Raw genomic sequence first — 72,089 nt, forward strand, 5'->3', positions numbered from 1 at the left:
TCTGTCAACATCTGTCTCTCCTAACGAGTCTTTCTTGCGTGCTGTCATTTCAGGGTCGAGCTGTGGGTCCAACACTGGCAGCCTCAGCACTTGGCTTGAGCAAAGCTTTGGCAAGTTCTCCATCTACGTGGATTTCGAAGACCTTCGCGTGCTCAACGAGGGATTTGTAAGCGTGAGTGGCCCGCCGCGCTATGCAGCCTGTTCCCATGACCGTTTTTGTGAAAGCGTGTTGTTTCTACAAACGTTGTTGTTGATTTTGTCCCCTGCAGTTTGATGAGCTGGACATTCTGAGCGCTTCTCAGGTCGCTCAACTGACACTGACATCCGGCGCGCTGAACAACGCAGGCCTGATCAGCTTGGTCTTTGACCGCCTGGACGGCAACAACGCTTTCCAGGGCATTGACGAGTTCTTGACGGTTCTTAGTAGCACATCGCAGGTATGTTCTCATCACTGAGGCGGCAAGCGTGAAGAAGTGCTGTTCTCTGTGTGGCAAAAAGTGTTTTAAAAATAAATCAAAAGAGCCCCCCAAAGGCTCTCGGGACGCAACGTCTGACGGAAATGTCCCTTTCTTTTTGTTTGTCATTTCCTCAGGCCTTGGACATCGATCCTCTGGTGAGGGACATCATGATGACTCGAGCCTTTGACATCATCAGCCTTCATTTTGAAGGCTTTGGAACCCACGACTGGGTTTCCTGGTTCACTGTGAAACTGACTCCTCTCCTGCCCAGTTTGACTGCAGAGATGCTACAGACAACAACTTCACACGCAGACTGCAACGCATACCACGTCATGTACGTAGCGCTCCCCAAATGCTGCACAGCTCTGTAAAGCTGGCCTAGTGGTATTGTCACTGACAGCGCGAGGGCATTTCTCGTGCTGGTTTATAGCGAGTGGTGGCAAAACCACATTAAAGAGGCATCACCCTTACCTTCCTTTTGATTTGATCTTTCCAATATAGTGTTGGGGCTCTGAGCAGCGTCTTTGACCAGATTGATTTGCCGAGACAACTCACCCCTGTCCTGGTGGACTACCTGAAGCAGAGCCACGCAAAGGGTAGGTCCAGTGGAGGCGGCCCTTTGCTCGGTCTCGTGTGCTAGAAGACAGCGCTGCTCTGTTTCTGTCAACATCTGTCTCTCCTAACGAGACTTTCTTGCGTGCTGTCATTTCAGGGTCGAGCTGTGGGTCCAACACCGGCAGCCTCAGCACTTGGCTTGAGCAAAGCTTTGGCAAGTTCTCCATCTACGTGGATTTCGAAGACCTGCGCGTGCTCAACGAGGGATTTGTAAGCGTGAGTGACCCGCCGCGCTATGCAGCCTGTTCCCGTGACCGTTTTTGTGAAAGCGTGTTGTTTCTACAAACGTTGTTGTTGATTTTGTCCCCTGCAGTTTGATGAGCTGGACATTCTGAGCGCTTCTCAGGTCGCTCAACTGACACTGACATCCGGCGTGCTGAACAACGCAGGCCTGATCAGCTTGGTCTTTGACCGCCTGGACGGCGACAACGCTTTCCAGGACATTGACGAGTTCTTGACGGTTCTCAGCAGCACATCGCAGGTATGTTCTCATCACCGAGGCGGCAAGCGTGAAGAAGTGCTGTTCTCTGTATGGCAAAAAGTGTTTTAAAAATAAATCAAAAGAGCCCCCCAAAGGCTCTCGGGACGCAACGTCTGACGGAAATGTCCCTTTCTGTTTGTTTGTCATTTCCTCAGGCCTCTGACATCGATCCTCTGGTGAGGGACATCATAATGACTCGAGCCTTTGACATCATCAGCCTTCATTTTGAAGGCTTTGGAACCCACAACTGGGTTTCCTGGTTCACTGTGAAACTGACTCCTCTCCTGCCCAGTTTGACTGCAGAGATGCTACAGACAACAACATCACACGCAGACTGCAACGCATACCACGTCATGTACGTAGCGCTCCCCAAATGCTGCACAGCTCTGTGAAGCCGGCCTAGTGGCATTGTCACTGAAAGCGCGAGGGCATTTCTCGTGCTGGTTTATAGGGAGTGGTGGCAAAACCACATTAAAGAGGCATCACCCTTACCTTCCTTTTGATTTGATCTTTCCAATATAGCGTTGGGGCTCTGAGCAGCGTCTTTGACCAGATTGATTTGCCACGACAACTCATCCCGGGCCTGGTGGACTACCTGAAGCAGAGCCACGCAAAGGGTAGGTCCAGTGGAGGCGGCCCTTTGCTCGGTCTCGTGTGCTAGAAGACAGCGCTGCTCTGTTTCTGTCAACATCTGTCTCTCCTAACGAGTCTTTCCTGCGTGCTGTCATTTCAGGGTCGAGCTGTGGGTCCAACACAGGCAGCCTCAGCACTTGGCTTGAGCAAAGCTTTGGCAAGTTCTCCATCTACGTGGATTTCGAAGACCTTCGCGTGCTCAACGAGGGATTTGTAAGCGTGAGTGGCCCGCCGCGCTATGCAGCCTGTTCCCATGACCGTTTTTGTGAAAGCGTGTTGTTTCTACAAACGTTGTTGTTGATTTTGTCCCCTGCAGTTTGATGAGCTGGACATTCTGAGCGCTTCTCAGGTCGCTCAACTGACACTGACATCCGGCGTGCTGAACAACGCAGGCCTGATCAGCTTGGTCTTTGACCGCCTGGACGGCGACAACGCTTTCCAGGACATTGACGAGTTCTTGACGGTTCTTAGTAGCACATCGCAGGTATGTTCTCATCACTGAGGCGGCAAGCGTGAAGAAGTGCTGTTCTCTGTGTGGCAAAAAGTGTTTTAAAAATAAATCAAAAGAGCCCCCCAAAGGCTCTCGGGACGCAACGTCTGACGGAAATGTCCCTTTCTGTTTGTTTGTCATTTCCTCAGGCCTTGGACATCGATCCTCTGGTGAGGGACATCATGATGACTCGAGCCTTTGACATCATCAGCCTTCATTTTGAAGGCTTTGGAACCCACGACTGGGTTTCCTGGTTCACTGTGAAACTGACTCCTCTCCTGCCCAGTTTGACTGCAGAGATGCTACAGACAACAACTTCACACGCAGACTGCAACGCATACCACGTCATGTACGTAGCGCTCCCCAAATGCTGCACAGCTCTGTAAAGCTGGCCTAGTGGCATTGTCACTGACAGCGCGAGGGCATTTCTCGTGCTGGTTTATAGCGAGTGGTGGCAAAACCACATTAAAGAGGCATCACCCTTACCTTCCTTTTGATTTGATCTTTCCAATATAGCGTTGGGGCTCTGAGCAGCGTCTTTGACCAGATTGATTTGCCACGACAACTCACCCCGGGCCTGGTGGACTACCTGAAGCAGAGCCACGCAAACGGTAGGTCCAGTGGAGGCGGCCCTTTGCTCGGTCTCGTGTGCTAGAAGACAGCGCTGCTCTGTTTCTGTCAACATCTGTCTCTCCTAACGAGTCTTTCCTGCGTGCTGTCATTTCAGGGTCGAGCTGTGGGTCCAACACCGGCAGCCTCAGCACTTGGCTTGAGCAAAGCTTTGGCAAGTTCTCCATCTACGTGGATTTCGAAGACCTTCGCGTGCTCAACGAGGGATTTGTAAGCGTGAGTGGCCCGCCGCGCTATGCAGCCTGTTCCCATGACCGTTTTTGTGAAAGCGTGTTGTTTCTACAAACGTTGTTGTTGATTTTGTCCCCTGCAGTTTGATGAGCTGGACATTCTGAGCGCTTCTCAGGTCGCTCAACTGACACTGACATCCGGCGCGCTGAACAACGCAGGCCTGATCAGCTTGGTCTTTGACCGCCTGGACGGCAACAACGCTTTCCAGGGCATTGACGAGTTCTTGACGGTTCTTAGTAGCACATCGCAGGTATGTTCTCATCACTGAGGCGGCAAGCGTGAAGAAGTGCTGTTCTCTGTGTGGCAAAAAGTGTTTTAAAAATAAATCAAAAGAGCCCCCCAAAGGCTCTCGGGACGCAACGTCTGACGGAAATGTCCCTTTCTTTTTGTTTGTCATTTCCTCAGGCCTTGGACATCGATCCTCTGGTGAGGGACATCATGATGACTCGAGCCTTTGACATCATCAGCCTTCATTTTGAAGGCTTTGGAACCCACGACTGGGTTTCCTGGTTCACTGTGAAACTGACTCCTCTCCTGCCCAGTTTGACTGCAGAGATGCTACAGACAACAACTTCACACGCAGACTGCAACGCATACCACGTCATGTACGTAGCGCTCCCCAAATGCTGCACAGCTCTGTGAAGCTGGCCTAGTGGTATTGTCACTGACAGCGCGAGGGCATTTCTCGTGCTGGTTTATAGCGAGTGGTGGCAAAACCACATTAAAGAGGCATCACCCTTACCTTCCTTTTGATTTGATCTTTCCAATATAGTGTTGGGGCTCTGAGCAGCGTCTTTGACCAGATTGATTTGCCGAGACAACTCACCCCTGTCCTGGTGGACTACCTGAAGCAGAGCCACGCAAAGGGTAGGTCCAGTGGAGGCGGCCCTTTGCTCGGTCTCGTGTGCTAGAAGACAGCGCTGCTCTGTTTCTGTCAACATCTGTCTCTCCTAACGAGACTTTCTTGCGTGCTGTCATTTCAGGGTCGAGCTGTGGGTCCAACACCGGCAGCCTCAGCACTTGGCTTGAGCAAAGCTTTGGCAAGTTCTCCATCTACGTGGATTTCGAAGACCTGCGCGTGCTCAACGAGGGATTTGTAAGCGTGAGTGACCCGCCGCGCTATGCAGCCTGTTCCCGTGACCGTTTTTGTGAAAGCGTGTTGTTTCTACAAACGTTGTTGTTGATTTTGTCCCCTGCAGTTTGATGAGCTGGACATTCTGAGCGCTTCTCAGGTCGCTCAACTGACACTGACATCCGGCGTGCTGAACAACGCAGGCCTGATCAGCTTGGTCTTTGACCGCCTGGACGGCGACAACGCTTTCCAGGACATTGACGAGTTCTTGACGGTTCTCAGCAGCACATCGCAGGTATGTTCTCATCACCGAGGCGGCAAGCGTGAAGAAGTGCTGTTCTCTGTATGGCAAAAAGTGTTTTAAAAATAAATCAAAAGAGCCCCCCAAAGGCTCTCGGGACGCAACGTCTGACGGAAATGTCCCTTTATGTTTGTTTGTCATTTCCTCAGGCCTCTGACATCGATCCTCTGGTGAGGGACATCATGATGACTCGAGCCTTTGACATCATCAGCCTTCATTTTGAAGGCTTTGGAACCCACAACTGGGTTTCCTGGTTCACTGTGAAACTGACTCCTCTCCTGCCCAGTTTGACTGCAGAGATGCTACAGACAACAACATCACACGCAGACTGCAACGCATACCACGTCATGTACGTAGCGCTCCCCAAATGCTGCACAGCTCTGTGAAGCTGACCTAGTGGCATTGTCACTGAAAGCGCGAGGGCAATTCTCGTGCTGGTTTATAGCGAGTGTTGGCAAAACCACATTAAAGAGGCATCACCCTTACCTTCCTTTTGATTTGATCTTTCCAATATAGCGTTGGGGCTCTGAGCAGCGTCTTTGACCAGATTGATTTGCCACGACAACTCACCCCGGGCCTGGTGGACTACCTGAAGCAGAGCCACGCAAAGGGTAGGTCCAGTGGAGGCGGCCCTTTGCTCGGTCTCGTGTGCTAGAAGACAACGCTGCTCTGTTTCTGTCAACATCTGTCTCTCCTAACGAGTCTTTCTTGCGTGCTGTCATTTCAGGGTCGAGCTGTGGGTCCAACACTGGCAGCCTCAGCACTTGGCTTGAGCAAAGCTTTGGCAAGTTCTCCATCTACGTGGATTTCGAAGACCTTCGCGTGCTCAACGAGGGATTTGTAAGCGTGAGTGGCCTGCCGCGCTATGCAGCCTGTTCCCATGACCGTTTTTGTGAAAGCGTGTTGTTTCTACAAACGTTGTTGTTGATTTTGTCCCCTGCAGTTTGATGAGCTGGACATTCTGAGCGCTTCTCAGGTCGCTCAACTGACACTGACATCCGGCGCGCTGAACAACGCAGGCCTGATCAGCTTGGTCTTTGACCGCCTGGACGGCAACAACGCTTTCCAGGGCATTGACGAGTTCTTGACGGTTCTTAGTAGCACATCGCAGGTATGTTCTCATCACTGAGGCGGCAAGCGTGAAGAAGTGCTGTTCTCTGTGTGGCAAAAAGTGTTTTAAAAATAAATCAAAAGAGCCCCCCAAAGGCTCTCGGGACGCAACGTCTGACGGAAATGTCCCTTTCTTTTTGTTTGTCATTTCCTCAGGCCTTGGACATCGATCCTCTGGTGAGGGACATCATGATGACTCGAGCCTTTGACATCATCAGCCTTCATTTTGAAGGCTTTGGAACCCACGACTGGGTTTCCTGGTTCACTGTGAAACTGACTCCTCTCCTGCCCAGTTTGACTGCAGAGATGCTACAGACAACAACTTCACACGCAGACTGCAACGCATACCACGTCATGTACGTAGCGCTCCCCAAATGCTGCACAGCTCTGTAAAGCTGGCCTAGTGGTATTGTCACTGACAGCGCGAGGGCATTTCTCGTGCTGGTTTATAGCGAGTGGTGGCAAAACCACATTAAAGAGGCATCACCCTTACCTTCCTTTTGATTTGATCTTTCCAATATAGTGTTGGGGCTCTGAGCAGCGTCTTTGACCAGATTGATTTGCCGAGACAACTCACCCCTGTCCTGGTGGACTACCTGAAGCAGAGCCACGCAAAGGGTAGGTCCAGTGGAGGCGGCCCTTTGCTCGGTCTCGTGTGCTAGAAGACAGCGCTGCTCTGTTTCTGTCAACATCTGTCTCTCCTAACGAGACTTTCTTGCGTGCTGTCATTTCAGGGTCGAGCTGTGGGTCCAACACCGGCAGCCTCAGCACTTGGCTTGAGCAAAGCTTTGGCAAGTTCTCCATCTACGTGGATTTCGAAGACCTGCGCGTGCTCAACGAGGGATTTGTAAGCGTGAGTGACCCGCCGCGCTATGCAGCCTGTTCCCGTGACCGTTTTTGTGAAAGCGTGTTGTTTCTACAAACGTTGTTGTTGATTTTGTCCCCTGCAGTTTGATGAGCTGGACATTCTGAGCGCTTCTCAGGTCGCTCAACTGACACTGACATCCGGCGTGCTGAACAACGCAGGCCTGATCAGCTTGGTCTTTGACCGCCTGGACGGCGACAACGCTTTCCAGGACATTGACGAGTTCTTGACGGTTCTCAGCAGCACATCGCAGGTATGTTCTCATCACCGAGGCGGCAAGCGTGAAGAAGTGCTGTTCTCTGTATGGCAAAAAGTGTTTTAAAAATAAATCAAAAGAGCCCCCCAAAGGCTCTCGGGACGCAACGTCTGACGGAAATGTCCCTTTCTGTTTGTTTGTCATTTCCTCAGGCCTCTGACATCGATCCTCTGGTGAGGGACATCATGATGACTCGAGCCTTTGACATCATCAGCCTTCATTTTGAAGGCTTTGGAACCCACAACTGGGTTTCCTGGTTCACTGTGAAACTGACTCCTCTCCTGCCCAGTTTGACTGCAGAGATGCTACAGACAACAACATCACACGCAGACTGCAACGCATACCACGTCATGTACGTAGCGCTCCCCAAATGCTGCACAGCTCTGTGAAGCCGGCCTAGTGGCATTGTCACTGAAAGCGCGAGGGCATTTCTCGTGCTGGTTTATAGGGAGTGGTGGCAAAACCACATTAAAGAGGCATCACCCTTACCTTCCTTTTGATTTGATCTTTCCAATATAGCGTTGGGGCTCTGAGCAGCGTCTTTGACCAGATTGATTTGCCACGACAACTCATCCCGGGCCTGGTGGACTACCTGAAGCAGAGCCACGCAAAGGGTAGGTCCAGTGGAGGCGGCCCTTTGCTCGGTCTCGTGTGCTAGAAGACAGCGCTGCTCTGTTTCTGTCAACATCTGTCTCTCCTAACGAGTCTTTCCTGCGTGCTGTCATTTCAGGGTCGAGCTGTGGGTCCAACACAGGCAGCCTCAGCACTTGGCTTGAGCAAAGCTTTGGCAAGTTCTCCATCTACGTGGATTTCGAAGACCTTCGCGTGCTCAACGAGGGATTTGTAAGCGTGAGTGGCCCGCCGCGCTATGCAGCCTGTTCCCATGACCGTTTTTGTGAAAGCGTGTTGTTTCTACAAACGTTGTTGTTGATTTTGTCCCCTGCAGTTTGATGAGCTGGACATTCTGAGCGCTTCTCAGGTCGCTCAACTGACACTGACATCCGGCGTGCTGAACAACGCAGGCCTGATCAGCTTGGTCTTTGACCGCCTGGACGGCGACAACGCTTTCCAGGACATTGACGAGTTCTTGACGGTTCTCAGCAGCACATCGCAGGTATGTTTTCATCACCGAGGCGGCAAGCGTGAAGAAGTGCTGTTCTCTGTATGGCAAAAAGTGTTTTAAAAATAAATCAAAAGAGCCCCCCAAAGGCTCTCGGGACGCAACGTCTGACGGAAATGTCCCTTTATGTTTGTTTGTCATTTCCTCAGGCCTCTGACATCGATCCTCTGGTGAGGGACATCATGATGACTCGAGCCTTTGACATCATCAGCCTTCATTTTGAAGGCTTTGGAACCCACAACTGGGTTTCCTGGTTCACTGTGAAACTGACTCCTCTCCTGCCCAGTTTGACTGCAGAGATGCTACAGACAACAACATCACACGCAGACTGCAACGCATACCACGTCATGTACGTAGCGCTCCCCAAATGCTGCACAGCTCTGTGAAGCCGGCCTAGTGGCATTGTCACTGAAAGCGCGAGGGCATTTCTCGTGCTGGTTTATAGGGAGTGGTGGCAAAACCACATTAAAGAGGCATCACCCTTACCTTCCTTTTGATTTGATCTTTCCAATATAGCGTTGGAGCTCTGAGCAGCGTCTTTGACCAGATTGATTTGCCACGACAACTCACCCCGGGCCTGGTGGACTACCTGAAGCAGAGCCACGCAAACGGTAGGTCCAGTGGAGGCGGCCCTTTGCTCGGTCTCGTGTGCTAGAAGACAGCGCTGCTCTGTGTCTGTCAACATCTGTCTCTCCTAACGAGTCTTTCTTGCGTGCTGTCATTTCAGGGTCGAGATGTGGGTCCAACACCGGCAGCCTCAGCACTTGGCTTGAGCAAAGCTTTGGCAAGTTCTCCATCTACGTGGATTTCGAAGACCTGCGCGTGCTCAACGAGGGATTTGTAAGCGTGAGTGGCCCGCCGCGCTATGCAGCCTGTTCCCATGACTGTTTTTGTGAAAGCGTGTTGTTTCTACAAACGTTGTTGTTGATTTTGTCCCCTGCAGTTTGATGAGCTGGACATTCTGAGCGCTTCTCAGGTCGCTCAACTGACACTGACATCCGGCGCGCTGAACAACGCAGGCCTGATCAGCTTGGTCTTTGACCGCCTGGACAGCAACAACGCTTTCCAGGGCATTGACGAGTTCTTGACGGTTCTTAGTAGCACATCGCAGGTATGTTCTCATCACTGAGGCGGCAAGCGTGAAGAAGTGCTGTTCTCTGTGTGGCAAAAAGTGTTTTAAAAATAAATCAAAAGAGCCCCCCAAAGGCTCTCGGGACGCAACGTCTGACGGAAATGTCCCTTTCTGTTTGTTTGTCATTTCCTCAGGCCTTGGACATCGATCCTCTGGTGAGGGACATCATGATGACTCGAGCCTTTGACATCATCAGCCTTCATTTTGAAGGCTTTGGAACCCACGACTGGGTTTCCTGGTTCACTGTGAAACTGACTCCTCTCCTGCCCAGTTTGACTGCAGAGATGCTACAGACAACAACTTCACACGCAGACTGCAACGCATACCACGTCATGTACGTAGCGCTCCCCAAATGCTGCACAGCTCTGTAAAGCTGGCCTAGTGGCATTGTCACTGACAGCGCGAGGGCATTTCTCGTGCTGGTTTATAGCGAGTGGTGGCAAAACCACATTAAAGAGGCATCACCCTTACCTTCCTTTTGATTTGATCTTTCCAATATAGCGTTGGGGCTCTGAGCAGCGTCTTTGACCAGATTGATTTGCCACGACAACTCACCCCGGGCCTGGTGGACTACCTGAAGCAGAGCCACGCAAACGGTAGGTCCAGTGGAGGCGGCCCTTTGCTCGGTCTCGTGTGCTAGAAGACAGCGCTGCTCTGTTTCTGTCAACATCTGTCTCTCCTAACGAGTCTTTCCTGCGTGCTGTCATTTCAGGGTCGAGCTGTGGGTCCAACACCGGCAGCCTCAGCACTTGGCTTGAGCAAAGCTTTGGCAAGTTCTCCATCTACGTGGATTTCGAAGACCTTCGCGTGCTCAACGAGGGATTTGTAAGCGTGAGTGGCCCGCCGCGCTATGCAGCCTGTTCCCATGACCGTTTTTGTGAAAGCGTGTTGTTTCTACAAACGTTGTTGTTGATTTTGTCCCCTGCAGTTTGATGAGCTGGACATTCTGAGCGCTTCTCAGGTCGCTCAACTGACACTGACATCCGGCGCGCTGAACAACGCAGGCCTGATCAGCTTGGTCTTTGACCGCCTGGACGGCAACAACGCTTTCCAGGGCATTGACGAGTTCTTGACGGTTCTTAGTAGCACATCGCAGGTATGTTCTCATCACTGAGGCGGCAAGCGTGAAGAAGTGCTGTTCTCTGTGTGGCAAAAAGTGTTTTAAAAATAAATCAAAAGAGCCCCCCAAAGGCTCTCGGGACGCAACGTCTGACGGAAATGTCCCTTTCTTTTTGTTTGTCATTTCCTCAGGCCTTGGACATCGATCCTCTGGTGAGGGACATCATGATGACTCGAGCCTTTGACATCATCAGCCTTCATTTTGAAGGCTTTGGAACCCACGACTGGGTTTCCTGGTTCACTGTGAAACTGACTCCTCTCCTGCCCAGTTTGACTGCAGAGATGCTACAGACAACAACTTCACACGCAGACTGCAACGCATACCACGTCATGTACGTAGCGCTCCCCAAATGCTGCACAGCTCTGTGAAGCTGGCCTAGTGGTATTGTCACTGACAGCGCGAGGGCATTTCTCGTGCTGGTTTATAGCGAGTGGTGGCAAAACCACATTAAAGAGGCATCACCCTTACCTTCCTTTTGATTTGATCTTTCCAATATAGTGTTGGGGCTCTGAGCAGCGTCTTTGACCAGATTGATTTGCCGAGACAACTCACCCCTGTCCTGGTGGACTACCTGAAGCAGAGCCACGCAAAGGGTAGGTCCAGTGGAGGCGGCCCTTTGCTCGGTCTCGTGTGCTAGAAGACAGCGCTGCTCTGTTTCTGTCAACATCTGTCTCTCCTAACGAGACTTTCTTGCGTGCTGTCATTTCAGGGTCGAGCTGTGGGTCCAACACCGGCAGCCTCAGCACTTGGCTTGAGCAAAGCTTTGGCAAGTTCTCCATCTACGTGGATTTCGAAGACCTGCGCGTGCTCAACGAGGGATTTGTAAGCGTGAGTGACCCGCCGCGCTATGCAGCCTGTTCCCGTGACCGTTTTTGTGAAAGCGTGTTGTTTCTACAAACGTTGTTGTTGATTTTGTCCCCTGCAGTTTGATGAGCTGGACATTCTGAGCGCTTCTCAGGTCGCTCAACTGACACTGACATCCGGCGTGCTGAACAACGCAGGCCTGATCAGCTTGGTCTTTGACCGCCTGGACGGCGACAACGCTTTCCAGGACATTGACGAGTTCTTGACGGTTCTCAGCAGCACATCGCAGGTATGTTCTCATCACCGAGGCGGCAAGCGTGAAGAAGTGCTGTTCTCTGTATGGCAAAAAGTGTTTTAAAAATAAATCAAAAGAGCCCCCCAAAGGCTCTCGGGACGCAACGTCTGACGGAAATGTCCCTTTATGTTTGTTTGTCATTTCCTCAGGCCTCTGACATCGATCCTCTGGTGAGGGACATCATGATGACTCGAGCCTTTGACATCATCAGCCTTCATTTTGAAGGCTTTGGAACCCACAACTGGGTTTCCTGGTTCACTGTGAAACTGACTCCTCTCCTGCCCAGTTTGACTGCAGAGATGCTACAGACAACAACATCACACGCAGACTGCAACGCATACCACGTCATGTACGTAGCGCTCCCCAAATGCTGCACAGCTCTGTGAAGCTGACCTAGTGGCATTGTCACTGAAAGCGCGAGGGCAATTCTCGTGCTGGTTTATAGCGAGTGTTGGCAAAACCACATTAAAGAGGCATCACCCTTACCTTCCTTTTGATTTGATCTTTCCAATATAGCGTTGGGGCTCTGAGCAGCGTCTTTGACCAGATTGATTTGCCACGACAACTCACCCCGGGCCTGGTGGACTACCTGAAGCAGAGCCACGCAAAGGGTAGGTCCAGTGGAGGCGGCCCTTTGCTCGGTCTCGTGTGCTAGAAGACAACGCTGCTCTGTTTCTGTCAACATCTGTCTCTCCTAACGAGTCTTTCTTGCGTGCTGTCATTTCAGGGTCGAGCTGTGGGTCCAACACTGGCAGCCTCAGCACTTGGCTTGAGCAAAGCTTTGGCAAGTTCTCCATCTACGTGGATTTCGAAGACCTTCGCGTGCTCAACGAGGGATTTGTAAGCGTGAGTGGCCTGCCGCGCTATGCAGCCTGTTCCCATGACCGTTTTTGTGAAAGCGTGTTGTTTCTACAAACGTTGTTGTTGATTTTGTCCCCTGCAGTTTGATGAGCTGGACATTCTGAGCGCTTCTCAGGTCGCTCAACTGACACTGACATCCGGCGCGCTGAACAACGCAGGCCTGATCAGCTTGGTCTTTGACCGCCTGGACGGCAACAACGCTTTCCAGGGCATTGACGAGTTCTTGACGGTTCTTAGTAGCACATCGCAGGTATGTTCTCATCACTGAGGCGGCAAGCGTGAAGAAGTGCTGTTCTCTGTGTGGCAAAAAGTGTTTTAAAAATAAATCAAAAGAGCCCCCCAAAGGCTCTCGGGACGCAACGTCTGACGGAAATGTCCCTTTCTTTTTGTTTGTCATTTCCTCAGGCCTTGGACATCGATCCTCTGGTGAGGGACATCATGATGACTCGAGCCTTTGACATCATCAGCCTTCATTTTGAAGGCTTTGGAACCCACGACTGGGTTTCCTGGTTCACTGTGAAACTGACTCCTCTCCTGCCCAGTTTGACTGCAGAGATGCTACAGACAACAACTTCACACGCAGACTGCAACGCATACCACGTCATGTACGTAGCGCTCCCCAAATGCTGCACAGCTCTGTAAAGCTGGCCTAGTGGTATTGTCACTGACAGCGCGAGGGCATTTCTCGTGCTGGTTTATAGCGAGTGGTGGCAAAACCACATTAAAGAGGCATCACCCTTACCTTCCTTTTGATTTGATCTTTCCAATATAGTGTTGGGGCTCTGAGCAGCGTCTTTGACCAGATTGATTTGCCGAGACAACTCACCCCTGTCCTGGTGGACTACCTGAAGCAGAGCCACGCAAAGGGTAGGTCCAGTGGAGGCGGCCCTTTGCTCGGTCTCGTGTGCAAGAAGACAGCGCTGCTCTGTTTCTGTCAACATCTGTCTCTCCTAACGAGACTTTCTTGCGTGCTGTCATTTCAGGGTCGAGCTGTGGGTCCAACACCGGCAGCCTCAGCACTTGGCTTGAGCAAAGCTTTGGCAAGTTCTCCATCTACGTGGATTTCGAAGACCTGCGCGTGCTCAACGAGGGATTTGTAAGCGTGAGTGGCCCGCCGCGCTATGCAGCCTGTTCCCGTGACCGTTTTTGTGAAAGCGTGTTGTTTCTACAAACGTTGTTGTTGATTTTGTCCCCTGCAGTTTGATGAGCTGGACATTCTGAGCGCTTCTCAGGTCGCTCAACTGACACTGACATCCGGCGTGCTGAACAACGCAGGCCTGATCAGCTTGGTCTTTGACCGCCTGGACGGCGACAACGCTTTCCAGGACATTGACGAGTTCTTGACGGTTCTCAGCAGCACATCGCAGGTATGTTCTCATCACCGAGGCGGCAAGCGTGAAGAAGTGCTGTTCTCTGTATGGCAAAAAGTGTTTTAAAAATAAATCAAAAGAGCCCCCCAAAGGCTCTCGGGACGCAACGTCTGACGGAAATGTCCCTTTCTGTTTGTTTGTCATTTCCTCAGGCCTCTGACATCGATCCTCTGGTGAGGGACATCATGATGACTCGAGCCTTTGACATCATCAGCCTTCATTTTGAAGGCTTTGGAACCCACAACTGGGTTTCCTGGTTCACTGTGAAACTGACTCCTCTCCTGCCCAGTTTGACTGCAGAGATGCTACAGACAACAACATCACACGCAGACTGCAACGCATACCACGTCATGTACGTAGCGCTCCCCAAATGCTGCACAGCTCTGTGAAGCTGACCTAGTGGCATTGTCACTGAAAGCGCGAGGGCAATTCTCGTGCTGGTTTATAGCGAGTGTTGGCAAAACCACATTAAAGAGGCATCACCCTTACCTTCCTTTTGATTTGATCTTTCCAATATAGCGTTGGGGCTCTGAGCAGCGTCTTTGACCAGATTGATTTGCCACGACAACTCACCCCGGGCCTGGTGGACTACCTGAAGCAGAGCCACGCAAAGGGTAGGTCCAGTGGAGGCGGCCCTTTGCTCGGTCTCGTGTGCTAGAAGACAACGCTGCTCTGTTTCTGTCAACATCTGTCTCTCCTAACGAGTCTTTCTTGCGTGCTGTCATTTCAGGGTCGAGCTGTGGGTCCAACACTGGCAGCCTCAGCACTTGGCTTGAGCAAAGCTTTGGCAAGTTCTCCATCTACGTGGATTTCGAAGACCTTCGCGTGCTCAACGAGGGATTTGTAAGCGTGAGTGGCCCGCCGCGCTATGCAGCCTGTTCCCATGACCGTTTTTGTGAAAGCGTGTTGTTTCTACAAACGTTGTTGTTGATTTTGTCCCCTGCAGTTTGATGAGCTGGACATTCTGAGCGCTTCTCAGGTCGCTCAACTGACACTGACATCCGGCGCGCTGAACAACGCAGGCCTGATCAGCTTGGTCTTTGACCGCCTGGACGGCAACAACGCTTTCCAGGGCATTGACGAGTTCTTGACGGTTCTTAGTAGCACATCGCAGGTATGTTCTCATCACTGAGGCGGCAAGCGTGAAGAAGTGCTGTTCTCTGTGTGGCAAAAAGTGTTTTAAAAATAAATCAAAAGAGCCCCCCAAAGGCTCTCGGGACGCAACGTCTGACGGAAATGTCCCTTTCTTTTTGTTTGTCATTTCCTCAGGCCTTGGACATCGATCCTCTGGTGAGGGACATCATGATGACTCGAGCCTTTGACATCATCAGCCTTCATTTTGAAGGCTTTGGAACCCACGACTGGGTTTCCTGGTTCACTGTGAAACTGACTCCTCTCCTGCCCAGTTTGACTGCAGAGATGCTACAGACAACAACTTCACACGCAGACTGCAACGCATACCACGTCATGTACGTAGCGCTCCCCAAATGCTGCACAGCTCTGTAAAGCTGGCCTAGTGGTATTGTCACTGACAGCGCGAGGGCATTTCTCGTGCTGGTTTATAGCGAGTGGTGGCAAAACCACATTAAAGAGGCATCACCCTTACCTTCCTTTTGATTTGATCTTTCCAATATAGTGTTGGGGCTCTGAGCAGCGTCTTTGACCAGATTGATTTGCCGAGACAACTCACCCCTGTCCTGGTGGACTACCTGAAGCAGAGCCACGCAAAGGGTAGGTCCAGTGGAGGCGGCCCTTTGCTCGGTCTCGTGTGCTAGAAGACAGCGCTGCTCTGTTTCTGTCAACATCTGTCTCTCCTAACGAGACTTTCTTGCGTGCTGTCATTTCAGGGTCGAGCTGTGGGTCCAACACCGGCAGCCTCAGCACTTGGCTTGAGCAAAGCTTTGGCAAGTTCTCCATCTACGTGGATTTCGAAGACCTGCGCGTGCTCAACGAGGGATTTGTAAGCGTGAGTGGCCCGCCGCGCTATGCAGCCTGTTCCCATGACTGTTTTTGTGAAAGCGTGTTGTTTCTACAAATGTTGTTGTTGATTTTGTCCCCTGCAGTTTGATGAGCTGGACATTCTGAGCGCTTCTCAGGTCGCTCAACTGACACTGACATCCGGCGCGCTGAACAACGCAGGCCTGATCAGCTTGGTCTTTGACCGCCTGGACAGCAACAACGCTTTCCAGGGCATTGACGAGTTCTTGACGGTTCTTAGTAGCACATTGCAGGTATGTTCTCATCACTGAGGCGGCAAGCGTGAAGAAGTGCTGTTCTCTGTGTGGCAAAAAGTGTTTTAAAAATAAATCAAAAGAGCCCCCCAAAGGCTCTCGGGACGCAACGTCTGACGGAAATGTCCCTTTCTGTTTGTTTGTCATTTCCTCAGGCCTTGGACATCGATCCTCTGGTGAGGGACATCATGATGACTCGAGCCTTTGACATCATCAGCCTTCATTTTGAAGGCTTTGGAACCCACGACTGGGTTTCCTGGTTCACTGTGAAACTGACTCCTCTCCTGCCCAGTTTGACTGCAGAGATGCTACAGACAACAACTTCACACGCAGACTGCAACGCATACCACGTCATGTACGTAGCGCTCCCCAAATGCTGCACAGCTCTGTGAAGCTGACCTAGTGGCATTGTCACTGAAAGCGCGAGGGCAATTCTCGTGCTGGTTTATAGCGAGTGTTGGCAAAACCACATTAAAGAGGCATCACCCTTACCTTCCTTTTGATTTGATCTTTCCAATATAGCGTTGGGGCTCTTAGCAGCGTCTTTGACCAGATTGATTTGCCACGACAACTCACCCCGGGCCTGGTGGACTACCTGAAGCAGAGCCACGCAAAGGGTAGGTCCAGTGGAGGCGGCCCTTTGCTCGGTCTCGTGTGCTAGAAGACAGCGCTGCTCTGTTTCTGTCAACATCTGTCTCTCCTAACGAGTCTTTCTTGCGTGCTGTCATTTCAGGGTCGAGCTGTGGGTCCAACACCGGCAGCCTCAGCACTTGGCTTGAGCAAAGCTTTGGCAAGTTCTCCATCTACGTGGATTTCGAAGACCTTCGCGTGCTCAACGAGGGATTTGTAAGCGTGAGTGGCCCGCCGCGCTATGCAGCCTGTTCCCATGATCGTTTTTGTGAAAGCGTGTTGTTTCTACAAACGTTGTTGTTGATTTTGTCCCCTGCAGTTTGATGAGCTGGACATTCTGAGCGCTTCTCAGGTCGCTCAACTGACACTGACATCCGGCGCGCTGAACAACGCAGGCCTGATCAGCTTGGTCTTTGACCGCCTGGACGGCAACAACGCTTTCCAGGGCATTGACGAGTTCTTGACGGTTCTTAGTAGCACATCGCAGGTATGTTCTCATCACTGAGGCGGCAAGCGTGAAGAAGTGCTGTTCTCTGTGTGGCAAAAAGTGTTTTAAAAATAAATCAAAAGAGCCCCCCAAAGGCTCTCGGGACGCAACGTCTGACGGAAATGTCCCTTTCTGTTTGTTTGTCATTTCCTCAGGCCTCTGACATCGATCCTCTGGTGAGGGACATTATGATGAGTCGAGCCTTTGACATCATCAGCCTTCATTTTGAAGGCTTTGGAACCCACGACTGGGTTTCCTGGTTCACTGTGAAACTGACTCCTCTCCTGCCCAGTTTGACTGCAGAGATGCTACAGACAACAACATCACACGCAGACTGCAACGCATACCACGTCATGTACGTAGCGCTCCCCAAATGCTGCACAGCTCTGTGAAGCTGACCTAGTGGCATTGTCACTGAAAGCGCGAGGGCAATTCTCGTGCTGGTTTATAGCGAGTGTTGGCAAAACCACATTAAAGAGGCATCACCCTTACCTTCCTTTTGATTTGATCTTTCCAATATAGCGTTGGGGCTCTGAGCAGCGTCTTTGACCAGATTGATTTGCCACGACAACTCACCCCGGGCCTGGTGGACTACCTGAAGCAGAGCCACGCAAAGGGTAGGTCCAGTGGAGGCGGCCCTTTGCTCGGTCTCGTGTGCTAGAAGACAACGCTGCTCTGTTTCTGTCAACATCTGTCTCTCCTAACGAGTCTTTCTTGCGTGCTGTCATTTCAGGGTCGAGCTGTGGGTCCAACACTGGCAGCCTCAGCACTTGGCTTGAGCAAAGCTTTGGCAAGTTCTCCATCTACGTGGATTTCGAAGACCTTCGCGTGCTCAACGAGGGATTTGTAAGCGTGAGTGGCCTGCCGCGCTATGCAGCCTGTTCCCATGACCGTTTTTGTGAAAGCGTGTTGTTTCTACAAACGTTGTTGTTGATTTTGTCCCCTGCAGTTTGATGAGCTGGACATTCTGAGCGCTTCTCAGGTCGCTCAACTGACACTGACATCCAGCGCGCTGAACAACGCAGGCCTGATCAGCTTGGTCTTTGACCGCCTGGACGGCAACAACGCTTTCCAGGGCATTGACGAGTTCTTGACGGTTCTTAGTAGCACATCGCAGGTATGTTCTCATCACTGAGGCGGCAAGCGTGAAGAAGTGCTGTTCTCTGTGTGGCAAAAAGTGTTTTAAAAATAAATCAAAAGAGCCCCCCAAAGGCTCTCGGGACGCAACGTCTGACGGAAATGTCCCTTTCTTTTTGTTTGTCATTTCCTCAGGCCTTGGACATCGATCCTCTGGTGAGGGACATCATGATGACTCGAGCCTTTGACATCATCAGCCTTCATTTTGAAGGCTTTGGAACCCACGACTGGGTTTCCTGGTTCACTGTGAAACTGACTCCTCTCCTGCCCAGTTTGACTGCAGAGATGCTACAGACAACAACTTCACACGCAGACTGCAACGCATACCACGTCATGTACGTAGCGCTCCCCAAATGCTGCACAGCTCTGTAAAGCTGGCCTAGTGGTATTGTCACTGACAGCGCGAGGGCATTTCTCGTGCTGGTTTATAGCGAGTGGTGGCAAAACCACATTAAAGAGGCATCACCCTTACCTTCCTTTTGATTTGATCTTTCCAATATAGTGTTGGGGCTCTGAGCAGCGTCTTTGACCAGATTGATTTGCCGAGACAACTCACCCCTGTCCTGGTGGACTACCTGAAGCAGAGCCACGCAAAGGGTAGGTCCAGTGGAGGCGGCCCTTTGCTCGGTCTCGTGTGCTAGAAGACAGCGCTGCTCTGTTTCTGTCAACATCTGTCTCTCCTAACGAGACTTTCTTGCGTGCTGTCATTTCAGGGTCGAGCTGTGGGTCCAACACCGGCAGCCTCAGCACTTGGCTTGAGCAAAGCTTTGGCAAGTTCTCCATCTACGTGGATTTCGAAGACCTGCGCGTGCTCAACGAGGGATTTGTAAGCGTGAGTGACCCGCCGCGCTATGCAGCCTGTTCCCGTGACCGTTTTTGTGAAAGCGTGTTGTTTCTACAAACGTTGTTGTTGATTTTGTCCCCTGCAGTTTGATGAGCTGGACATTCTGAGCGCTTCTCAGGTCGCTCAACTGACACTGACATCCGGCGTGCTGAACAACGCAGGCCTGATCAGCTTGGTCTTTGACCGCCTGGACGGCGACAACGCTTTCCAGGACATTGACGAGTTCTTGACGGTTCTCAGCAGCACATCGCAGGTATGTTCTCATCACCGAGGCGGCAAGCGTGAAGAAGTGCTGTTCTCTGTATGGCAAAAAGTGTTTTAAAAATAAATCAAAAGAGCCCCCCAAAGGCTCTCGGGACGCAACGTCTGACGGAAATGTCCCTTTCTGTTTGTTTGTCATTTCCTCAGGCCTCTGACATCGATCCTCTGGTGAGGGACATCATGATGACTCGAGCCTTTGACATCATCAGCCTTCATTTTGAAGGCTTTGGAACCCACAACTGGGTTTCCTGGTTCACTGTGAAACTGACTCCTCTCCTGCCCAGTTTGACTGCAGAGATGCTACAGACAACAACATCAAACGCAGACTGCAACGCATACCACGTCATGTACGTAGCGCTCCCCAAATGCTGCACAGCTCTGTGAAGCCGGCCTAGTGGCATTGTCACTGAAAGCGCGAGGGCATTTCTCGTGCTGGTTTATAGGGAGTGGTGGCAAAACCACATTAAAGAGGCATCACCCTTACCTTCCTTTTGATTTGATCTTTCCAATATAGCGTTGGGGCTCTGAGCAGCGTCTTTGACCAGATTGATTTGCCACGACAACTCATCCCGGGCCTGGTGGACTACCTGAAGCAGAGCCACGCAAAGGGTAGGTCCAGTGGAGGCGGCCCTTTGCTCGGTCTCGTGTGCTAGAAGACAGCGCTGCTCTGTTTCTGTCAACATCTGTCTCTCCTAACGAGTCTTTCCTGCGTGCTGTCATTTCAGGGTCGAGCTGTGGGTCCAACACAGGCAGCCTCAGCACTTGGCTTGAGCAAAGCTTTGGCAAGTTCTCCATCTACGTGGATTTCGAAGACCTTCGCGTGCTCAACGAGGGATTTGTAAGCGTGAGTGGCCCGCCGCGCTATGCAGCCTGGAACATGACCGTTTTTGTGAAAGCGTGTTGTTTCTACAAACGTTGTTGTTGATTTTGTCCCCTGCAGTTTGATGAGCTGGACATTCTGAGCGCTTCTCAGGTCGCTCAACTGACACTGACATCCGGCGCGCTGAACAACGCAGGCCTGATCAGCTTGGTCTTTGACCGCCTGGACAGCAACAACGCTTTCAAGGGCATTGACGAGTTCTTGACGGTTCTTAGTAGCACATCGCAGGTATGTTCTCATCACTGAGGCGGCAAGCGTGAAGAAGTGCTGTTCTCTGTGTGGCAAAAAGTGTTTTAAAAATAAATCAAAAGAGCCCCCCAAAGGCTCTCGGGACGCAACGTCTGACGGAAATGTCCCTTTCTGTTTGTTTGTCATTTCCTCAGGCCTTGGACATCGATCCTCTGGTGAGGGACATCATGATGACTCGAGCCTTTGACATCATCAGCCTTCATTTTGAAGGCTTTGGAACCCACGACTGGGTTTCCTGGTTCACTGTGAAACTGACTCCTCTCCTGCCCAGTTTGACTGCAGAGATGCTACAGACAACAACTTCACACGCAGACTGCAACGCATACCACGTCATGTACGTAGCGCTCCCCAAATGCTGCACAGCTCTGTGAAGCTGACCTAGTGGCATTGTCACTGAAAGCGCGAGGGCAATTCTCGTGCTGGTTTATAGCGAGTGTTGGCAAAACCACATTAAAGAGGCATCACCCTTACCTTCCTTTTGATTTGATCTTTCCAATATAGCGTTGGGGCTCTGAGCAGCGTCTTTGACCAGATTGATTTGCCACGACAACTCACCCCGGGCCTGGTGGACTACCTGAAGCAGAGCCACGCAAAGGGTAGGTCCAATGGAGGCGGCCCTTTGCTCGGTCTCGTGTGCTAGAAGACAGCGCTGCTCTGTTTCTGTCAACATCTGTCTCTCCTAACGAGTCTTTCTTGCGTGCTGTCATTTCAGGGTCGAGCTGTGGGTCCAACACCGGCAGCCTCAGCACTTGGCTTGAGCAAAGCTTTGGCAAGTTCTCCATCTACGTGGATTTCGAAGACCTTCGCGTGCTCAACGAGGGATTTGTAAGCGTGAGTGGCCCGCCGCGCTATGCCGCCTGTTCCCATGACCGTTTTTGTGAAAGCGTGTTGTTTCTACAAACGTTGTTGTTGATTTTGTCCCCTGCAGTTTGATGAGCTGGACATTCTGAGCGCTTCTCAGGTCGCTCAACTGACACTGACATCCGGCGCGCTGAACAACGCAAGCCTGATCAGCTTGGTCTTTGACCGCCTGGACGGCGACAACGCTTTCCAGGACATTGACGAGTTCTTGACGGTTCTCAGCAGCACATCGCAGGTATGTTCTCATCACCGAGGCGGCAAGCGTGAAGAAGTGCTGTTCTCTGTATGGCAAAAAGTGTTTTAAAAATAAATCAAAAGAGCCCCCCAAAGGCTCTCGGGACGCAACGTCTGACGGAAATGTCCCTTTCTGTTTGTTTGTCATTTCCTCAGGCCTTGGACATCGATCCTCTGGTGAGGGACATCATGATGACTCGAGCCTTTGACATCATCAGCCTTCATTTTGAAGGCTTTGGAACCCACAACTGGGTTTCCTGGTTCACTGTGAAACTGACTCCTCTCCTGCCCAGTTTGACTGCAGAGATGCTACAGACAACAACATCACACGCAGACTGCAACGCATACCACGTCATGTACGTAGCGCTCCCCAAATGCTGCATAGCTCTGTGAAGCTGACCTAGTGGCATTGTCACTGAAAGCGCGAGGGCAATTCTCGTGCTGGTTTATAGCGAGTGTTGGCAAAACCACATTAAAGAGGCATCACCCTTACCTTCCTTTTGATTTGATCTTTCCAATATAGCGTTGGGGCTCTGAGCAGCGTCTTTGACCAGATTGATTTGCCACGACAACTCACCCCGGGCCTGGTGGACTACCTGAAGCAGAGCCACGCAAAGGGTAGGTCCAGTGGAGGCGGCCCTTTGCTCGGTCTCGTGTGCTAGAAGACAACGCTGCTCTGTTTCTGTCAACATCTGTCTCTCCTAACGAGTCTTTCTTGCGTGCTGTCATTTCAGGGTCGAGCTGTGGGTCCAACACTGGCAGCCTCAGCACTTGGCTTGAGCAAAGCTTTGGCAAGTTCTCCATCTACGTGGATTTCGAAGACCTTCGCGTGCTCAACGAGGGATTTGTAAGCGTGAGTGGCCCGCCGCGCTATGCAGCCTGTTCCCATGACCGTTTTTGTGAAAGCGTGTTGTTTCTACAAACGTTGTTGTTGATTTTGTCCCCTGCAGTTTGATGAGCTGGACATTCTGAGCGCTTCTCAGGTCGCTCAACTGACACTGACATCCGGCGTGCTGAACAACGCAGGCCTGATCAGCTTGGTCTTTGACCGCCTGGACGGCGACAACGCTTTCCAGGACATTGACGAGTTCTTGACGGTTCTCAGCAGCACATCGCAGGTATGTTCTCATCACCGAGGCGGCAAGCGTGAAGAAGTGCTGTTCTCTGTATGGCAAAAAGTGTTTTAAAAATAAATCAAAAGAGCCCCCCAAAGGCTCTCGGGACGCAACGTCTGACGGAAATGTCCCTTTCTTTTTGTTTGTCATTTCCTCAGGCCTTGGACATCGATCCTCTGGTGAGGGACATCATGATGACTCGAGCCTTTGACATCATCAGCCTTCATTTTGAAGGCTTTGGAACCCACGACTGGGTTTCCTGGTTCACTGTGAAACTGACTCCTCTCCTGCCCAGTTTGACTGCAGAGATGCTACAGACAACAACTTCACACGCAGACTGCAACGCATACCACGTCATGTACGTAGCGCTCCCCAAATGCTGCACAGCTCTGTAAAGCTGGCCTAGTGGTATTGTCACTGACAGCGCGAGGGCATTTCTCGTGCTGGTTTATAGCGAGTGGTGGCAAAACCACATTAAAGAGGCATCACCCTTACCTTCCTTTTGATTTGATCTTTCCAATATAGTGTTGGGGCTCTGAGCAGCGTCTTTGACCAGATTGATTTGCCGAGACAACTCACCCCTGTCCTGGTGGACTACCTGAAGCAGAGCCACGCAAAGGGTAGGTCCAGTGGAGGCGGCCCTTTGCTCGGTCTCGTGTGCTAGAAGACAGCGCTGCTCTGTTTCTGTCAACATCTGTCTCTCCTAACGAGACTTTCTTGCGTGCTGTCATTTCAGGGTCGAGCTGTGGGTCCAACACCGGCAGCCTCAGCACTTGGCTTGAGCAAAGCTTTGGCAAGTTCTCCATCTACGTGGATTTCGAAGACCTGCGCGTGCTCAACGAGGGATTTGTAAGCGTGAGTGACCCGCCGCGCTATGCAGCCTGTTCCCGTGACCGTTTTTGTGAAAGCGTGTTGTTTCTACAAACGTTGTTGTTGATTTTGTCCCCTGCAGTTTGATGAGCTGGACATTCTGAGCGCTTCTCAGGTCGCTCAACTGACACTGACATCCGGCGCGCTGAACAACGCAGGCCTGATCAGCTTGGTCTTTGACCGCCTGGACGGCAACAACGCTTTCCAGGGCATTGACGAGTTCTTGACGGTTCTTAGTAGCACATCGCAGGTATGTTCTCATCACTGAGGCGGCAAGCGTGAAGAAGTGCTGTTCTCTGTGTGGCAAAAAGTGTTTTAAAAATAAATCAAAAGAGCCCCCCAAAGGCTCTCGGGACGCAACGTCTGACGGAAATGTCCCTTTCTGTTTGTTTGTCATTTCCTCAGGCCTCTGACATCGATCCTCTGGTGAGGGACATTATGATGAGTCGAGCCTTTGACATCATCAGCCTTCATTTTGAAGGCTTTGGAACCCACGACTGGGTTTCCTGGTTCACTGTGAAACTGACTCCTCTCCTGCCCAGTTTGACTGCAGAGATGCTACAGACAACAACATCACACGCAGACTGCAACGCATACCACGTCATGTACGTAGCGCTCCCCAAATGCTGCACAGCTCTGTGAAGCTGACCTAGTGGCATTGTCACTGAAAGCGCGAGGGCAATTCTCGTGCTGGTTTATAGCGAGTGTTGGCAAAACCACATTAAAGAGGCATCACCCTTACCTTCCTTTTGATTTGATCTTTCCAATATAGCGTTGGGGCTCTGAGCAGCGTCTTTGACCAGATTGATTTGCCACGACAACTCACCCCGGGCCTGGTGGACTACCTGAAGCAGAGCCACGCAAACGGTAGGTCCAGTGGAGGCGGCCCTTTGCTCGGTCTCGTGTGCTAGAAGACAGCGCTGCTCTGTTTCTGTCAACATCTGTCTCTCCTAACGAGTCTTTCCTGCGTGCTGTCATTTCAGGGTCGAGCTGTGGGTCCAACACCGGCAGCCTCAGCACTTGGCTTGAGCAAAGCTTTGGCAAGTTCTCCATCTACGTGGATTTCGAAGACCTTCGCGTGCTCAACGAGGGATTTGTAAGCGTGAGTGGCCCGCCGCGCTATGCAGCCTGTTCCCATGACCGTTTTTGTGAAAGCGTGTTGTTTCTACAAACGTTGTTGTTGATTTTGTCCCCTGCAGTTTGATGAGCTGGACATTCTGAGCGCTTCTCAGGTCGCTCAACTGACACTGACATCCGGCGCGCTGAACAACGCAGGCCTGATCAGCTTGGTCTTTGACCGCCTGGACAGCAACAACGCTTTCCAGGGCATTGACGAGTTCTTGACGGTTCTTAGTAGCACATCGCAGGTATGTTCTCATCACTGAGGCGGCAAGCGTGAAGAAGTGCTGTTCTCTGTGTGGCAAAAAGTGTTTTAAAAATAAATCAAAAGAGCCCCCCAAAGGCTCTCGGGACGCAACGTCTGACGGAAATGTCCCTTTCTGTTTGTTTGTCATTTCCTCAGGCCTTGGACATCGATCCTCTGGTGAGGGACATCATGATGACTCGAGCCTTTGACATCATCAGCCTTCATTTTGAAGGCTTTGGAACCCACGACTGGGTTTCCTGGTTCACTGTGAAACTGACTCCTCTCCTGCCCAGTTTGACTGCAGAGATGCTACAGACAACAACTTCACACGCAGACTGCAACGCATACCACGTCATGTACGTAGCGCTCCCCAAATGCTGCACAGCTCTGTGAAGCTGACCTAGTGGCATTGTCACTGAAAGCGCGAGGGCAATTCTCGTGCTGGTTTATAGCGAGTGTTGGCAAAACCACATTAAAGAGGCATCACCCTTACCTTCCTTTTGATTTGATCTTTCCAATATAGCGTTGGGGCTCTGAGCAGCGTCTTTGACCAGATTGATTTGCCACGACAACTCACCCCGGGCCTGGTGGACTACCTGAAGCAGAGCCACGCAAAGGGTAGGTCCAGTGGAGGCGGCCCTTTGCTCGGTCTCGTGTGCTAGAAGACAACGCTGCTCTGTTTCTGTCAACATCTGTCTCTCCTAACGAGTCTTTCTTGCGTGCTGTCATTTCAGGGTCGAGCTGTGGGTCCAACACCGGCAGCCTCAGCACTTGGCTTGAGCAAAGCTTTGGCAAGTTCTCCATCTACGTGGATTTCGAAGACCTTCGCGTGCTCAACGAGGGATTTGTAAGCGTGAGTGGCCCGCCGCGCTATGCAGCCTGTTCCCATGACCGTTTTTGTGAAAGCGTGTTGTTTCTACAAACGTTGTTGTTGATTTTGTCCCCTGCAGTTTGATGAGCTGGACATTCTGAGCGCTTCTCAGGTCGCTCAACTGACACTGACATCCGGCGCGCTGAACAACGCAAGCCTGATCAGCTTGGTCTTTGACCGCCTGGACGGCGACAACGCTTTCCAGGACATTGACGAGTTCTTGACGGTTCTCAGCAGCACATCGCAGGTATGTTCTCATCACCGAGGCGGCAAGCGTGAAGAAGTGCTGTTCTCTGTATGGCAAAAAGTGTTTTAAAAATAAATCAAAAGAGCCCCCCAAAGGCTCTCGGGACGCAACGTCTGACGGAAATGTCCCTTTCTGTTTGTTTGTCATTTCCTCAGGCCTTGGACATCGATCCTCTGGTGAGGGACATCATGATGACTCGAGCCTTTGACATCATCAGCCTTCATTTTGAAGGCTTTGGAACCCACAACTGGGTTTCCTGGTTCACTGTGAAACTGACTCCTCTCCTGCCCAGTTTGACTGCAGAGATGCTACAGACAACAACATCACACGCAGACTGCAACGCATACCACGTCATGTACGTAGCGCTCCCCAAATGCTGCACAGCTCTGTGAAGCTGGCCTAGTGGCATTGTCACTGAAAGCGCGAGGGCATTTCTCGTGCTGGTTTATAGGGAGTGGTGGCAAAACCACATTAAAGAGGCATCACCCTTACCTTCCTTTTGATTTGATCTTTCCAATATAGCGTTGGGGCTCTGAGCAGCGTCTTTGACCAGATTGATTTGCCACGACAACTCATCCCGGGCCTGGTGGACTACCTGAAGCAGAGCCACGCAAAGGGTAGGTCCAGTGGAGGCGGCCCTTTGCTCGGTCTCGTGTGCTAGAAGACAGCGCTGCTCTGTTTCTGTCAACATCTGTCTCTCCTAACGAGTCTTTCCTGCGTGCTGTCATTTCAGGGTCGAGCTGTGGGTCCAACACCGGCAGCCTCAGCACTTGGCTTGAGCAAAGCTTTGGCAAGTTCTCCATCTACGTGGATTTCGAAGACCTGCGCGTGCTCAACGAGGGATTTGTCAGCGTGAGTGACCCGCCGCGCTATGCAGCCTGTTCCCGTGACCGTTTTTGTGAAAGCGTGTTGTTTCTACAAACGTTGTTGTTGATTTTGTCCCCTGCAGTTTGATGAGCTGGACATTCTGAGCGCTTCTCAGGTCGCTCAACTGACACTGACATCCGGCGCGCTGAACAACGCAGGCCTGATCAGCTTGGTCTTTGACCGCCTGGACGGCAACAACGCTTTCCAGGACATTGACGAGTTCTTGACGGTTCTTAGTAGCACATCGCAGGTATGTTCTCATCACCGAGGCGGCAAGCGTGAAGAAGTGCTGTTCTTTGTATGGCAAAAAGTGTTTTAAAAATAAATCAAAAGAGCCCCCCAAAGGCTCTTGGGACGCAACGTCTGACGGAAATGTCCCTTTCTGTTTGTTTGTCATTTCCTCAGGCCTTGGACATCGATCCTCTGGTGAGGGACATCATGATGAGTCGAGCCTTTGACATCATCAGCCTTCATTTTGAAGGCTTTGGAACCCACGACTGGGTTTCCTGGTTCACTGTGAAACTGACTCCTCTCCTGCCCAGTTTGACTGCAGAGATGCTACAGACAACAACATCACACGCAGACTGCAACGCATACCACGTCATGTACGTAGCGCTCCCCAAATGCTGCACAGCTCTGTTAATTCACCTTTATTTTTGTAGTGCTTTATACAATATAGATCGTTTTCTAGAGATAAAGAGGAAAATAATGGTCAATGATATAAGAAGAATTCAATTCACTTATAAGCAGCTCTACAGAAGACGATAGTTTAATAATACGCTTTGTATCATTTTAATGTTTTTTACATTTTGTTCAGTAACTATGAGTTCATTTGCAAGCACATGCAATGATAATGGGATTTTGACAATATTGCTATTAAACTTTACCTCATGTAATCGCAATACTTCGATCGAAGTAATGTGATGAAGCTCATAATCATATTAACGATCATCGCATTAAACTATGCGGCATGTGCCGATTTTAATTTCAGTAAACAGGTATTTAAACACTTTAATTGCATTATTACCTTTCAAACCAAAGTCTGCATGTGCTCGGTTCTACACGGGTGCCATAGTGTGTTTTTAGGTAACTTCATGAATGAACTCCATGACATTATTTTGCCAGTTTTTTCTCCAAATCACTACACTGTCAAAACAAGTTCTCCTCTGTCCTGATGAACAAACATGGTGTGAATATGATTCCAGGTTGCATCACAAAATGAAAAAGCGTGTCTCATGGCAATATCAATGAAAATACAAGAGCATTTTTTCTATGCTCTATTTATTTTAAACTATGCTAAAGTTGCATTATCCTTACCTTTCAATTGGATCTTCCCTCTGTAGCATTGGGGCCCTGAGCAGCGTCTTTGACCAGATGACCTCACTGAGACAGCAGGAGATCACAGCTTTTCTGGCCGACAACTTGAAACAGAGTAATGTATCGGGTAGGTCTTGTGTAGAGAGTTGAAAATTTGTTAAGTATGAGTTGAAAAGTATTTTATCAGGTTAACTTAAATGTACCTGTTTATTATATTTTTCTATGTACTATAGGTTGTGCTGTTCCCATACCAATGATGACCACAAATGCTGATTTCATAACCTCGACTGTTCCTGCTGATTCCTCAACAACTGAAGCTGATCTATCAACTAGTGCAGTCCCTGATCCTCTTTCAAGCAAAACTGTTTCTTCAGATTTTTCAACCTCTGTCTTTAGTAATGATCAGATAAGCATAACTGTTTCCAGCGGTACCTCAACAAATGAAGTTTCTTTTGATCAAACAAGCACAGCAGTTCCTAATGGTTTTTCAAGTATTACAGTCCATTCTGATCCCTCAAGCACAGATACCAATAATGGTCCTTCAAGCACTACAGGCCATCCTGATCCATCAAGCACAGATGCCAATAATGGTCCTTTAAGCACTACAGGCCATCCTGATACATCAAGCACAGATGCTAATAATGGTCCTTCAAGCACCACAGGCCATTCTGATACATCAAGCACAGATGTGAATAATGGTCCTTCAAGCACCACAGGCCATGCTGATCCATCAAGCACAGATGCCAATAATGGTCCCTCAAGCACTATAGGCCATTCTGATACATCAAGCACGGATGCCAATAATGGTCCTTCAAGCACCACAGGCCATTCTGATACATCAAGCACAGATGCCAATAATGGTCCTTCAAGCACCACAGGCCATCCTGATCCATCAAGCACAGATGCCAATAATGGTCCTTCAAGCACCACAGGCCATCCTGATCCATCAAGCACAGATGCCAATAATGGTCCTTCAAGCACCACAGGCCATCCTGATACATCAAGCACAGATGCCAATAATGGTCCTTCAAGCACCACAGGCCATTCTGATACATCAAGCACAGATGCCAATAATGGTCCTTCAAGCACCACAGGCCATGCTGATCCATCAAGCACAGATGCCAATAATGGTCCGTCAAGCACTATAGGCCATTCTGATACATCAAGCACAGATGCCAATAATGGTCCTTCAAGCACCACAGGCCATCCTGATACATCAAGCACAGATGCCAATAATGGTCCTTCAAGCACTACAGGCCATCCTGATACATCAAGCACAGATGCCAATAATGGTCCTTCAAGCACCACAGGCCATGCTGATCCATCAAGCACAGATGCCAATAATGGTCCTTCAAGCACTACAGGCCATCCTGATACATCAAGCACAGATGCCAATAATGGTCCGTCAAGCACCACAGGCCATGCTGATCCATCAAGCACAGATGCCAATAATGGTCCTTCAAGCACCACAGGCCATGCTGAGCTTGCAGTTCCAACTAATCAGACAAGCCCAACTGTTCATTCAAGCACAGGAGTTCCTACTGGCCCATTGAACACAGCCACTGCAGCTCATTCTGATTCATCAAGTGTACCTGTTTTTGATTCCTCTGCCACTTCAGTATCTGTATCCAATCTTACTGCAACCACATCTTCACTGCCAGCCACTCATCTATCAACTAAAGCCTCCACAGGTTCAGCAGTGCCAGGCGAGGGATTCGTTATTCTGCAGATCCGTTTACAGATAACATATATTGATGCTTACAATAATCCTGCTTCAACAGAGTATCAGACTCTGTCCAGGAACGTAACTACAGAGGTACTCAGTTAAAAGAAATATATTGATTTTTGCTAATGTAATATTAAATAGTTTTTCTGAATTCTGTCCAAACTATGTTTAAAGTGAGTTGTTTTTGTTAATCATAACTTACATTTATGGGTTTTTTTTGTTGTTTTTTTGTAGCTGAATCAATTCTACTGGAAATTGTATGGGGATAGCTTTCTCAGATGCTTCTTGCTGAGATTCTGGTACAAGACTTTCATATATATTACCTTTCCATTATTTTCCTTTCCTTTGTTATTTATTTCTGTTTTTACCTATTAAATAAATCAGCCCCATAGCCAACTACTAGCACAACATGAAGTATAGAGAAAGGATAATGCAAGCTGAAAGGGTTATCACTACAACTACATCACTGCAGCATGACAGTAGTAGTAGGCCAAGAATGAAGGAGACAAATAACAACAGAAATCCTTGTTTTAAATCCCAGAAGTGTTTGATTGTAAGATATTAAGCAGTGGTTAAATTTGGTCTGGTAATCCAGACCGAAAATTCTTCATTCCACTGCACCGTGTACACGGTTTGATTTGCTTTGTTTTTGTATTTTGGCTGAAAGCATAGTCCTTATTTAACTAATATTTTCCATTCAAAGGCCAATAGAGGAGTTTATTTACAATTTAGGTATTGTTTCTAATTTGGGAAAATGTTGAGGAGATATTTTTTTGTTATTCTGCAATTTGTTCCATATTGTTCACATCTTAAATTTCTTTGCACGCTGCTGAGGTATCATCTGCTCAGGGCATTTCCTCTATTCCACTGCTCTGTATTGATATTGTCTTAGAGTAAAATGGTCATTGTCAAGATTTTATTACTTAAGATTGGGTGATGCATGATTACAATTGTTGTTGATTGATTTTTTTTATTTTTTATGTCTAACCCTTAAGTTAAATATCTTTCTCTCTAGGCGTGGCTCAGTGGGTGTGGATACACAACTTATTTTTAAAAATGAGACTGTGCTTCCAAATTCAACAAGCATTGAAGAAGATCTAAAGTTTGCAATTGCTGAATCAAATGTGTTTCTTGGTGTGATTCCTAACAGTATCACTGTTGGTGAGTTCCTTATTCTCTCAAGATGATTTCAAATATGTATAACATTTTTGGTGTAATCTTTTCTTTGTTGGCTGATGTTGGCTTGTTTTCGTGTTGTTTCAGTGAATGAAGACTCAACTTTGACTACTGCTCCTAATGGTCCTGTTACCACTAAAGATCCTTCAGATTCATCAAAGACATCTGTTCCTGTTGGTTCCACAACTGTTGTAGTTCCTTCTGATCCGTCAAGCACAACTGTTCCTAATGATCCTGTTACCACTAAAGATCCTTCAGATTCATCAAAGACATCTGTTCCTGATGGTTCCACAACTGTTGTAGTTCCTACTGATCAGTCAAGCACATCTGCTCCTAATGGTCCTGCCACCACTAAAGATCCTTCAGATTCATCAAAGACATCTGTTCCTGTTGGTTCCACAACTGTTGTAGTTCCTACTGATCAGTCAAGCACAACTGCTCCTAATGGTCCTGCCACCACTAAAGATCCTTCAGATTCATCAAAGACATCTGTTCCTGTTGGTTACACAACTGTTGTAGTTCCTTCTGATCCGTCAAGCACAACTGCTCCTAATGGTCCTGTTACCACTAAAGATCCTTCGGATTCATCAAATACATCTGTTCCTGTTGGTTCCACAACTGTTGTAGTTCCTTCTGATCCGTCAAGCACAACTGCTCCTAATGGTCCTGTTACCACTAAAGATCCTTCGGATTCATCAAAGACATCTGTTCCTGATGGTTCCACAACTGTTGTAGTTCCTACTGATCCGTCAAGCACAACTGCTCCTAATGGTCCTGCCACCACTAAAGATCCTTCAGATTCATCAAAGACATCTGTTCCTGATGGTTCCACAACTGTTGTAGTTCCTACTGATCAGTCAAGCACAACTGCTCCTAATGGTCCTGCCACCACTAAAGATCCTTCAGATTCATCAAAGACATCTGTTCCTGATGGTTCCACAACTGTTGTAGTTCCTACTGATCAGTCAAGCACAACTGCTCCTAATGGTCCTGCCACCACTAAAGATCCTTCAGATTCATCAAAGACATCTGTTCCTGTTGGTTCCACAACTGTTGTAGTTCCTACTGATCCGTCAAGCACAACTGCTCCTAATGGTCCTGCCACCACTAAAGATCCTTCAGATTCATCAAAGACATCTGTTCCTGTTGGTTCCACAACTGCTGTAGTTCCTACTGATCAGTCAAGCACAACTGCTCCTAATGGTCCTGCCACCACTAAAGATCCTTCAGATTCATCAAAGACATCTGTTCCTGTTGGTTCCACAACTGCTGTAGTTCCTACTGATCAGTCAAGCACAACTGCTCCTAATGGTCCTGCCACCACTAAAGATCCTTCAGATTCATCAAAGACATCTGTTCCTGTTGGTTCCACAACTGCTGTAGTTCCTACTGATCCGTCAAGCACAACTGCTCCTAATGGTCCTGCCACCACTAAAGATCCTTCAGATTCATCAAAGACATCTGTTCCTGTTGGTTCCACAACTGTTGTAGTTCCTTCTGATCCGTCAAGCACAACTGCTCCTAATGGTCCTGTTACCACTAAAGATCCTTCAGATTCATCAAAGACATCTGTTCCTGTTGGTTCCACAACTGTTGTAGTTCCTTCTGATCCGTCAAGCACAACTGCTCCTAATGGTCCTGCCACCACTAAAGATCCTTCAGATTCATCAAAGACATCTGTTCCTGTTGGTTCCACAACTGTTGTAGTTCCTACTGATCCGTCAAGCACAACTGCTCCTAATGGTCCTGTTACCACTAAAGATCCTTCGGATTCATCAAAGACATCTGTTCCTGATGGTTCCACAACTGTTGTAGTTCCTACTGATCCGTCAAGCACAACTGCTCCTAATGGTCCTGCCACCACTAAAGATCCTTCAGATTCATCAAAGACATCTGTTCCTGATGGTTCCACAACTGTTGTAGTTCCTACTGATCAGTCAAGCACAACTGCTCCTAATGGTCCTGCCACCACTAAAGATCCTTCAGATTCATCAAAGACATCTGTTCCTGTTGGTTCCACAACTGTTGTAGTTCCTACTGATCAGTCAAGCACAACTGCTCCTAATGGTCCTGCCACCACTAAAGATCCTTCAGATTCATCAAAGACATCTGTTCCTGTTGGTTCCACAACTGCTGTAGTTCCTACTGATCAGTCAAGCACAACTGCTCCTAATGGTCCTGCCACCACTAAAGATCCTTCAGATTCATCAAAGACATCTGTTCCTGTTGGTTCCAGAACTGCTGCTGTTCCTACAGATCTTTCAAACACAACTGCTCCTAATGGTCCTGTTACCACTAAAGATCCTTCAGATTCATCAAAGACATCTGTTCCTGATGGTTCCACAACTGTTGTAGTTCCTACTGATCAGTCAAGCACAACTGCTCCTAATGGTCCTGCCACCACTAAAGATCCTTCAGATTCATCAAAGACATCTGTTCCTGTTGGTTCCAGAACTGCTGCTGTTCCTACAGATCTTTCAAACACAACTGTTTTGTCACACCGTTCAATCTCAACAGTGCCTTCTTATCAATCAAGCACCATTATTCCTCCTAGTACCATAAACACCACTGCCACTACAGATCTGTCAAGCACAGCTGTACCAACTCATCGCTTGGATGCTATAATTTCAACCAGTACATCAATCACAACTGCTTCAGCTGGCACTACATTATCTGTAGCCAGTGCTGCTGCTAATAAGATCACCACATCCATATTATTTGTGAACTCAACACACTCTAAAAGTGTCACCACCTCAACCACATCTTCACTGCCAACCACTCAACTATCAACTAAAGCCTCCACAGGTTCAGCAGTGCCAGGCGAGGGATTCGTTATTCTGCAGATCCGTTTACAGATAACATATATTGATGCTTACAATAGGCCTGCATCCATGGAGTACCAGACTCTGTCCTTAAACATCACTATTGAGGTGATTTAAGAAATATTTTCACTTTTTATATACTAATATTAAAATAGTTTTTAATAATTCGGTCCAGACTACATTTATAGTGAGTTTAACTTACAGATTAAGTCTGTGTGTTTCTATGCGTTTCTGTAGCTGAATCGAGTGTACCGGGAAATTTTTGGGACCAATTTCCTCAGATGCTACGTCAAAAGATTCTGGTATGTTACAAGGCTCTCATTTATTACCCTTTCTTTCTTTCTTTCTTTCTTTCTTTCTTTCTTTCTTTCTTTCTTTCTTTCTTTCTTTCTTTCCCTCATATACCCAGACCAGAACAAAAGGATTGTACAAATATTTTTTAGAGTTGTTTTGGGTCTGATCATGTACTGCAGGGGGTAACACCTGGTTTCGGGGAGAGGAGAGAATTATCAGATATATTGAAGAGACACCACCCAAAGAGGAGAACAGGATTCTTCTAAGTGTTCAATCTTTCTCATAATACCAATGACTGCAATGAAATTAAGACCATTTTACCAATCACACTGCGACATTTAAAATGGTACCAAACATAAAAGGGAAACAACAATAGATTCAAAAGATACATAATATGCAGTATGTAGATCCTCTCAGTGAACTTTTACTGACTTGACTCAGGGGGAGAGGAAGGGAGGAGGGAGAGGGGGATGCAGAGATAAGGAAGGTGGAAAGTTTGGACAAGACAATGTCCTGTGCTCTTTTTTTAAGGTCTTCTCTCCAGGGTGCATTTTATTGTTTTATTGTAGGGTGAGTTTTATCTCAGCTTTTGTCTTAGCAGGAAAATCAAGTCTTACTCTTTCTTACTCTTCTTTAAGTCACCTTTATTTATATAGTGCTTTATACAATACAGATGGTTTCAAAGCAGCTTAACAGTAATAAACAGTAAAGTAATGATCAATTATGCTAACAGAATTCAATTATGCTATAAAGCAGCTCTAAAAAGACAATAGTGTCATTGTTCAGCTGAAGTCAGTTCAATGTTGATTCAGGGCACTCATTTATAAAACGTGCATACGCACAGATTTGATCTTAGAGTGTGTGTATGCTAAAATTCATTCTTATGGAAAGCTGTGTTTTAATGTTATAACTACAGCGAGGACTGCTTGGTGCATGAATAGCAGAAATACACAACTAAATAGCAGAACTGGTGGTCTGAGAAAATATTTTCGCGTGAATAATGATCAATGATGCACACTAACTCCATCTAAGCAGATGCTTAGCAACACAGATAGTATAATGACAGACACAGAAGGACTCTCTCAGTGATCAAACCACGGTCCATTGGCTGGTTTTATGATGTCCGATGACACTGTACTGTACAGCCTCTCTCTCTCTCTCTCTCTCTCTCTCTCTCTCTCTCTCTCTCACACACACACACACACACAGTACAGTACAGTACAGTACAACCTCTCTCTCTCACACCTCTGTTTTAATGTAATATTACTTTAGCTAAGTGTACGTATGAAACCATGGCATGACCGAACCAAAGCTACAACAACAGAAGTGATATTGGTCAGTTTATATCTGTAGTAGTGGTCATGACCTTTGACTGGAGAGAAGGTTATTTTAATTCAAGTGTATACAGATCCATGGGGGCTATATAAAATATATTAGATAGAGTAAGTGTGGATGCGACCATCTAAGATCCAAGCCAATTACCTCTGTTTAGTGACCAAAAACTGACGAGTTTGTGATCATGAGACCCACATTAAACGGTCGGCGCGAGGACCTCAAAGCGACATAGAGTTGGATGTGAATGGTATGAGAGGTGTCTTTCGTTCCAGCAGACCTAAATAACGTTGCATTACCATGAGCTGTGAGGTATGAATGAATTAAATAGGTGTATGATTGAATAAAAAAATAGATCTTTATTCTAGACCAGCGGTTCCCAAACTTTTTTTCCTGCGCACCCCCTTCTATGTCCCAACCGGGTTGGCGCACCCCCAATCCCCACTTAAAAAAATAACACATCAAAGCTTTGTTTTATCGCCATATAAAGACTCATGTTTAATCATGCGCAAAATAACCAGAGCACGCAGACAATAACAACATCAACAAAGTTTCAATATAATGCAACAAAGCTACGCACAAGCTTCCACTTTTAAGAGGACGAGTGACAGACACAGGCTCAGTAACAGAAAGCACTGTTATTTTCAGCCGTGTAAAAGAAACATTGCAGCAATATTAAATGACCGTAAATGACCGTGGAGATAGCATCATCATCATAACACAACGGTTATGGAATTTAGAACGACAGTACATTGAATTAAATTGCAATGAAGTTACAAACGATCCACAACATTAAAGAGAATATAGGCTCCGAAATAGATAAAAATAAATAAAAACGAGGATCAATCTGATACTTTTCAAGTGCGACAATAAAATTAGCGTACACACGATCCACAACATAATTAAGTAACAAAGAGCATAGGCTCAAACATAAAATAAACAACAATATATAGCCTATATATATATATATATATATATATATATATATAAAAGAGCTCACCAAAGCTGAATTTGTTTGATCAAAAATACAGTAAAACTTGTAATATTTATGAATTTTCAAAATCATTACTTCAGTGTCACATGACCCTTCAGAAATATGAAAACAGTTTGCTGCTTAATATTTTGGAAACTATAATTTTTTTCATGATTCTTTGATGTATACAAATTTCAAAAGAACAGCATTTATTTAAAAACGAAATATCTTGTAACATTACACATGTGACATGTTTTAAGGTCACGTTTGATCACTTTAATGCATCCTTACTGAAAAACAAATCTGACTAACCAACAAATTTTTGAACGGCAGTGGTCATTATTGCAATATAAACACTATCAGACTGATCAACAAGGTATCTCTTCATTTACCAGTCGAAGACGGATCATCTTTCTGCTCTTATACTCCATGCACTGTCAAGGGCTTCATCATATTTGTCGTGGTACCAGTCTTTGCAGCAATTATTTTACCGCAAATACTGCATCGCGCGCTGTTGGCATCAAGCCTGGAGAAATGTAGCCATACTTTTGATCGACTTTTCCACATCTTTATGGTATCGTGTGTGTGTGTGTGCTCGCGTCTCATATGAGTATGTGCGCGGAGAGTTTGTGTGTGTGTGTGTGTGTGTGTGCTCGGGTCACATTGAGTATGTGTATGTGCGCGAGTTTGTGTGTGTGTGTGTGTGTGTGCTCGGGTCACATTGAGTATGTGTATGTGCGCGAGTTTGTGTGTGTGTGTGTCATACAGAAATGTAATATATGTCAATATATGTAAATTACATATATAATGTTAGTGCCCATGTATGTCTGCTGCATATATGAGAATATATGCAAAATTCATATATGTAAAATACATATACATATATGAAACATATATTTCAAAATATATCAAAAATGGCCGTTTTCATGTAAGTGCCATATATTTTCCCGTATATGCACATATATGTAAAATATATGTAAGACGCATATATGTATACATGCATATATGACGCATATATGTATACATGCATATATGACGCATATATGTATACATGCATATATGACGCATATATGTATACATGCATATATGTACTTATTTCTATAGTACATACTTTCACATATATTAGGGATACAAATCTTATATCTGAATGCCTTGAAATTAAATGCCTATAGTTGGAGATTTTGTCTATTGTGTGAATACCAAATATAGTATTTTAATACAATAATGCAGTGTTTTGTCATTTTTGACAAATACATCCACAAAGTACCATAACCATATGCCACGGCTTTAAAAATGCATCAGTATCACATGCATGTACACTGTAAAACTTTTCACTGTAAATTTAGTTAAAATACTGGCAGCTGGGTTGCTATCCACATACTGTATTTTTACAGCACTACTACAGTAAACAGCATTTACAGTACTCCACTGTAATTACCAAATACAGTATATACCACATTTTACATTATTAAACTTGTCGACAGCAATAAATTGTATTTTTACAGGGAATACTGCTTTTATTATTACATAATTAAAATATTATACTTTAAGGTTTCATAAGAGTAGTCACACTAGGAAAAAGAAAACAACATTTTCTGGGTTTTAAAACATTTATTTAGTTAAATTGCCTTCTGTGAACATGTTGGCTGAATTACTTTTTAAACATAAAATGCAATTTTAACACTTAACAACAAACAGGTAACAGTTAGCACTTAAAGGAATAGTTCACCCAAACATTTTAATTAGCACATGATTTACTCACCCTCAAGTCATCCTAGGTCTACATGGCATTCTTCTTTCAGACGAATACAATCAGAGTTCTATTAAAAAATGTCCTGCTCTTCCAAGCTTTATAACGACAGTGAAATGCTGTTTCTTTTTTGAAGTCCATAAAAGTGCAAACGAAATCCCATTCAAAGTCTGCTAGGTTTCGCAGAAGTGAGGACACCTGTAGGCTTACAGTGGTGTTCTTGTTTTGCACAACTTGGCCAGTTTTCTTTGAAGTTACTTGTCCTTACTTTGTTTTTGATCCACGTTCAGGGTTGATGTCAAGAAAGCGTCTAAAAGGCAGAAAAAAACAACAATTAAATATTATTAACTGAAGGTATATATTTTGACAAAGAGAGACAGCACAAAAGCTGTCTAAAACTGAACATAAAAAAAAAAAAAAAAATGCAATGTTGGATGTTGTGAAAAAAAGAAAAAAAATACAATGTTGGATGTTGTGATCAATAACTGATATTTTTTCTGCCCTGGTAAAATACATCAACTCAATGTGTCTGTTTACATGCGCATTGTCAACTAACTAAATTTTTGGAAGTGGGGTTGCCAGATTTAAAGTTTTATTCTACAACTTTTGTCTACTCATCACCCAGCTCATTAACAATATCATCCCCTCATCCGGTGCCATCAGAGTATCAGTAGAAAGGCAGTCTTTAGACTCTCCGTTTATATAGAGCACACACTGCCAGAATCCAGCCCAAACCTTTGTGACAGAAATAATTTAACTTAATTGCAAGCCTTGCAATGTTTATTGCATATATGACAACATGATTTACCAGACTAAAATGCATGTTTGCACCCAAAAATGTAAATTCTGTCATTATTACTCACCCTCAAGACTTTTGTTCATCTTCGGGACACAAATGAAGATATTTTTGATGAAATCTGGTAGTTTTGTCCTTCCATTGATATCAATATCATTGCAACTGTCAAAGCCCAAAAAAGTGGTAAAAACATTGGTAAATATATAGCTACAGTGGTTCAACCTAAATATTGAAGCAGGGTTTCTGCACATTTATTAAAGTCAAATTTAAGGCTTAAGACCTTTTTAAGACCCGAAGAAATCAAAATTAATACCATGCATTAGGGGTGTGCAATATTGACAAAATATGTCTCGATCGATATTTTCAAAGTTTTCTTGATAATAATTAGATAACATTTTACTGATTGTGTTTCTGTGCTTGGTGCCATGGCTTGTTTAGGCCTGTTGACAGCTGACTGACAAAGATATTCATATTTTTCATATTCTATGCAGTGGTCAGTTTACAGCAGTGACAGAAATTAACATTTTTTTATTAAGGGGTAATATTTGCCACCTTAAATTGATTTCAAGGGGCATTTTCACCTATATACGGACATTTGTAGATGTTTCAACAAGATATCTTTCACATCTACTGCAGTCAGATTCACCCGTGTTCACTCTGAAGGAATCACTCACATGGCTGGGCACTTGTATGACACATCAAGGATGTTAAGAGGCTAAAAGCAGGTTTAAAACTTGAAGTCAACAGGGTGCAAATTTTAAAAAGAGGATAACACGGTGTAGGCAACACTGATTTTTGTCGTTGTTCTCTGTATTGACAGCACTCCAAATTTACAAAAAAATTAGCTCAATGTTAAAATTGACCGGAGTTCTCCTTTAAGGTTGCACTAGTTACATGGATTATTTAAACAATGTTTTTACTAGCTTTCTGGGCCTTAAAAGTTGCAAAGACGTTGCTGTCTATGGGTGGTTCAGAAACCTCTCAGATTTCATCAAAAATATCTTAATTTGTGTTCTGAAGATGAACGAAGGTCTTACAGGTTTGGAACGACATGAGGGTGAGTAATTAATGACAGAATTTTCACTAATCCTTCAACTGAAAACAACTTGCACTGACATATCTTAAAATATATGACTGCTATATATATTTATATACAGTGCTATGCATAAGTTTAGACACCCATGCTAAAGTTGACTAAAAAGAGGAATAAAAAGGAATAAAAAATCATCTTTTGGAAATTGAACTTAATGCCTTAATTTAAAAAATTAGGAAAAATCCAACCTTTAAAGACTCCAATTTTCTTTGTGAATGAATAATGTATCGTAAATAAATAAATGTTCTTCCTTAAAATACAGGGTGCATAAGTTTGGACACCCCTATGTTAAATTCCCATAGAGGCAGGCAGATTTTTATTTTTAAGTATTTTTTTTTTTTTTTTTGGGGGGGGATACTATGCATCCTGATAAAGTTCCCTTGGCCTTTGGAATTAAAATAGCCTCACATCATCACATAGCCTTCACCATACCTAGAGATTGGCATGAGGTACTTTCCATAAGATCATCTCTCAATGCAAATCAAACTAGCTATTAGGCTAACTGAAATAAATCTCAATCTCTAGGTATGGTGAATGCTATGTGATGATGTGGGGCTATTTTAATTCCAAAGGCCAAGGGAACTTTATCAGGATGCATAGTATCCTGGATCCATGAAGTAACTGGCCTTTAAAAATACAAATCTGCCTGTCTCTATGGGAATTTAACATAGGGGTGTCCAAACTTATGCACCCTGTATTTTAAGGAAGAACATTTATTTATTTACGATGCATTATTCATAAATTAAGGCATTAAGTTCAGTTTCCAAAAGATGATTTTTTATTCCTCTTTTTAGTCAACTTTAGTATGGGTGTCTAAACTTATGCATAGCACTGTATATATATGAATGGCAAATATGCCAATGACTAACCTCTGAACAAACTCAAGGTGCTGCCTCTTCCTGGTACTGCAAGCTGAAGTTATAGGAGGAGGCAAACAGCGCTGCCAGGCCAGTGATGAAGTCAGGCTGTGATCCTTCACACACACCTTGACCTTCCAAACTTAATATCCAGCACTGGTTGCTTAGAGATTGACCTGTAATGGAATAATAATAATAAAAAAAAAAGAATAAATAAATAATATTAATAATTAAAATAACTACTGTGGGTTCCACTGTGGTTCGATGTAGTTGTCTATTCATAGTTCTATGAATTAAATTTTTCAACTAAAAATTAAAATTGGTTAGAATGCTAAAATGCACTGGCATATAATTTTGTTTGTTTTAAGCATAAACTCACTTAATTTTGACTTATTCTTTAAGAAAACAAGACAATTTTGACGTGTCTATTAAATGCTTCTTCATGTAAGAATTGTAGATATCTGGACTGGAAACAAAATAAAAACACTAATTAAGAAAAACATATTTTGCAGTGGGGTGAGTAAATGATGGCTTTTCATTTTAGGTTTCATCTACCCCTTTAATGTTTACATACCAGGAAATAAATCTGGACTTTCTGGCAAATGTAGATTGCTGGACATCAGCGATGCAAATTCCTGAAACAATTTTTAAAAAGGACAGCACAACCTTGATCAACAGAACCAAAACATAAAACATATTACAAATTAATGAGATTTGCTGAATAATCTCTACTTATCTGCTTGAAGGATAACACCGTCTAACTTCTTTGAATTAGGGAGTAGGCTAGTTGTAGGACCATGGGATGGCAATCAGGAATAGGCCTATTACATTTGAAAACAGCATTAGGAACATGGATTTTCATGTGCTAGCAAAATTCTGACAACGATTCAAAAGCACGATCACAGAACTGACAGAATTTGACAGCATTTTTTTTTTTTTACCACATAGCCTAGACTATAACTGTAACACTACTTAAAAGCACTTACATTAACAATGGCCATCAGATTACAAAGCCTAAAACGAAAAAAATATATATCAAATGCACGTCATGCAAATAGCATGGTAAAGGTTGCCTATTATATGAAATATCGAAGTTAACGTTACTTGGTAAACAGGTGAACAGAGTCAGTGAATTGCTTGCGCGGCCGCGGCATTAAACCGCGTTCGCAAAATCAAACCAAATACGTGAAAACAATGTAGAAACGCAAAAAAAAAAAAAAACGTATATATTGGCTTACCGTATCACTCAGTTGAACAATTCTCCATCTTCTCAAACTCTAAATCCCACGTATCGTCACGCGCAGGTTAGATTATTCAATGACAAATTCTTCCATCCGTCTTCAGGTAGCTGCTACCGTTAACGTCGTCCATTTTCTGCTGCGTCACAGGCAACTAATGTTTGAAACACGAACCGAACCTCAAAAAAGCTTTAAAATTGCTCACAGATTCGCAGACATTGTTTATCTTGATAACAGGAATGATTATTTGTTCAGTTGAATCCCGCTGACAAAACGAGTTTGCCTGTTGTAGCGAGTAGTATGAAGCTGCAGACTCGGAGCCTGCTGCATCTACAGTCCCGCACCCAGAGTCCCGCATTCTCAGACCCCTCGTTTTTCGAGACAGCGCCTCCTATCAAATTAGATCGGATAAACATGTGAAGAACTTAAGCCGAAACGTGAGTATTCAATTTTATTTAGCGAATCATAGACTACCTCATTCGGTTTCTTTTTTAATCAAACTACTTTATAGCTCATCGATACACCAACATATGAATAGTCCATTTAATGTTTGTAAAGTAGTTTGTAACAAAATTTGAGCCGTTAATGTATGTTTTTTCGCCTTTTTTCCCAGAAAATATTTTGATAGCTTACGTTAGCCTTTAACCTTGGACTTACAAGCCATTGTAAAAATTTGATTAAAATTAGTTGACATTAAAGTAGACCAATTAAATACATTAAGTGTGTTAATATCAAAGAATGTCATCATTAATTATTTAATCAGATTCACCATTTTACCTTTTTTTTTAATTACCGGACCTTTTTTCCTAAAACTATTAAGTTGAATTAATTAATGCCGGAGTAATTATTTTACTTTATATAATTTATGTAGACTACTTAAATTAGTTATTATAAAACGTAGTATTAAAATGAATCAATATTAATTTAACTGATATGAAGTTGTTGCCGGCCATTTCCTCCGTGGCCCTACTTATCACCCTAGGTATGCTTGTAATTTGCATTTGCAGAAAAAATATTATTTATTATTACACAATATTTTTGACAATGGCATTCATCTTTTATTTTAGTGAAGTCGAGGAATTTGACAGAGCTATTGCAAAAAGAAGGAACATTCGCCTACCAGAAATTATTTTACCTTATGCATTTACATTTTACATTTATTCATTTAGCAGACGCTTTTATCCAAAGCGACTTATAAATGAGGAGTTTTTTTTTAATGCAACTGAAGACGAAAAGTAAAGTCACTAACACAATTCTTTCCTTTTTTCTTTCCTTTGTCCTGTTTACAGCAAGATGATGCTTAGGTGATCGTTAAATAAAGTACAGAATTGTTTATTATTGGTGTTTTGTCTATTCTTATTTGAGTTTTGCTTTGCATTCAAAATATCAAAAAACAGGTTTTGTAATGTTAGAATGGTATAATGTTAATTAGACCATTATTGAACTGAAAGAAAAATTGGAATTTGAATTTAAAAAAAACATTGTAGCAATACAGTATAATATCACATAATATTTTTCAGAAGATATTCAATATGCAATTGCGACTTTATTTCTCAGAATTGCGACTTTATATCTCGCAATTCTGAGAAAAAGTCACAACTCTGACTTGATATATTGCAATTGTGAGAAAAAAAAATCAGAATTGTGAGATAAAAAGTCGCAATTATTATTATTTATTTATTATTCAGTGGCGGAGTCAAGCTTCCATAGTAATTGTATCCCTTCCATCAGTAATTTTCTTTCAATTACACCCACGCTCAAAAAATAACTACTGGGTAATTTGTTAGTCAGAGAACACAATGAGTTTTTTTTGGCACATGCATTAAGCAGGGAACACAAATATTTATTTGGATAACTTTAAATAAAACGAGACCGTATTGCATCCTATTGTTTTCAATGGCATTTGGATAAGGGTGTTATACGATTTTCCGAACAGCAGGAGGCGCTGTCTCGAAAAATGAGGGGTCTGAGAATGCGGGACTCTGGGTGCGGGACTGTAGATGCAGGCTCCGAGTCTGCAGCTTCATAATGTTGGTTGTAGCTGCCTAACGTCTGTCTGCTGCTGCTCGCATGACGCGTCACATTTGAACTGAATTGAGCGCGAAAGAAATCAATCCCACAATGCAATGCCTTTTCAGTCAGTATGATGGTGGTAACGAATTTATCAGGACGAAAACAGAAATGTGCTGTATATTTACAGCTGTTCTGTAAAAGATACAGCTTAATACTGTATTATGGAAATACAGTACAATTCTGTAAGAAATTCGTTGTAAATTTACAGTAAAGGGTTTCAGTGTATGTTTACATACATTTATTAAATATGTTGAAAACAAATATGTATGTCACATATTTATAATTAATGTTGTCCATATATGCGAGAAACCAATACTATACTGTAATATATGCAGATATATGGTATCATATACATATATGGATGAACTCAAATATTTTCTTCACATGTTTGGACACATAAATGTTCATATATGTTGCAGGCATATATTGTGTTCTCAGATAAGTCAAATATATGTAGAGATATATGTTGCAGGCATATATTGTGTACTCAGATAAGTCAAATATATGTGTTGCAGTCATATATTGTGTTCTCAGATAAGTGAAATATATGTATAGATATATGTTGCAGGCATATATTGTGTTCTCAGATAAGTTAAATATATGTAGAGATATATGTTGCAGTCATATATTGTGTTCTCAGATAAGTCAAATATATGTAGATATATGTTGCAGTCATATATTGTGTTCTCAGATAAGTCAAATATATGTAGAGATATATGTTGCAGGCATATATTGTGTTCTCAGATAAGTCAAATATATGTAGATATATGTTGCAGGCATATATTGTGTTCTCAAATAAGTCAAATATATGTATAGATATATGTTGCAGTCATATATTGTGTTCTCAGATAAGTCAAATATATGTATAGATATATGTTGCAGGCATATATTGTGTTCTCATATATGTCAAATATATGTATAGATATATGTCATGCTATTTAAAATATAAGTACATATATGGCCATATATTACATTTTTGTATGGGCATGTGCTCACGTTTCATATAAGTATGTGCGTGGAGAGTTCGTGTGTGCGCGCGCGCGTCTCACATGAGTATGTGCACGGAGAGTTCCGCGCGTCTCATGTGTGTAGAGTTTGCTTGTATGTGCGTGAGCGACTTTAGGTGTGTCGTTGTGCATTTCATATGTATTTGTTTTATCAAAAACTAATAAATTATAGTTTTTTATTTAAAATAAAAGGAAAGGGAATTTACAAAGGAAATGTTTACTGCTCATGTTTTTTATTGTATGGAAAAATCCCACTTAAAAAAACAGACCGCCATTACATTTAAGCATATCACACTTTGGGAATCCCTGTTCTAGACTTAAACTGAGAGATTGTCTCAAACAGTGCTAGGAAGGCTATTCCATAGTTGAATTGTAGTCTCTGTGCTATGATAGGGCCTAATTCCTCACTGAAACTCCTTTAGCCCCTTTCACACAGCGCATTGAACCCGGGAAATTGCCGGCAAATTGCCGGAACGCCTTCTGTGTGAACGCAAACACGACCCGGGTTTAATCCCGGGATCGATGCCGGGTTGGGGACCTAGTAACATTGCCGTGTTCAGACCCGGGACGCGCGCTGTGTGAACAAAAGCCGTAATAATGCCGTGTCGTAGTGATGACGCTGAAGCGCGGGATCGTTCGCCAGCTGTGAAACGGTACGAAATGCGCAATTTTATGATCGAATCAGAGAAATAAATGCACAAGCGTGGTTTCTCGAGAGAGAAATCGCAGCTCATAAGCAAACTGAAGACGCTGCTGAGACATTACAAGTCACATCGATGTCACGTGTCTTTCCGGGACATACACGGGACATACACGGGTTGTGTGTGAACGCGCTCTCTGATTCCGGAAAATCACTGGCAGTGTGAATGAACCAAAATCAAATGAACCCGGGTCAAATCCCGGGTCACTTTATCCGTGTATTTTCCGGAATCTCTGTGTGAAAGGGGCTTTAGATAACTACCAAATTAAAAAAAAATTTGAGATGTGTCCTTGGGAAATGGTAAAGTAATAACGTTCAGGAGATGTTCTGAGATTAAAGGTAACTATTTTTTATTAGCTTAGTGGGTATAGGACATCCAGCACACATGTTGTTGGTTTTGATGCTGTATGTTCTGTTGACATTCTGTTCCTTGTCAATCTGGCCACTATACTAAATAAATACCTGGGATTGTCTCTATTGCCCTGAAATATGCAGATCTCAGAGCTTTCAGATAAAAACACCATCCCAACATTTCACCAGATTTGTAATGAAAAGCATTCATCAATTAATTGAGACTTAAAGCTCTCTCTGCACACTGTAAACAATTGTTGTAAAAAACGGCGAAATTTTACAGTAACATGATGTTTTCCATTTAAAAAATGCATTCTGGGTGATATTTGTTGTTTTTGAGAAAGTAGCCTACAGGAACATACTGTGAATTAACAGCGCTCAAAGTCAACTCTCAGAGGCTGTGTTCCAATCACACCCTATACCCTCATTCACTATTCCCTACAGTAGTGCACTAATATAGTCCACTTGACTGAGTGAATAATTTCATAGCTAATTCAGTTCATTTTCGAGGTTAATTGAGACACTGAGGAACACCTGCTGTTAACAAGCAGAATCACTGAAGAAAAGAGGAAAAAAAGATTAAATCAAGATAAAAGACATTAAAGCTTAGCAAAAGATCTAAAAGGAGGATTAAACAACTCTACAAACAGCATTACCAGCTCCACTTATTACTAACCAGATTTACTTTATTTCTGTCAGACTTCTACAGAAGTTCTTATTAAAAGGTGACAGAGGTTTAGATGTCATTTTATTTTAATTTGATGGTGATCAGTGATTGCTTTAGTTGGGCTCTTGACCCTTGACTTTTAAACATTGGTTTTTCTTTGGCTGCGATAGCTGTGTTTTTTAAAATACATTTGCTATGACAAAAAAGCTGAAAGAAATCAGGATCAGACGACAATGGCTGTTTGTTAATGGTCACAGTCATCATCTACTGGCCCAATTCACTGATCTCATTTATTGTCTAATGTATTTATCTGTCTGTGATTGGCTGAAGTGCATCAGTCCTGTCTGTTATTGGCTGAAGTGCATCAGTCCTGTCTGTTATTGGCTGAAGCGCATTAGATCTGTCTGTTATTGGCTGAAGCGCATCAGATCTGTCTGTGATTGGCTGAAGCGCTTCAGACCTGTCTGTGATTGGCTGAAGCGCTTCAGATCTGTCTGTGATTGGCTGAAGCGCATCAGACCTGTCCGTGATTGGCTGAAGCGCTTCAGATCTGTCTGTGATTGGCTGAAGCGCTTCAGATCTGTCTGTGATTGGCTGAAGCGCATCAGACCTGTCTGTGATTGGCTGAAGTGCATCAGACCTGTCTGTTATTGGCTGAAGCGCTTCAGACCTGTCTGTGATTGGCTGAAGCGCATCAGATCTATCTGTTATTGGCTGAATCGCTTCTGACCTGTCTGTGATTGGCTGAAGCGCTTCAGATCTGTCTGTGATTGGCTGAAGTGCATCAGACCTGTCTGTGATTGGCTGAAGTGCAGGGCTCCACCACAGTAGTTTGAAAAGTGTCTGTCAGAGGTCAGCTCGCCCTGTTGTCCGTCGGCACCTTTGTCAAAGTACTTTGTACTTTTGGTGAAAAATAAATGTAGTGAAGTTGAATACTTTATTTTTATTCTACTCAAGTAACCCTAACCCTAAGTACCACAATTTAATTATACTCAAGAAAGTAAAAAAAAAAAAAATCTACTCAAGTACTGTAACAAAAGTATTTGTAATTAGTTACTTTCCACCTCTGCTGTGATTTGACATCCAGAAAATATGAAGGATTTTAAAAAGTTTATTCTCCGAACACTAGGGGTGGGCGGATCGATCCTGAAGTATCGATACTATCGATACTGACGTGGTATCGAAAAGGATCGATCCTCACGTAAAAATATCGATCCAAATGTGTGTTTTTTTACCAGTCATTTTTTATTAATTTACCACGCAATTCAGTGCGTAAAACAGGGGTGTCAAACTCATTTTCACTGAGGGCCACTTCAGCATTATGGCTGCCCTCAAAGGGCCGGTTGTAACTGTACGATTTTTTAAATGTTCATATATTGTCTCTTTATTTGATTATTTCTTATTTAAGTTACAAATATTAAGATATAATTATAATCTAGTATAATCAAATATGTATATTATTTTTTATTAAGGTTTTCAAACATAAAAAATAACAAAAAATAACAGACAAAAAGACCCTTCATAAAACAGAAATCTTAGCAATGTGTAAAATTAATCAAAAATACTATAGAGAGGGAAGACGTACACAAAGCCAACCATTGTTACAAAGTGTAGTCACAATAATTACAGAAAGTGATTATTACAGATCAGGAAGCCATAAATAAATAATTAGTCCTTCTGGTTTGACAAAAAAGTAAAAACTGGTTCCCACATCTTATCGAATTTTGCAGGGTTCCCGGAGATGGAGTATCTAATTCTTTCAAGATGTAACGTAGAAGTGAGTCCAGTCCAGTTTTTTGTTGATTGTTGAGATTCATTGGCTGATTCTTGATGTCTGTGTGTGTCCAACTGAAGCCATAGCTCAATTATTTTTAGAGAATGATGAGTTTAAAAAATCCTTCATAACCGATTGTGCAGCACAACACATTTTTGATAAGGGATTAGACACGGGATGAGATCGATGATCTAAACATTATCTGATGAGATCATAATCAGCAACACCTGATCTTATTTTTGTTGGCTTTGTTTCTGCCACAACAAATGTGTCTTAAAAACACACAGTTACAGCAAACAAAGAAAAGCTAGTGTTAAAGTCAAGGGTCAAGAGCCCAACTAAAGAAAACACTGATCTCCATAATGGTAACGTCAAATGAAACAAAACAACGTCTAAACCTCTGTTAATTCCCAAAAGGAATTTCTGTAGACGTATGAACAAATAAATAAAGTCAATCTGGTTAGTAATAAGTGAAGCTGTAATGCTGTTTGTGGAGTTGTTTAATCCTCCTTTGCTGAGATCTTTAGAGATTTAATGTCTTCTTGAAGTCAGCTGTAGTTCTTGTGTTTCGCTTTTTTATCTTCTTGTTGTTCCTCTGTCCTTCAGTGATTCTGCTTGTTAACATCAGTGGCACGTTCAAGTTCAAACCGGTGCGCAACGTTTTGCTACGGTTTCCGGGTTGAACGTCATGTTTCCTGGAGATGGCGTGCACCGGGGTTTGAGATACGTTTTCTCTTGTTTGGTGGGTGTGTCAGAACTGCAGTCCAATCAGCAGCAACATGTATATAAAGCACGCGGTATTAAAGTGAACTCGCACAATGGGTTCAAGGAAAGTAATTTACAAATGTGTTGATGCAGCTCGGTATACGCAACAACTGAGGATATTAGAAGACATGTTTGTCGTAAGTTTTATTGTAAAAATATAGGATATCAACATAATGATGTAGTTGTTTATATTTTTAGCTTCATTGCAAGTGTATGGCATTTGGTATAGAAATAAACAATGCTTTTCCTAAAAATGAGAAAGAAAATACAGGGTATTAAAACAGTATGTGAGTCAGTATGTGAGGCTAAATAGATGTGTTTTAGTCTGAATTAGGTAAGATGTGTGCTTCAGTTTCAGCAATCCCGTCACTCGATTGGGATGTTCTCTTTTGTTCTGGGCGGCAAGTGCAGTAACTGTAACATCGGGCATATTTTGTAGTATTAAACACATATTTATACCGACTTCATCAGGCTCAGAAAATTCTTCACAAAGAACACAAAGAATGGCCTTCTCAGCTGCCATACTTGCAACTCTTGCGTCATCAGAACAGTGTGTTCAACGCATCACCGTTTCTGTTTAAAAAACGTTGTGCAACGTTTTGTCGGGGCTGAACGCAGCCCAGGTGTTCATCACTAATGCTCAATCATCAGTTAATCAATCACTGAATTATATCATTAGCTTCAACACTGCTTCAGTGTTACTCCAACAGTCTGTAGTGTGGACACACAAGTGTTCATTTAAAACTGGAAATTTTACAGTGGGGTTAAAAGGGTTAAAACTGTTTTAAAAAAAACAAAAAAAAAACAGAGTGAAGCGTAATTTAACAGTAATCAACTGTAAATTATTTTATGGCATAAAACTGTAGAAAAAAACAGCAATTTACTGGCAGCTGTAGATTACTGTTATTTTACCGCACAATTTTTTACAGTTTTCTGTCATTTTTTTCACTTTCCACTTTCATTCTGAGTGCAGCTACAGTTAATGCAGAGCTTTTAGTTTTTTTACTTTCAATCTATTCACTGACAGGACTGTTTCTTAGTTGCTTTTTAAGGATGTTCACACTTAGCTTCACTATTTCTATTTCTATTTCTATTTCAGAAGTTGTTTCTTTTTACCTAGATGTCTCAGCAGAAATTTGAGACATTTTCAAATGAAATTAAATCATATCACATTTCAAATTACAACTTTTTTTTTTTTTGCCAAATCATGCAGCCCCAATTCAAACGTGAAGTAAATAGTAGTATAACCTAAATTAACCTTAAAATGCCTGAGCTACTGTAATGCATTACATATTTTTACTCTCTAAGTAAATATTGAAATGCAATAAAAAATCAAGACAGAGAGCAAAATCACATCTGCACTTTCATTGTAGTAATTTAGGTATTTTCATATCTAATGTTTTTATTTATTTTTGTCCTCCAGGCCTGGGTCAGTAGGTGTGGATACAGAACTTATTTTTAAAAACCAGACTGTGCTTCCAAATGCAACAAGCGTTCAAGACACTCTTAAAACAGCAATTGATGATTCAAAAGTGTTCCTTGTTTCCGTGATTCCCTCGAGCATCTCTGTTGGTGAGTTCCTCATTTGTCCCGAACTGTTTTTGAAAGTCGATAATGATTTGCTGGAATTGTCTCTTCAGTCTTTGGCTCATACTTGTTTCCCTTTACTTTCAGTGGAACAGCAAGACTCAACTTTGACCACCAGACAAACACAGACATCACAAAGTGTTCCTACAACACAAACATCCTCTGCTGTGGCGCCGGTTCTGTCTAGTGTGCTGTTCATGCTTTTGCTTCTGCTATGGAATCAAACACTGTAACTGCAGCATTTTTCTTCAATGTCATATTCAAACCTACAATTAATATTATAAAAACTCTTTTATCTGGTATTGTGGAACATTACTATTACTCTTGGTTTTCTTATGGAAAAAGTGTGACATACAATCATTAAAAACTGTCCTTTCAGGCATTTCTTGGGACAACTGTGGAATTTCAGTGCTTCTTGTGATGAACAATTACAATATCCATAATGTTTGTATCCATAAGATTATTGCTTTTTATTTCCATAGATGTTACAATAAATTGAAGTGCAATATTACATTTATTAAATTCTCAGATGCTTTATCTAAAGTCAAGTCAAGTCATCTTCATTTATATAGCGCTTTTAACAATGTAGATTGTTTCAAAGCAGCTTTACAGAGATACACGTATAATTTAAGGTAGTAGAGATAGTTTTATAGTGGTTCTTTAATAAAGTTATTTTCCAGCTAAACATGACATGAAGTGACATGAAAGGTGAGGTATCACCTTTTTCCTTCATCATTTCATGTATTCCCTGGGAATTGAACCTATGACTGGCTTTGCTATCACTGTGTGTGAGCAGCAGGAACACATTGCTGTTGAATATCACTTTTCTCAAATAGATCATGACCTCCCATCACCATTACTCAAATCGGCCTTGCCCATTATGAGGACGACCCACCATCCAATAAGTCTCCATCACTGCTTCAACCACTTGGACTCAAGAATCTTTGGTGCTTCTCTTATTACTGCGCAGCTTTATCAGAATTGTCTCCCTGCAGAAGTTTCAGAGAGAAGTTTCTCTCTGCATTGATGCTTAATAGCAGCCAGCAGAAAGTCACTTGTGAAGCAGCAAAGTGACCCAACAAACCATTTGATATTTAACTCTTAAGAAATGCATTAAAAAAAACAAGGATGCATGTCAGTTTGATTGGTTACACTCAGCTCTCTACTAAGCATATACCCCTGTGTTAATTACATTAAAATAAGAGTTTCACTATTCCTTAAACTTTCAGTATTACCACTCTTTTTAAAGGAAATATTTAATTCTCAATGAAAAATCTCATGTCGTAATTTAGATATATTTTTAAGATGGAAGAATGCGGTTTTACAGATGCTAGAAACATGGCTTTCAAATGAAAGATTGGTATCAAAGAGCGCACCCAGGTTCCTAGCCAACGACGAAGACTTAACAGAGCAGCCATCAAGTGTTAGATAGTGTTGTTACTTATCAATTGTTAGACAGTATTCTGGGTTATTACGTGCAGAGGTCCTAGCCAGCGATGAAGACTTGCCATTGCATGTTTGACAAATCAACAGCTTCAGAGAAACCGACAAGTGACCAATCCTAAGTTGCGACTTCACTGCATGCATTCTACCAGCACTGCTTCCTACTGTTTCCTTCCTTTCCTGCTGTGTAACAACAAAAGGGATATGCGCCACCCAATGGTCAAAGTTGACACAATGAACCTTAGAGGGCACGAGCAGAAAAAAATATATATTGTTACAACCCTGCGAATCTGGTGAAAAGTCAATCTTCCCGATTGAGATTGTGCAAGTGAACGCAATCATAATTTTTATTTAGGTTACGACATCCAGGATAAGCACAAGTAAGTACAACTTTGATGAACAAAACAACACACGGGTCTTCCCTCTATGTTGAAAACAAACACAGCGTCAGCTCATGTGTGAGTCTGCTGCTGTGCATACGTCATTAAGTGACAGGAAGCTCATGCTCCAGACTGCTATGAATGCACTCGGAACTATATGCTGAGGCTGTGAATTACATGTAAAAATTAGATTAGATTAGATTAGATTCAACTTTATTGTCATTACACAAGTACAGGTACAAGGCAACGAAATGCAGTTTAGGTCTAACCAGAAGTGCAATAGCAGCAAGTGCAGGATATACAGTGGTTCCATAAGTGCAGAACATGGATATGTACTGAATAAATATAGAGTTGAATACTATTATAAACAAAAATTTACAGATAGATTGTCCTATGAATATAATATACAGATAACTATTACTGTGAACAGAGTTTACAGCTAGATATGTACTGAATATAATAATATACAGATGGCTATTACTATAAACAGAATGTTTACAGATAGATATGTACTGAATATAATATACAGATGGCTGTTACTATAAACAGAATTTTACAGATAGATATGTACTATGAATATATATACAGATGGCTATTACTATAAACAGAATGTGAGCATAATATACAGATGGCTATTACTATAAACAGAATTTAACAAATAGATATATGTATAAGTTAGGCTAATGAGCAGTATAACAATGGATTTAAAGTAGTGCAAATAAAGTTTGGACAGAAGCTATCCGAGTGAAAGTGCAGTGGAAAGTAATTGCATATTACAGTTAAGGTACGATATTGCAATGTATATATAAACAGTCGGTACTGTAAATAAACAGTCGGCAGTGCAAATTGAGCATATTCCAGTCAAGGTAGTAGTGCAAGATGCATATGTAAACAGTTGTTACTGTAATAACAGTCAGCAGTCAGCAGTTGTAAAAATGTTGTAAATGATGTTCAGTTTCTTGCATAGGCAGATGGTTTTGCTTCTTAAGACCTCAATGTATCGTCAGGAGCCGTGGGTATTAATTGGCCCCTGCTCTGTGTGACCAAAACAAAATGTGACCAAAACCCAAACTCTCCTGTGTCACCTTCGGGCTACGAGCATCAACCAAGACAGACCCTCTTCCCAATCCTGATTCAATTAACACAGTAAGTGCGTAACAACGACATCAGAGACTGATACAAACGCTCTAACGTACCTTGACTCAGAGCGTTATATGCGCAAGACTGGTTGTACATTCCAGATGTAAAACTGGTCCCTCAATTGCTCTGAATGATCTTGGGCATACCGAAATTAGAAATAAATTGTTTTAAAACTTTGACCACAGCCTTGGTAGTCATCTTACACAGGGGATAGGCCGCGGGATAACACATTGCTTGGAAGAGCTTGTTAATGATCTCAAGGCAGTTGGGACCACAGTCACCAAGCAAACCTCTGGTAAGGCAAGGCAAGTTTATTTACATAGCACATTTCATACACAATGGTAATTCAATGTGCTTTACATAGAAGGAATAAAAATAATAAAAATAAATAATAATAATAAAAAAGGAAATAAAATACAGTGCAAACAGTCAGACGAACAGTGGCACAGTGCTCATTCATTAAATGAATAAAGGATTATATACCAGTAATAATACTTTAAAATCAATCCTAAATCTAACTGGGATCCAGTGTAAAGACGGACTGGTGTGATGTGTTCATATGTTCTGGTTTTGCACTGCGTTCTGTATGAGCTGACACTGTCTTATGAGTTTGACGCGATTTTATTGGGATCGATTGCTCCTGTCTGCCTCGCTGCCTGCTGTGAGTGTGTTTGCTTCGGTGCTGTAAGCTCCGTCTTAGCCTCGTATTTCTTTGTTTTGAACCATCATTTACTACAATTTGTAGTTGTTTATACTAAATACAGCTTACCCAACATCTCAGATTGACATCGCTAGCTTCCGTTACTACTAACACAACACGCTAATTAAGTTGGCTTGAGAAAGCCAACTTACTGATATTGTACTTAAACTTATTAAGTTGGCTTGAGAAAGCCAACATATTGAAATCCTATTTAAACTTATTAAGTTGGCTTGAGAGAGCCAACTTACTGAAATCCTATTTAAACTTATTATTATTATTATTATTATTATTCTTCTGTTAAAAACTGTTGACTCAAACTCGTCCTAGAGCTTTAACTCTACATACTCCAAACTCGGCTCACACACTCAAACTGATCTGAAGTTAGTTGCTTTATCTTTTCAGACTGATCGGACTTACGGTTTTCCTACAAATGACGATCAAAACTCGGAAAAACTCCCATTGACTTAACATTGGGCATTCTAAAAAAATTCAAACTCACCAACCGACAAAAATTTAAATCTAAATCCCTTGAAAACTAATTCAAACTGCCATTCTATATATATTAGCCAATGAAACTCATTTAAACTAATAAACTCTAATCTCATACACTTATAAACTAATTAACTTAAATTTAATAACTAATTAACTAATAAACTCATGAATTCATAGACTTATGAACTCTTAAACTCATAAATTAATACATTCTGAACTCTAAACTCATTTAAACTTATAAACTCTAAACTCAAAAACTTGTACACTTATAAACTCTAAACTCATAAACTCTGAGTGTGTGTGTGTGTGTGTGTGTGTGTCTGAGTGAGTGTGTGAGCGAGGTAGTCTGTGTGAGTGTGTGTGTGTGTGTGTGTGTGTGTGTGTGTGTGTGTGTTTGTTTGTTTGTTTGTATCTATCTAACTTATTTATATATCTATCATAAACTTCAAACTACTTTAAACTACTTTAAACTTCAAACCAATTTAAACTTCTTAAGTTTAAAGCTCCCAGCTCCCAAGCAACTCCATAGCAACCAAACTTGAGTACCCTAGCAACCGTTTTGCAAGACCTATATCTCTGTATCAGAACATCGTATAGAGATGAGGTTTGGCTCTTTTGACTCATGCTAGCAAACAGCACTTCCAACATGCTACATATGCTAGCAGTGAATAGCTACATGCTAATAGCGATTAGTTAAGTGTTAAATCATGCCAAGATCATGCTAAGAACTCTATAAAAACTCCATAGTAACCATCTGTGATAACTACCAACCACCTAGTAACACCATATCAACCGCCCTGAATACCATAGCAACCCCCCAGAACACCCTAGCAACCGCCTAGCAACCACCCAAAAGACCCTAGCAACCACCCAGAACACCGTAGCAACCACCCAAAAGACCCTAGCAACCACCCAAAAGACCCTAGCAACCGCCTAGCAACCACCCAAAAGACCCTAGCAACCACCCAGAACACCGTAGCAACCACCCAAAAGACCCTAGCAACCGCCTAGCAACCACCCAAAAGACCCTAGCAACCACCCAGAATACCCTAGCAACCACCCAAAACAGCCTAGCAACCACCCAGAGCACCCTGGCCACCACCTAGCAACCACCCAGAATACCTTAGCAACGCCTAGCAACACCATAGCAACCACCCATAACACCCTAGCAACTGCCTAGCAACCACCCAGAACACCCTAGCAACCACCCAAAATACCCTAGCAACCGCCTAGCAACCACCCAAAACCGCCTAGCAACCACCCAAAACACCCTAGCAACCGCCTAGCAACCACCCAAAATACCCTAGCAACCACCCAAGTTTGTGTGTATGTGTGTGTGTGTGTGTGTGTGTGTGAGTTAATGAGCTTGTCTGTGTGTGTGTGTGAGTGAGTTAGTGAGTGTGTGTGTGTGTGTGTGTGAGAGAGAGAGATAGTGTGTGTGTGTGTGTGTGTGTGTGTTTGTGTGAGAGTGAGCGTGTCTGTGCGTGCATGCTTGTGTGTGTGTAAGTGAGTGAGTGAGTGTGTCTGAATGTGTGTGTGTGGATCAAGAAAGACAAAATCAAGTAATTATGCTTCAAAAATTATTTTATTTAGTTAATGCCAATTTGGATCGCACTTAGTCTGGAACCTCACCCGTAAGCAAGTGGAGTAAAAAGCTCCAGAATTACTCACTCTTGGGATCACTGGAACACTCAAGCCTTTCCACCACGTCAAGGTGGCGATCCTTGGAAAAGGACATTCACTCTCCATCCATTCCTTATCTAACAAACAAACAAACAAACAAACAAACAAACAAACAAACACACAGTCTATATGTAACACATTCACACACACATGCATACAAGAAGTAGACAATGTGAACAGTTTTGTAGTATAAATTTATTTGTATTAGCATTTTTTTTTTGAAATAAAGATGTTATCTTACAGCAGGGTTGAATGTGTGATGCAGATTAGTGATGATATATTTGATGTTTCTACTCTAAAACACAATAGACCGGATCATGATAGCTGTAATACGTCTGTAGAACTCCTGCTCTGACGTTTGAGTGTGCGCCTCTTATGAATACAGGATCTAGAAGAGTGTTTTTTTCTGTTGTCCCGGTGCTGATTAACTGTGTGTATCCTTTATCTTCAAACAAATTCAGAATAGGTTTGTTGCAACGAGAAAGCTGATCTTCATTGAAGTCGCCACAGACGATTAGAGGCCTTAAATCGATTATCTCCAGAGATGTCAAGAGGGCGTTCAGGTGTGCTAAAAACTCTGCCAAATTATAACTTGGTGGTCTGTAGATTACAGCGAGAAGTGCTTGTTTGGGGGCTTCTATCTTCAAAACCAAATATTCCAAGTCAGTAACATTCTGTATGTACATCAGAGGAGAAACTTGCAAGTTGTTATTTACATAAATAGCCACTCCACCACCATTCTTGTTTGCCAAATGTGCATAGTTTGTGTAGGATGCATGCCTGTTGCGTTTGTACATGGTGTATCCATCCAGATGTAGATGTGCAGGAACAGCTGAGCCTGACAGGTGTGTTTCAGTGAGGCACAGAACATCAGCCAAGAGAAGCTCATGGTGGTATTTTAAATCCTCTATATGACACTCCAGTCCCTCTGTGTTATGATGGATGATTTTAAGAGCTGAATTCAGGTTGGAATCTTGTTCAATATGTAGGATGGGCTGGATACTCTGAAAATCCGCTTTTGGCATGTTCTCCAAGGAGGCACTTATTTCTGGATTACAGAAGACTTTCTTTTCATCGAAGTCAGTAATGTGCAGTCCACTGAGTGATGTTGTTCTGCTGAGTGCAACGTATGCCATGCCTGATTCAAATATGTGCTTCAGAGATACAACAGCGCGATCAGTCGTCATTCCTTGCACTTTATGGATGGTACATGCGAAAGCAAGCTTCATTGGAAATTGTCTTCGAATTGTTCCTTTTCTTTTCAGTGGTTCCTCTGACCTCTCAATATAGACAATGTTGTCATCTCCACCAGGTGCTTTGTTGTGATATTTTCGTCCAGCAGTCACATTATCTAAATGAAGACCAATTAATTGAACCAATCCATCTCGGGTATGGGTTGTTATTTTTGCCACCTTGCCAAAAGTGCCATTTACCAGTCCATCGTCCACATCAATATTTCTGGTTAGCATCACTCGTGCACCAATAGCAATCTGTAATGTGTCAATAAGGTCACGATTGTCTCCTTTAAATGGTGCCGCTTGTCTTTTCATTTCTCCTGTTCTGGGATCTTTTTTGTAATCATGTGCATTTATGGTAATGACATTTGAAAAGCGTGAGGATATGGCTTCACTGTTGTGATTGTCTACTTCTTTATTGGTTGCATAGATGTGTAATGCATCAGTGGGACACTCTTCAGGGGAGGATCTTATGACAGTTTCTAACATGCACCTGTCTGCATCCGTCAACTTCTCGTGCTTCTTTTTTACTCTCAGTCTGTTGAGCAGCTCAGCGTATGCAAGATCATCTCTCTGTCTCATGATCTGTGTCATAGTTATCATTTGAAAATGATCTGTCCAGAAGTCCAGCACATGGTCCTCATACACACAGAGTGGTTTTGCTCTTCCCACAGGTGGTAACTGATAATAATCTCCCACAGCTAATACAGATAAGCCACCAAAAGGTTTCTGGTTTCCTTTAATCTGTTGCAGTCTCCAGTTCACATAGGCAAACAACTGTTTTGACACCATTGATATTTCGTCGATAATTAAAATGTGTGCATTAGAAAGGTCTGCCCTGATTTCATCCAAGCTGTTTCCCAGGCCTTGGTATGGAGGCTTCAAGCTTCTTGGGAGTTTCAGAAGACAGTGCAGTGTTTTACCTGAGATGTTAAAGGCTGCAGTTCCTGTGAACGCTGTTAAAAGAACGGTTGGCTTGGAAATGTCAGTATGCTCTCGTATGCATGGAAGCCTGCGCAAAATCTTGGTTGCTTCTGCATAAATAGATTTGATAACGTGTGATTTACCAACTCCTGCTCCTCCATTCAAAAAATACAGAAATTGTTGTGGGTTTTCACCAGAGACACATCTTTTGCACCAGTCTCGGACTGCATAAAATATGGAAGCTTGTGTTTGATTCAAGCTCTGGTACATTTTGCGAATCTGTGCATGATTTTGTTGGGCAGCTTCCACGAGTGGCATAGCTGTGTTACTGACAGAGGTAGATGCTGTGTATTCAGGAATATCGTCCTGCTCGTTCACATCATTAGGATCAGTGGGTTCACGTTCCGATATGCTCTCCAAACGGATCAGTTCATTTGCTGGAGCCAATGTAGTCCATGCATCTTCAACTGGACCATTCTGTTCAAAATCCTCAATTGCCTTTTCTATAGCCTCGTTATGCTTTTCATATTTCTCACGGTTTTCGTTCACAATATTGTACACACGCTCCAGTTCATCAGTTCCTGGTAGTTTTACTGAAGCGAATGCATAAAATGATTCGTATGTCTGGAATCTGGCCGACTTCAGCTGCTCATCTGAGCGATATGGCAAGTAAAGCTTTAGAAAAGTTCCATAGAATTTTTCTGGGTTTTTCTGCTGTGAAAAACGGGCAAATCTGATGACAGCAGGTTTTCCTCTTGTTCTTTTCTGTATGTGTCCCAAGTTTTTTTGAAGTGGTAAAACATTTTTACCTTTTGTCTTTCCTGCATAAACAATGCGATATTCACTTGCAAATTCAGCCATGCACATGTTCTCAAATTCAGGTCTGTTAGGTCTGGCTTTGTACTTTTCTGGCAATCCTGTCATCCACACATTCTCTATGTCGTCATCCATGCTCTCCAAGCACCTCATTGGTAAACTCATCTTTACAGCGTTGTCATCAGTTGGTATGAATATGACAGCACGTGATGATGATTTTAATTTTAGACTGCATGTGCGAGCGACTGCCTCCTGAGCACTGACTTCTCTGTTCTTTGAATATGCATTCATGACCTGCTTCATGCACTCACGTTCAGACAGGTTATCATGGCTTGAGTCTTTTATCACTCTCTTTAGGTAATCACTCATCTCATGCTCAGCTTTTGAAATGTACGAGACAATATACATGATGCAGCTGTAGGGGTTCAGAATGAACTGTATGTCCATGTTTGCATCCCAGGCTCTTAACAACATTGGATTATAGCCGTTAACCCAGCAGTCCTGTGGTCGTCTCTCCATGAATATTGAACTTGATGTAGAAATAGTATCGATATGTTTCTCATAGTCTTCATAAGTCATGTTTACTTCATGAAGCAGCTGTCTAATGCTATCAAAACTCTGAGTCGAGTCATTCAGTAGATCCCACACCTTCTGCAGCTGCTCTTTTGCAAAACTGGCATAATTTCTTTCCTCTGATTCATTCCCTTCATCATCATTCTCTGCAGGAGGAGGCCTGGGGCGTGATATCATTGTTCTTTTAATGGGTGGTTTAGGAAATCCAAACCGGCAGTGCTTCTTGTTCTTTCTACAGGATTTTGAGTGGTTACGACTGTGCATCTGCACTTCACTTACAATTTTATGTAGTTCTGGGTCTTTGTCTGGGTCTGGTAATTTGCATGAGATGTATTTATCAATGAAATCACACACATCCTGATCTTGATCTTTTTCAAATTCTGGAGCATCTTTCACCCAAAATAAGCAGTGAATGTGTGGAGAGCCACGTAGCTGGAACTCTACTCTGTAAAAGAAGTCAATTACTTCACCGATAGGTCGAGCAGGTGAATTGATCAAATCTCTCATCAAGGCTTCAACTCGCTTTTCAAAAATTCTCATCGCCGTCACAGGGTTACTTCTGAGGATTTCACATTTTTCGGACCAGTCTAATTCAGCAAAGTTCACAGTTTCACCTTGTTGTGCTTTAATAGCAGTAATCACATCAGGCCATCTCATCTCAGCAGCACTAAACGTACAGAAAAATGTAGGAGTGCCCAGCTGTCTCAGCATAGCAAACAGATCACGGAGAGATTTCTCCCAGTATGCTGGAGTCCCTCTTAATGGTTGCATGAATCGTGTAGCTTCCTTATTTATTATAAGCTTTTCTAACTCCTGTTTGTCCTGCAGCATTGAACAGTTTATTCTGCGTCCATCACGGGTCATGGGTTTTCCTTTCCGTAGTTGGATAGACATACTAGAAGTTGCCATGTTAATTTCAGTCACAAACTGCGCAAAGAAGATATAGTTGGTATCCTTCGCACAACGATTGTCAATAGAGAATAGTCTAGAGTTAAAGTATCTGCTGGGGGAAACATGTTTTGCTCTACCAGGCTCATCAAAGGTGTTCTTGCCATCTGGAAACTGCACTGGAAACGCCATAGACTCAAGTTTAGGAATTTTGAAAGTGTTTACAGGAGAGTTTCTCTCTGCTGGGGCAATGCAAAATATTCCATCATCATAAGACAACAGCTGCTGGCCGAGATCTGGGGGCTGAAGACATGTGTCTAAGGCAAGGCCTCTCGATTGCTCTTCTGCAGTAGTGTCATCATTAGAATCATTGTGTGCATTCTCATTGCTCTGTTCTTCAGTGTTCTCAATATCCATTTCCTCATCAGGAGATGTGATTTCATTTGCACACTCTTCATGCTCATTAAACATTTCCTCATCAGGAGCACTGATGTCATTTGCACACTCTTCATGCTCATTAAACATTTCCTCATCAGGAGCACTGATGTCATTTGCACACTCTTCATGCTCATTAAACATTTCCTCATCAGGAGCACTGATGTCATTTGCACACTCTTCATGCTCATTAAACATTTCCTCATCAGGAGCACTGATGTCATTTGCACACTCTTCATGCTCATTAAACATTTCTTCTTCAGAGAGTTCTGCATTAATGAAGATATCTTTATATTCTGAATGGATATCTTTTAACTTTCTTAAAGCAGACAAAACCTTTTGCATGTTCAAAGTCTGAAACTGATAGTGCCCTTGGTAACACAGACGTCTTTTGAGTTTCACTGTAAGCAGTTGTGATTCACTTCTTGGTCTGGGTAAAGAATTCACTGTTGTTTCTACTTCAGATGCAACAGAAATCACGGCACCTTTTATAGCTCTTTGCTGGCCTTTCGGTAGTGTAACAATCTTAGCAAAAGGAATGTACTTTGCAATAACGTGTCTTTCAAGAACATTCAAATCGCAGAGTTCTGGAGGAATGGGAGCGAACTGAAGATTATTTGCTAAAGCAATGTCTGGCATCAGACCTCTCAGTAGTGTGTTATGGCAGCAGTGACAGATCCACTCGGTTTTCCTGTTCTCCAAGGCACATTGATCAGGGCAGTCGGAGCACACGTGAACATAGTTTCCAGTCAAGCAAACTGAAGCAACTGTCGGGTTCTTCTGATAGCGCTCACGATCACATGATTTGACTTGATTAGAGAAGAGCGCTCTGGCACAGCATGTGCAGACATAAGTTGGTCCCTGTTTTATAACAGCTCTGAAAACATTTAAAGCTCTTAACACAGTCGGATCTTGTACTGCGTCAGGCTGGGTATTTTGTAATGTGTCTCTCTGCTGGTGCATTTTTTTGTATTTGCGCTGTATTTCTTGTGCACAGCATACTGTGTGAAGTACCTTGAGTGCAGATATTTTGTTTTTAGATTTGAATAAATTATATTCTTTCTGACGAGCCCTAAAATGTACATCACAGTGATAACGTTGTTTAAAAATGTTCTTCCTTTTTTCAAAGAAGTTAGGATCATTTTTGCATCTGTTTGTATAATGGTCTATTTGCCTTTGCCTAAAAATTGGATCCTTTGAATATCGATCAACAAGATATTGCCTATGCTGTTTCTTATATTTAGCATTGTTCCTATAATTTCTCAATATATAGTCCTTCTGTCTCTCTCTGAATTGTTCATCATTCCTGTAGTTTCTAATTATATAGTTTTTTTGTTTCTCCCTGAATTGTTCATCATTCCTGTAGTTTCTAATTATATAGCTCTTTTGTTTCTCCCTGAATTGTTCATCATTCCTGTAGTTTCTAATTATATAGTTCTTTTGTTTTGCCCTGAATTGTTCATCATTCCTGTAGTTTCTAATTATATAGCTCTTTTGTTTCTCCCTGAATTGTTCATCATTCCTGTAGTTTCTAATTATATAGCTCTTTTGTTTCCCCCTGAACTGTTTGTCATTCTTGTAATTGCTGGTTACAGTACTCTTCTTTCGCTCTCTGTATTCATTAATATGTTTATAATTGTTTTTCATGGCTTGTTTGTGGTGTTCTCTGTAAATTGCATTATTACAATATTTGTTCTTCATGGCTTGTTTATTAATTTCCTTATATGTTTTATAATTATGGATTTTGAGTTTAGTCTGTTTTTTGATGGAACTCATTCCTTCATGCCTTTTTGAACTGTAAGCCTTTCGCCTTTGAGTCTTGTTCAGTTTTTTAAATTTCTTATGTAAGTCAGTTGATTTTGAATATTGTTGATTTGGAGCTGACGATGCACTCTGTGAAAGCATATCAGGAAATGTTTTACTGAATGACACATTTTTATATCTGTCGCTATCTTGAGTGACGGAAGTTGTAACTTTGATTTTATACTGATTAGTCAAGTCGACTTGTTCATCAGTTGATGCGTCACTGTTAACAGTAGTCTCAGATAGTAGTTGAAATGGATCTTGGACTTGAACATCCAGTTGTGAGACATCAGTAGACCTGCACTGTTCTTTGTTTGACAGAGCTTCGTTCTCAGAAGAGGTGGATGGTTGCACATCTTGGACTTGAACATCCAGTTGTGAGACATCAGCAGAACTGCATTGTTCTTTGTTTGACAGAGCTTCGTTCTCAAAAGAGGTGGATGGTTGCACATCACGTTCAAGCTCACAGCAGTTCAGGGAGACTTCAGGACGTACACTTCTTTCAGTTATCCGGTTAATGAACGATACAGGCAGCAGATCAAATTGTTGCTGGTCTATCAAATCGAAACACCCTTGAAACAATAGCATTAGCCTCTCGATCAGGTCTTCTAAACGGAAGAAGGTCAACATCACGGCCGTACCTGTGCTTTCATCTTCAGGCATTCCATATGCTGATCTGCAGTGAGGATCAAAATAACCAAACCTCCCTGAGCGATCTCTGAATACGGCGATACACGTGGTTCCACACATCAGCAACGTGTCACTCACATCAAGTCTGAGGCATTGCAGAGTATTCTCAAGGTTTTCATACTCGCCTAGGACAGGTGAATCTTTCAGAAATCCAATTCTCTGAGGATGTTTCAGGATGTTGTAGCAGGCAGAATTGGTCTTAACTGTGCTTGGCAGCTCATCAAAGTTTAAAAAATTAGCCACAAATTGTCGTTTGCTCTGCAATGTTCGTTTGACACTAGTGTAAACTGCATCACCGCTCTGTAAAATACGGTCTAAATCGAAACTGCGCAACTCATTACATTCATTATGGACAGCTAGGAACATTAAGGCATTGCAAGTACACTGACGGCTTCTGGAGTAAATGTTGTACCTGGAATCGCTTTGACAGTGGGATGCTGTAACAGACAGAACATAAGCATTTTCATCATTCATACCCCTTCCAGAAGTACTGCTACTGGTGCCACATGAAGCTTCTAGGTTTCTGCGCTGTTTCTGAGATTGACTCCTCTTTCCTTTTCTTGGCATGGTGATGTTTCAGCACTTGGAATGTAGTAAATATATGAATAATGTATTTAGTTATTGATTATTGAATGTATACTGATATATGAAATGAAACTCAAAGGTAATAAAATCTTATCAGTTATGTCGAAAAGTTGATGTAGTCGTCAAATTGATGGTCCTTGAAGAACACGAAAACAGTGAAAACAGTGAAGTACATTTAACTCCCTTGTTAATTATTTCTGAAGATGTCGCTATGTTTTCGTACTTGTGGTTTGAGATTATGATTTATTCAGGATGTAAGATTGATTGTAAATCTTTGTGGTATCAAATATCAATAGTGTATCAAGTTTTCCAGAATCATAGATAGTCATAGATCAAAAATCATGGATTCTGGCCTTTTTTCCAAGATGCGTTGGCAAGCTAAGCTTAGGTGCAAGCAGGGTATAGCAGATCTACATTTGCATCTTGCAGTTTATAGTGCGGGCAAGCAAAAGCAGCAAGCAGTGTAGCAGCATTTGATGTGGCAGGCCAGTTATCAGTTTGGAAGAGAAACGATGGAAGATGCAGTTGTTAAAATGAGTAAGCAAGATAAAGGTTTGAGAGGAAAATATAAAGGTATATGGACAGGAAAGGACAGGACAGGTTTAGGACATACACAAAATTATTATTAATAACTATTAATATCACTTGAACTATTTTTTTTTAGCATAACTTGTTACACATAAGTGCAGAGAGATTAACAATATTATAAAGAAATGACTAATGACTCTGATTAACATGCTACTGTGATTTTAAAGGGTTACTTACATAGACAGCAGTAGCAAACTTACAAATCAGCAATGTCACCTTTGAGAAAAAAAAAAACTAGTTTCAGAATATCCACATTATAATCCTCACATCTAAGGAGGGGAACAAAACATGCAAAACATGCAGGTTTTTATCTGACAGTTAACATGATGATTATGAAAACATGAATTACCTCGAAAATGAAGGTGCTGATGGCCACACTTGGCAGTGGGGAGAAGGAGGCAGTGAAAGAGGACAAGGCAACAATCTAGTAAGAAAAAAAATTGATCTTCCGCATATGCATACATTAAAGCTTAGCAAAAAAAATTAAAATAATTATTATTTAATGCGGATCTGTACCTACTACTAGGGCCTACCCGACAACGGAAGTTCAAAATGCTTAGTTGTCACGTGATTCGCGTAGACCTCAGATAGTTCCAGGAAGTGCTTCGGAATCAACTAGCATGCTTTAAAACACAAGTTTATTTGATTCAGATAATCTGATAATATACAATCTTATTCTTTAAACGTCTTATCTTTTAAAACTGCATCACAAACGGTCTGTTCTACCGCATTGCTGTTACTTCCGGGAACTATTGAAAGGCTCTACGAGCCGCCATTGCTGTAAAAAGCGTTCCATTGTAGTCAATGAGACTATATGGCTCTGGGCCTACCCAGACCCTGTCATTGAGGATCTGTTGCTTGGCAACCGTTCTAAACATTGCCGAACTATTGCTTTGCTGATTCATTAACGTTACTTGTATATGTTTTCATAAATGCTTAATTTTTTCGGTGTTTTTGTGTGTTTATTTAATGAAACGTTTGCATTTATATACATATATTTAATGGTAGGGCTATAAGCTATGTAAAATGATTTTGAAACAGCTAAGCTATGGGGATTTTATACATTCCTGCCTTAACGACTTTAACTGATCTAAAATCACTGTAAACTGCAGCTTCACATGGCTTATTGCTTTTTAATTGTACTCAATTTCTTTAACAACCAACCATTTTTACAATTTTCAACTGCATAATTGTCTCTCAAATCTTGCAGACTCACCTCAGGAGAGAACCGCCTGACCGGATGAATCCAGAATGACAGCTCATTAGTTATGCAAAGTTCCAACGCTCTTCATTGGCCAGCCGTTAGACTAATACCATTGGCGTACCTTTGTTTTAGAGAAAGTGTGTGGGACAGGAGTAGGTGTTTGTGTGTGTGTGTGTGTGTGTGTGCGTGCGTGCGTGCGTGCGTGCGTGTGTGTGTGTGTGTGTGTGTGTGTATCCATAAATCAATTTCAATATAGCCTTCGTTGACTTTAATGTATCGCCATGTTTAATGTGATAGTTTAATTTACAGCTGCTAATATTACAATGTATAGCCTTCTAATCCACCCTTTGCAGTATATTCTGCCTTATTCTGTTAATTATGTATGCCTTAATTAGGCTAAAGTGCAAGCCCGTTGTATTGGAAGAAGCTATTTAAACTAACTTCGGCAACTGTGACATCTGTTTGGAACATACAAAAAAAGACGGAACTTGACCCGTCTTCGAGTCCGCCTTATGCCGATATCTTTTTCATACTGTATTTGAAAGGCATTTATTTTCAATAAAAAAAAAAAATCGAAAAAATCCGAAAAGTAGAAATAAAGTGTCCAGCGTTATTAACATTGTTATAACTTTAATGTGTTTTTGTCCTGGATGCAAATGCTCTGTCAGCTCTCGATTTTTTCTATATTATAATATTTTTTTTTTTTTTTTTTTTTTTTTTTAAGACAAATTAGAGATAGATAGGCTAGATAATGACAGTCAAAACAGAGATACATGTTAACTTTACAGATTCTCCATCGGCAGGCCTAGAACCACAGTCATCACCATCACAACATTGTATTTATTTATTCATTTATTTATTTATTTTGCCTGGGAAATATAACAAGGTATGATGATATAAATGTACATCTTAAATAGATTTTATTTAATAAATATTTTAATTTATTTTTAAGTTGATAAGACTTAAATTATTACTCACGTGCGAGTCAGGAAAGTTCTCAACAGTCAACACCATTGTATCATTTTATTTATTAATTTATTTATTTAGCCAGGGAAATATAACAAGGCATGCTGACATAAAGGTATATTTTAAATAGAGTATATTGAATAAATATTTTAATTTATTTTTAAATTGATGAGACTTAAATTATTACTCGCGTGCGAGTCCCGAAAGGTCTAGAAACGGTCAACACCATCGTATCATTTTATTTATTTATTTAGCCAGGGAAATATAACAAGGCATGATGATATAAAGATATATTTTAAATAGATTATTTTAAATAAATATTGGAATTTATTTTTATATTGACAACACTTAAATTATTACTCGCGTGCGAGTCCCGAAAGGTCTAGCCTATTAGAAAACAGTTAACGCCATCATTTTATTTATTTATTTATTTATTTAGCCAGGGAAATGTAACAAGGCATGATGATATAAAGATACATTTTAAATGTATTATTTTAAATAAATAATGGAATTTATTTTTATATTGACAACACTTAAATTATTACTCGCGTGCGAGTCCCGAAAGGTCTAGCCTATTAGAAAACAGTTAACGCCATCATATAATTTTATTTATTTATTTATTTATTTAGCCAGGGAAATGTAACAAGGCATGATGATATAAAGATACATTTTAAATAGATTATTTTAAATAAATATTGGAATTTATTTTTATATTGACAACACTTAAATTATTACTCGCGTGCGAGTCCCGAAAGGTCTAGCCTATTAGAAAACAGTTAACGCCATCATATCATTTTATTAATTTATTTATTTATTTAGCCAGGGAAATGTAACAAGGCATGATGATATAAAGATACATTTTAAATAGATTATTTAAAATAAATATTGGAATTTATTTTTATATTGACAACACTTAAATTATTACTCGCGTGCGAGTCCCGAAAGGTCTAGCCTATTAGAAAACAGTTAACGCCATCATATCATTTTATTAATTTATTTATTTATTTAGCCAGGGAAATGTAACAAGGCATGATGATATAAAGATACATTTTAAATAGATTATTTAAAATAAATATTGGAATTTATTTTTATATTGATAACAAAATTATTACTCGCGTGGAAGTCACGCGAAAGAACCAGAGGTTATATAAAGTGGTGTCCGTGACCTGGGCGCATTGCTGCCGCTGGACTTCAGACTGGACAAGTGGACGGAGAGAAAACTTTTCCTGAAGTAAGTAATTTTACCGAACCAATTTATTTAAATGACTTTACATAATAGGATACTAAAATGTAGCCTATAAACCCTCTACAGATTTTATTTTAATAATATTAAAAAAATAATACAATATATAGGGCTATAGCCTATTCTAACCCAAACAGTCAGAGGGAAAAGTTCGTTTTTCACACGGTAATTTTAATAACAAAAATGATCATTTCAAATTATAAATAACCGCTTTCCCATATTTTTTCCATTTCCCCAGCTTTTTTCCATTTTTCAGCCATTTTGCCAACATTTTTCATGGTAAATGTGGTACATTTAGGCCTACTGTACAAACATTTGCATAATAATACCGTTAATGGTCGTTTATTCCGTTATATAGGCCTATGTGTGACGTCATTCTAAATGTAGGCCTATTTTTCAAATAATGTCTTTGTGTAAATACCGTTAATTCAGTTATAAATGCGTGACGTCATTTGCACTAAGGGTGCAGTTCTGGAAGGCTTGCCTGTCAGCGCGCGAGCTCCCTCTCACACACGCTGAGAGCTATAGTTAAACTACATTAAACTACTACTGCTGCTGATATACTACTACAACTGATAATAAATAAATAAATGAAAATTTTTTTAGGCTCATGAATCTTTTATCTTTTGATTGATCAATCATGAATTCTTACAATGAAAATAAAACATTTAGGAAAAAAGAGGAAATGTCAGAAATCACATTTAGATAAAGCAATGGTCATAATAATAATAATAGCTATAATTGTTGTTGTTGTTGTTTTTACTAAGATATCTGTTATGTTTTTCCTTACCCCCAGAATGGCCCATCCATACGTAACACCGGAGAAACTGACAGTTAAATGTGTTAGGACCAATACAATCAAAACAGCGGTCTCATTTGTGGGTAAAGGCTCACAAATTGAATTGGCACAATTTGAGAATGCATCATTCTGTGCCCTCACAGATGGGAATAGGGCCATTCTTCATAAGAAGAATGGCCCTACTCCTGAATTTGAAGAGGGACACTCTTACATTATAAAAAACTGTACCCTTGCTAAAAGAAATGAGCAGCTTTATGTGCTGTTAAGTCGCTCATCATTCAAATTTAGAACAGCAACTATAGTAGTGTCAGAAGAGGCTGAGAAAGCTGCACTAGATGCCCTGTGTCCACCCTCTCGTGATGTCACTGGCGAGGAGGAGAACCTGTACACTGTTGGTGGTTTTCTAAGCATCAAAGGAAAGGTGGAGAAAGTGAGTTGATATCTATGTATTTATCTATCTGTCGGTATGTTAGTCTGCTCTACTTTTTAATATAGCATTCTAAATTAAGAGATACTGTACATGTTATTGTACTAAACCACTGTGCTTTAATTTTGCAGCTGCAGAAACCAAGGATGACACGGATGGACGTCCCGATTCGAGACCTAAAGATGAGGTGTGGGGAAACCCTTCTAGAGGTCTCTCTATGGAGGGAGCAGTCTCTGTTGGAGCTCCACGAAGGAGACTTCGTACACATAAGTCACCTTCGTGGAACTGTTGAGCAGAATGGAAGAGGAAAGTTCCATTCCTCCAACAGGACAACCGTCAAGGTACTTATGATCTATCTATCTATCTATCTATCTATCTATCTATCTATCTATCTATCTATCTATCTATCTATCTTGTTGTTGTTTTCATGATTGGAACACATTCATTCCTTATCTAACACACACTTGCACTAGTAATCTGTAATTTTATTTTTTATGAATCCAGATAGAGGAGATTGAACCAACTGAAGAAGAGATCGAGGTAGTGGGGGTGACCGAGGTCGAAAACTCCTGCCACATTTTGAGCGTGGACGATAGAATTTTCCAAATTCCACCGCAGCTGTACTCCGGTACAATTGATGCAATTATTAAAGAGCTGCCAATGAAAATTACATTGGTGCACAAAAATAACCGAGTTATTACTTTTAAATAAAAATCGGAAGGTTATAAAAATGTAAATAGTTATGCTTGTTTTTAGTTTTTTTTTTAGTTATTTGTTTTTATGTGAGCAAGTTGTAAGTTATGTATGTTTAAGTAATTAGTTATATGTTTATTATTGTTCAGATGTTTTTGTTCAGTATATTCATTATTGTTTTTTTTGTTACATTGTTTATAATGTAATATTATATATATATATATATATATGTTTTTTATATATATTGTAATTTGTTACATTGTTTATTACTTTATTGTATATACATACAGCCTATATATATTTATGTCTATTTATATTTATATTGTTATATTGTTATATATTGTTATTTATTGTTTTATTAAAAAACATATTGCACAATCATTAAGGCTGTGTCTGTGACTTCACTGCCCCACAGATGGGTTCAAAAACATAAATCTTAATGCTAATGGCCAAAATTTAGAATATTTAAATTTTTAAATGCTTTAAAATATATATCGTATGCTAACCAACGCTGTAATATTTTGATCCAAAATTCAAATATTATTAGGCTACAATTGAAAATAACGGTTTTCTATTTTAGTAATATATTTTCTATAACATAGTAGTTATATACGGGAAGGCCTTGGTAGGCCTACTCACACTTTATGCAGCACACTTATCAAGCTGTCGTCAACAATGAAACAAGTAGTGATTTATGTTTTTCAGGTACAGATATTGAACAATTAAATGTAAAATAAGACTATACTCTTCTTCACTGTATACATTAATGTAATTAATGCAATTTATCTGTGTTACATGAAAGTTATTTTCTCTTTTGCTGTTTGATTAACATTGGTGGTACCAAGCAGCTGTTGGTTAGGCTGCTATCAATTGCACAGACAATGATATCGGTTTTCTTTCTCAATACAGGTCACAGTGTTTATGAAGATACTTGCCAAGACAGGCATTTTGACTTATTATATAGCCTATAATAATATACTATACTTTTGCGTGCACGTGTCTGTACAAGTTCAAGCTCAAAAAAGAGAAAGAATAAGGCTTGAATTCGGCGTTCACGTGCTGTCTGCGTGGCTCTGTGTGCGCGCACAAA

General features: G+C 42.6%; 2 protein-coding genes and 2 long non-coding RNA genes across 6 annotated transcripts; 3 read left to right on the forward strand and 1 right to left on the reverse strand.

Annotated features, from left to right (window-relative positions):
• The first annotated feature begins 29,838 nt into the window (after window positions 1-29,838).
• LOC311275831 lies at window positions 29,839-31,288 on the forward strand. The gene is made up of 3 exons (XR_014624994.1): window positions 29,839-30,127; window positions 30,272-30,336; window positions 31,053-31,288. It is a non-coding gene; the product is annotated as an uncharacterized lncRNA (long non-coding RNA).
• Window positions 31,289-31,441: 153 nt separating this feature from the next.
• On the forward strand, window positions 31,442-51,838 carry LOC311305224 (uncharacterized protein; the record flags this gene model as incomplete). Its single annotated transcript, XM_084432797.1, has 5 exons — window positions 31,442-31,498; window positions 32,395-34,143; window positions 34,273-34,337; window positions 51,129-51,277; window positions 51,380-51,838. The coding sequence occupies 5 exons, from the start codon at window positions 31,442-31,444 to the stop codon at window positions 51,523-51,525; spliced, it is 2,166 nt and encodes a 721-aa protein (XP_084288923.1). The 3' UTR covers window positions 51,526-51,838.
• LOC311289610 lies at window positions 38,669-42,722 on the reverse strand. 2 transcript variants are annotated; one of them, XR_014627166.1, is made up of 6 exons: window positions 42,369-42,720; window positions 42,117-42,144; window positions 41,705-41,951; window positions 41,143-41,306; window positions 39,248-39,342; window positions 38,669-38,694 (listed from the first exon to the last, which is right to left on the reverse strand). It is a non-coding gene; the product is annotated as an uncharacterized lncRNA (long non-coding RNA). The 2 variants fall into 2 exon arrangements; XR_014627165.1 differs by lacking the exon at window positions 42,117-42,144 and having other exon boundaries at window positions 42,369-42,722.
• A 14,038-nt stretch (window positions 51,839-65,876) lies between the features above and the next one.
• LOC311294335 (uncharacterized protein) lies at window positions 65,877-71,750 on the forward strand. Of its 2 annotated transcripts, XM_084415144.1 has the most exons (4): window positions 65,877-66,094; window positions 66,878-70,309; window positions 70,438-70,647; window positions 70,811-71,750. In XM_084415144.1, exons 2-4 carry the CDS (start codon window positions 69,734-69,736, stop codon window positions 71,015-71,017), a joined length of 993 nt encoding a protein of 330 aa, XP_084271270.1. In that variant the 5' UTR covers window positions 65,877-66,094; window positions 66,878-69,733; the 3' UTR covers window positions 71,018-71,750. The 2 variants fall into 2 exon arrangements, with proteins under 2 accessions (XP_084271270.1, XP_084271269.1); XM_084415143.1 differs by lacking the exon at window positions 65,877-66,094 and having other exon boundaries at window positions 66,802-70,309.
• The last annotated feature ends 339 nt before the right edge of the window (window positions 71,751-72,089 follow it).

Source organism: Rutilus rutilus, assembly GCF_951802725.1.
Source record: "Rutilus rutilus genome assembly, chromosome: 1".
Lineage (NCBI taxonomy): Eukaryota > Metazoa > Chordata > Actinopteri > Cypriniformes > Leuciscidae > Rutilus > Rutilus rutilus.

Excerpts from the sequence above, each read along its gene's own strand:
- LOC311294335 (XM_084415144.1), top strand. The coding sequence starts at position 69,734 with ATGAAAATAAAACATTTAGGAAAAAAGAGGAAATGTCAGAAATCACAT. Across the intron at positions 70,310-70,437 it reads TCAAAGGAAAGGTGGAGAAA|CTGCAGAAACCAAGGATGAC; the intron begins GTGAGTTGATAT and ends TTAATTTTGCAG. Across the intron at positions 70,648-70,810 it reads CCAACAGGACAACCGTCAAG|ATAGAGGAGATTGAACCAAC; the intron begins GTACTTATGATC and ends TTATGAATCCAG.